The sequence below is a fragment of the Enhydra lutris genome, unplaced genomic scaffold (genome assembly GCF_002288905.1).
Source record: "Enhydra lutris kenyoni isolate GAN:26980312 unplaced genomic scaffold, ASM228890v2 scaffoldscaffold11, whole genome shotgun sequence".
Taxonomy (NCBI): domain Eukaryota; kingdom Metazoa; phylum Chordata; class Mammalia; order Carnivora; family Mustelidae; genus Enhydra; species Enhydra lutris.
In genome coordinates this window covers 6673435-6744299 of record NW_019154095.1, presented here as the reverse complement: position 1 = coordinate 6744299, position 70865 = coordinate 6673435, and the positions used below count along the sequence as shown (strand labels likewise).

The 70865-nt window shown below is 51.4% G+C and overlaps 2 protein-coding genes across 2 annotated transcripts; both read left to right on the top strand.

Annotated features, from left to right (window-relative positions):
• Positions 1 to 32617: 32617 nt before the first annotated feature.
• On the top strand, positions 32618 to 41854 carry LOC111144381 (defensin beta 1). Its single transcript, XM_022498657.1, has 2 exons — positions 32618 to 32721; positions 41706 to 41854. The coding sequence occupies exons 1-2, from the start codon at positions 32661 to 32663 to the stop codon at positions 41852 to 41854; spliced, it is 210 nt and encodes a 69-aa protein (XP_022354365.1). The 5' UTR covers positions 32618 to 32660.
• An 8092-nt stretch (positions 41855 to 49946) lies between these two features.
• LOC111144399 (XK related 5) lies at positions 49947 to 69643 on the top strand. Its single transcript, XM_022498670.1, is given in 9 exon segments — positions 49947 to 50235; positions 55093 to 55303; positions 60140 to 60228; positions 68022 to 68106; positions 68108 to 68354; positions 68356 to 68503; positions 68506 to 68756; positions 68911 to 69004; positions 69555 to 69643. Coding segments are annotated over 9 exon segments (1503 nt in total).
• The last annotated feature ends 1222 nt before the right edge of the window (positions 69644 to 70865 follow it).

Here is a 70865-nt window from a genome sequence, read left to right as displayed (position 1 = left end):
AAACTTAATTCTTAAGGACAGACTTTCATCTACCCCAAAATCCTTGACATCCTGAATGATTGGATCCCCTAAGGCTTTTGGAAAGCCCAAACAAACACAAACAGTGAATCAACCAAGAGCAGAGACAATAGCTCTTTTTTCTATTGTACCATTCTTAGTGTGACCCAGAGTCTGGCATTTCAGCAAAGATGTGTCCCTGAAGTTAGGTGAATTTTTCTGGACTTCCCAAGCCCCAAGTCAATATCTAGAGCCCACGCTAGACTTCTGTTAGCAAGCGTTGCTTATGGTCCTGTCATAAGGTAAAGTGACGAGTGTCATTTCCACAATGTAGGACATCTGCACCAGCCTCGCCACCTGCAGGGTCAATAGCCAGCATGCCACTGTAATACATGTCTGGTAAGCCCTGCTTTTACGTTTAGATCGAAATAAGACTCCCAGAAGCTGGCTCAGCCCTTCCACCTGGGAGACTGTGAGCAGGATGGTGTTGGCAAGAGCGTCGGAGCTGGAGTCGGAAGACCTCAAAAGTCGCTTAAAAATGATGCTTCGTGCTTCATGGCTGCCATCTGGTTGCCCAACTGTGGTAAGAACGTCCCCGCCATTATCTCTTTTGATCCTCAAAGATCCTGTGAAGGACCCATCACTATCCCTCTTTTGAGAATTTGGAAACAGAGAAACAGAAAGGCTAAGTGGCTTGTCTGGGGTCTCAGAGTTAGTCCATGGCAGAGCCAGACTTCACACGCCCAGTGCTGGGATTCTGACCGTGTCACTCACCTGCCTGCTCCCCATAATACACCTGGCAGGTCAGTCCCCTTCTCTGAGCCTCAGTAGGGTTATGGGATAACCCCTGAGGTCTTCTCAAACCCCCATGAGTAGGTTCATGCTCTGCTCTGGCGACTTCTCTCAGAGGTCTTGGGGATGGGGGCCAGGAAGCCAGGAAGGGTCAGGGAGAATTTCCCCCCACTGCCCACCTACACGGAGTTTAGATGCAAACAAGACTGTTCCAATCCAAACAGGGACAAATCCCTCTAGTCGCTGCTCTATCTTCCCTTGGAGACAGAAGGAGGCTACTGCACAAAGAAGCAAGCTGGGAAAAACTGGGAAAAGTGCCTGCCTTCCGCCTTGCGGTCAGTCTGTGGACAATCCGGGTTCGGACTCCGTCTCACCCAGAAGACTAATTTTCGGAGGATTCTCGGAATTAGGGTGCTGCCCTTGGTCTGCCTAGATGAGGCTTGGCTGGGGCAGGAACGGTGCGGAAAGAGAGTTCCGGCAAGATGTTAGTATGTGTTTCCCCTGGGCAGGGACAGATGACAACCACCGAGGACTTCTAACCACCTGCCAAAGCTTCCCCAGGCTCCACAGTGCCTTTGAATGTGAAATTCTTAACCCCAAAGTCCACACAAGGCATTCAGGCACTGATTAAATAACATCAAATGTTCCTCTTCTGTAACACGTCTCATTTCCTGAACAATCTTTCAAATGTTGGGTGCTAAAGACTGTCCACTTCGGAATGACCTCCACATTTACACCTTTCGTTCCAGCCAGCCCCTACTCAAGCACATCTTTTCTGGATGCAGTCCCCAGAATCTCACCCTTCATGTCCGAACTAAAGTCGTGACCCTGCGTCCCTGCAGCCTGCCCCTTCTCTAGGGGGCGCATCTCAGAACATGAAGCCACGGCTCCCACAGTTGGGTGCAACCAGAAACATTTTTCTAATTCCTCTCATCCCACGATCTCGGTCGGCAAATGCTGTTGCCTCTCCCTTCAAAATAAACTCCGAACTGGACCTCCTGTCGCCACCGTCACTTCTCACCCAGCTGTGTCATAATTACCGTGACTGCTCTCCCATCTGAGTCTTGGGGTCACTGCTGTCCTGTTTCCACTCAGCAGGCACAGAGACGTATGTCACTTCCTTCTCAAAATGCTGAAAAGTTTTCCCATCCCACTTAAAATCTCAAGTACTTATCACGATCTGCAGGGACTGTGGACTGGCTCATAATTACCTCTGTCTTCACCTCCCACTGCTCTGCCTCAAGGACTCTGTTCCCGCCACACCCAGGCTGCCCAGCTTTCCCGGAGGAGACTTTTAGGGGCTACACCATGTTCCTCCCAAATTCCTATGTTAAACTGATAGCCCCCAGTACTTCATAATGTGGCTACTGAGAGTCTTTGAAAAGGGAATTAAGTTAAAATGAGGCCATTGGGGTGGGTGATGATCCAATATGGCTAGGGTCCTTCTAGGAGGAGATTAAGACACTGACCCATTCTGAAGGATGAGCATTTGAAGATTCAGGGGGAAGACAGCTGTCTACAAGCCAAGGATAGAGGCCGGGATAGATCCTTCCCTCAATGGCCTCAGAAGGAAACAACCCTGCCAATACCATGATCCCAGACTTCCACCAGAACTTCAAGAAAATAAAGTTCTGGTTTTTAAGACCCCTCGGTCTCTGGGACTGTGTTACGTGGTTCTGCCAGCTAATCCAAAAGTCATCACTCAGGGACCCAGCACTCAGCTCAGAGCCCTGGCCCTGGCTTTGGACAAGAGCAAATTCCTCAGCAAGAGTCTGTAGTCCGACAGTGTGTGTGACATGAAGGGGTGGTGCTGTTTAAAGGTGCCTCCTTTCCAGGTCTCACGAAGCGTGTCAACACCACCTCCACAGTCTCTCCTGAAAATCCTTGCAGGGAAGGATGCCTTGTCTCCATCCTTCCTACCCCACAAATGCTTTTTGTAAGTTCTATAGTGAGAGACAAACATTATTTAAGTCTTTGATTCAGAGACAGCCCTGAGCTGTGCCACAGAGCACTACGGTTCTCACAAGACAAACTTCCAAACCATGTGGTAGAGTCAGTCCCTTACAGATGGGGAGGCTGGGACAGATCCTGAAACTATGGGGAGAGAAGATGACCAGGAAGCAGCCATGGCTTGAACGTGGAGGTGAGAGAAAGAGAGAAAGATGGTGACCCTGTCTAGGCAGTGGTCACACCAGCATCTGCCTGGGGCTTCAGGGAGGCAGGAGGTTTTGGAGGTAAGAGGCTGGTTCAGGTCTGGGCATGCTGTGAGAGCAGCCTGTGGACAAGGTATAAAACACTGGTAGTGTTGGAAAGAAGGGTCTGGGACTCTGCTGATGGGACAGGGCTTCGCTGGAGTTCCTGGACCACACTGGGTACTGAAATGTATGTATGTCATGCTGTGGGATGAAGACTCCTGTCCTTGGCCACCTGTGCCCAGTGGCTTCCCCCTAGATGTTCCCTCTCCCAACCTGCCAGCTAGCTATTCATTTCGCAAGGAGTTTTCTGCACGCTGACTTAAATTCATGGGACTCTAAGTGCCCTGTGCATGCACACCCAGCATTCAGTGTCCTGTCGCTCTGTTTCTTTCCTTCAGGACCCTCGGCGTGCATCTGGAACAGTCCTGTTTATGTAGCTCCTTGCTTACGGTCTTTCTTCCACAGGCTCCAAGTTCCCTGAGGGCACGGGCTGGGGTTCTAGCTGTGCTGCTCTATCCGAGCACAGGGCCATCTGGGTGGCTCAGTCGGTTACACATCGGCTCAGATCATGATCCCAAGATCCTAGGATCTGACCCCCACTGCGTCGGGCTCCCTGCTGAGCAGGGAGCCTGCTTCTCCCCCTCCCTCTGCCCCTACCCTGGCTCGTGCTCTCTCACTCTCTCTCAAATCAGTCAATAAAATCTTAAATAAATAAATAAATAAATAAATAAATAAAATAAAATTGCAAGCACAGATGAGGCATTCTGTGTGAGGAGCCCCAATCCTACAGCACAGCAGGGCAGATAGCCCCATTCTGGGCTCAGAGCCCAGCTCCTAGCACGTCATTCCCTGTGCGAGCTTGAACAGATCGCTTCATCTCAGTGCCTCTGTTGCCATCCTTGTAACAGGGCATAAAAAATAGTACCTCGTTACTATTAACAATAGCGCCAAATTAAGCCACACCCGCAGGTGCTAGGAGGGGCAGAGTGCTGTGTGCGTGTCTGCCACCCTCGTCCCTACGATACCATCATTGCTCCTTCCTCCGGTTGTGTGGGTCGGACCCTGAGCTCCTCCCAGCGTGTGTAAATCCCACAAAATCCCATTGCTGTTTTAACCAGAATTCGACTACTCACTCTTCTGTGGTTTTCTCTGCTCCGTCTGCCTTTAGGAGCTGAATGGGACTAGCCCTCGCTCTCATACTCGTTCTGCAGAGGGCTTTCCTCTGCTGTGATCTCGGCCACGGCCGCAGCCCTCATCCCGCTGCTCCCTGGAGCAGACGGTCCACAAGCCACAGCCTTACCCTCAGCTCCAACCCTTCCGAAGCCAGAAAGTGTTGGCAAATGAAGAGTCGCTTTATATCCGTGTTTTAAAATGTAGGTTTTCCTATTATGCAGACCTGGTAAGACCAACAGATCAGGAGATGACTGCCACTGTAAACACAGTTTATTAGTCACAGTTCTCAAAGGGAGGGGCCCACACCGTGACGTGAGGGGCCCCGTGGGTCAGTCAGGACGCAGAGGGACCGAGGGAAGAGCACGACAAAAGACTTCATGGCACTTTCTACAGGAAGGAACGGGGGAGGCAAGGGAAGCGCGTTTCGGATTGGGCCAGCCTGGGGGCTGCTCCTTGTTGCCTGCACCGGCCCTGGGGTGATGAGGGCAGGTGGAAGGTAGCCCAGAGCCTGAGAGCCCCATAGAAGAGGTGGTCCGGGTGTGGGCTGGTGTCGGTTGGCACGTGAAAGCACTGGAGTAGTTAACTATCTCCAGGAATCCGCTAACTCGGGGAGGTACAGGTCCTCCAGGGTCAGCCAGGCCCCAGGTGCCAGAGCCCCAGAACACAGGAACTGGAAAGCATGGTTTTCACTGCCCTGAGTGTGATGTGGAAAGCACAGTCCTTCCTCTGCGTAAGAGCGGGAGATCACCCGCCTTCTTCGGCTGCTCGCCTGCCTCGTGGGCCAGCACAGCCCCCCTCCCTTCCCAGACCCCGTCTTTTGGGTGCACAAAAACCCCTGACTTCTGTGTGCCATCCAGGCCTCGCCTCCGACACCCCCGCTCCCCTCCAGAGAGGCCACACCTGATCTGAGCCCCGTAAATGATTAAGCCCTTCTTTGTTCTGTGTTGACTCTGAGCCAGTTTCAAGGAAGTGTATCAAGGCCCCGCTTTGGGGCAAGCACAAGGTCGCTCACTGGCACCTTCCTCCTCACCCTTGGGAGTACCAGGACACAAGGCTCAAGCCTCAAGGAGATCTGATGCCCATGGCGACACTGAAGGTCGTGGGGAAATACTACTTAAAAATGAGCCGTGATAGAAAGCGATGGGAGCTCCTGGCTCAGAATGATTGGTATTAAAACACAGAACAAGCCTACAGGGATACAAAGCCTGGGGTCGTTGCCCTGCTAGGAGCTTGCCCTGACCTCACGGCCAGATCATGACCAGAGTTCTTCCAGGCGGGGAATGAGCCGAGACGATCAGAGACGAAGCAGGGCAACTTAGGGGCTCCGCAGAGACGTCCTGAGTCTTGACGGCGACGTGGGTTACACAGATGACCGCATTCGTCAAAACTCATCCAGCTGAACACTCGGGATCTGTGCTTTTCGTGTCACACAAATTCTGCTTCAGTTAGAAGCTGTCAAACGCCAAGCATAAGCTTTGTCAAAATCCCATTATGTCTAGAAATTAAAAATGAATAAGTGATTCTGGCAGGTCCAGAATCACTTGTATTTGACTCCCGGCCGAATTCTCCGGAGAACTGACTGACTTTCTGACGTGCACTGCGGAGGCCAGGGTTCTTGGTGCTTCCGTTGTGCCTGCGGCGCCCCTGCCGCAGGACTCTTCAAAGCTCTCGGCACCTTTGCCTGGGACGCCGGCTGGCTCTGGCCCGGGGTCAGCGGCGGAGCCCCGGGTCTGGGGAGGCCCCCGGGGGAGCTCCCAGACCACAGGTGCGCGCTGAGAATCGGAGAAGTGGCGTCGGGTCTACGCTCCCCTCCCCCCCACCCAGAGACACAGCTGGCTGCGGGTGACAACCACGAGTCTGACCCCCCACCCCCACAGCCCCGACGGACGCGGTGGGGGGCAGAGGTCACGTGGACGACACCGGCTGCAGTAGCCCCAGCAGGGAAGCGGGCCTTAGGACACCCACGTTTCTCCTGAGCCCCGAGGCGGCTGCTGGACGCAGGTGCGTTCTCTCCATCCCTGCTCCTGCCGAGCGGCGGCGCCGCCCCGCCGCCCCGCCCCCCACCCCCAGACCGCGAGCCGCCTCCGCGCAGACGGTTTGTGCGGGAGACCCGGACAGTAAGCAGGCACCGAACGCCCGCGGCGAGGCGCGATGCGGTCCCAGCGATCTGTGATGTGGACACAGCGCTTCGCCGCTGGAGCCACGCTCTCCCGTGCGTCCTGTCGCTTCCTCCTCTACACGACCCCCTGGGGGAAATACAGCCCCGGCGCGCGCGCTTCTGAGACCACAGAGAGGGTCCATCAGGTCTCTGGGAAGCCGCTGCCAGCGCTGTGGGGTTCCTCTCGCTTCCTGCACACACACCTCCCAGCACCTACCCCCGCCGAAGGCGGGAGCGCTTGGGGGGACGCAGGCTGTGCGCTAACTGCCGTAACCCGGTTCTCTACCTGCTCCGTGCTCCCTGACCACTGCGCACCCACTCTCAGTCCCGAGACCAGACGGGCCAAGGGGAGGGAGGGGAGGGAGGGAGGAAGAAGCAGGAGCAAGGAAAACCTGCCTTGCAGCGCGGACCCGCTGCCTGTGATACCGCACTGAGCGAGTAAGAGGGGCGCCTGGACGCTGCGTCGGTTGAGCGTCCAACTCTTGATCTTGACCTCAGCTCAGGTCTTGACCTCAGGGTTGTGAGTTCAAGCCCCACGCTGGGGTCTGCACTGGCTGTGGAGCCTGCTTAGAACAATAAACAGGGACGCCTGGGTGGCTCAGTCGGTTAAACGTCTGCCTTCCACTCAGGTCACGATCTCAGGGTCCTGGGATGGAGTCCCACATCCCGCTCCTTGCTCAGCAGGGAGACTTCTCCCTCTGCCTCTGCCTCTGCCTCCTCCCCCTGCTTGTTCTCCTTCTTTCTCAAATAAATAAATAAAATCTTTAAAAAAGTAAATAAATGAAATAAAATCATAAGAAAACCTGAAGGATTCTTCAAGGGATCTTCAGTATGGACTAAAATAGCGATGGTCAACCGAGAAGGTTTGTATGAGAGTGAGGGGAATTGCTTACCTAAGCATACTCAAGGTTATAGTGTTATATATATTTGACAGATGGGGGGGGGGGGAACCACCTTTGTTTTTGTATTACAACCTTCAAGGAAGTCTGGACCAAATCCAGGCTAATGAAAATATGCAGCAAATTCAGTGATTTTCAAGAATCATTGGGTGGAAGAAGGGAGGATACAAGTGTGGGGTTTTCCTGTTTATCAAAAGGGACATGAGCTTTTATGGCTGCAGGAGAGAGAGAGGAAGGCCATCCCCTGGCCCAAGGGGTTTGGTGGGGGCAGTGTAGGCGCGTCTCCCACCACCAGAGGGCGACAGCACGCCGCATGGCCAGACTCCTCTGCTGGGATAATTTACCTATGGAAATGGTTCCTCCTGTGCACCATGCGGGGGATGCCAGGTGGTTTACCACTGTGCCCACTAAACTGAAAGCAATTTCAGAGAAAACAAAAGAATCCAAAACCCGAAGGGAACTTCAGCTGGAGAAAAAATGCTACCATACCTCCTGGCAACACCAAGACCATCCTGCTTGCCAACAGAACTGGGTCCTGCCCACCACCTCCCCTCTTGGCAACCACATCTTTCAGAGCAATGCTTCCCAGATGTTCCCTAATGAAAAATCCTTCTTTTGAGTGTGTGTGCCAATGCATCAATTAAAAAAAATACAAATTAGTCTTATTTTTATTATTAGAGTCAACAAACATAAAATTACATTTCAGTAAGTATGTCTTTACATGTGCTGTAATACATGCAATAAATTATTACATGCATTACTATTATTATTACAATAAATATAATTTCAATAATCAAAACGAACATAACAGGAAAAAAAAAAGAAAAGCATCTCTACACACACACACACATTGTTTGTTGGAAGTGTGTTTACAGGCATTGAACATAAACGACCATTGTTCTGTTTGTAATGTACTGTACTTTCTCAGTTGGGAGTAAACAGAAGTTATGAGTGACACAGTGATTACCCACAGTAAAGGCCTATAAATGCTGGAACACAGTCTTCCTCTGGGGTTAAAGTCTCCTTTTTGTTTGTTAATGTTTGCATTAATCTGACAATAGTTCTCCTGGCAGGAAATACTTCGATCTAAACTATTTATATGCTTTGTCTCAGTACACTGATTTTTTTAAAAGTCTCACAAAGGTATCTACAGGAATGAAAGCAGAAGTGTTAAAAATGAGCAAACCCTTCAACAAACAATTTTCTTTTTTAATGTTTGTGCGAAATGAAGATAGTTACTCTGTATTTTAAGATGTCTTCAACCCTTCCTCAGTTCCAGTAAGTAATGGTTTAATTTGAATTATCTTTCCAAGAAATATATAGATTCTGAACCTGTATTTCCTATGCACATGTCTTATTTGAAGGAATTTAACGTTGGAATGTTCCACCTACACCACAGGCTGTTTGGTGAAAACTTCCTACCACTGGGATGTTAATTTATGACAAACATCGTAAGCACCTGTAGAAGCTCGTTCTTCCAGGTGTTTAATTTTTGTCCTTTATTCTCATTGCTTGAAAGTATGTTTTTAAGATTTATTTATCTGAAAGAGAGAGAGAGAGCATGAGCAGGGAGAGGGACAGAGGTAGAGGGAGAGGCAGACTCCCTGCTGAGCAGGGGATCCCAGGACCCCAAGATTATGACCTGAGCCACCTGGGCGCCCCATTGTCTGGAATTATTAAGATCATTAAAAAACACTGCCTTCACTGTGCAGAAGCTTTTTATTTTGGTGTAGGCCCAATTGTTTATTTTTGCTTTTGCTTCCCTTGCCTCAGGAGGCATATCCAGAAAGATACTGCTATGGCTGATGTCAGAAAAATCACTGCCCAGCTCTCGTCTTGGATTTTTATGGTTGCAGGTCTCACATTCAGGTCTTTAATTCATTTTTTAAAAAAGATTTTATTTATTTATTTGACAGACAGAGATCACAAGTAGGCAGAGAGGCAGGCAGAGAGAGAGGAGGGGAAGCAGACTCCCTGCTGAGCAGAGATTTGGGGCTCGATCCCAGGACCCTGAGATCATGACCTGAGCCGAGGGCAGAGGCTTTAACCCACTGAGCCACCCAGGTGCCCCAGGTCTTTAATTCATTTTGAGCTTATTTTTGTGCGTGGCGTAAGAAAGTGGTCCAGTTTCATTCTTTTGCATGTAGCTGCCCAGTTTTTGCAACATCATTTATTGAAGAGACTGTCTTTTTCCCACTGGATGTTCTCTTCTGCTTTGTCAAATATTAAGGAAACAATCAACAAAACTAAAAGGTAACCTACTGAACAGGAGAAGATATTTGCAAATGACAAGAAGGGTTAGTATCCAATTTTATAAAGAGCTTATACAACTCACACCCCAATAACAAATAATCCAATTAAAAAATAGGAAAAAGACATGAACAGACATTCTTCAAGGAAGACATCCAGACCGCCAACAGACACATGAAAACATACTCAGCATTATTGATCATCAGGGAGATGCAAATCAAAACCACAGTGAGATATCACCTCACACCTGTCAGAATGACTAAAACCAAAACACAAAAACAACAGGTGGTGGCAAGGATGCAGAGAAAGAAGAACCCTCTTGCACTGTTGGGAATGCAAGCTGGTGCAGCCACTCTGGAAGATAGTATAAATGGTCTTCAAAAAGTTAAAAATAGAATTACCCTGGTGTGCCTGGGTGGATCAGTCGGTTAAGCATCTGCCTTTGGCTCAGATCATGATCCCAGAGTCCTGGGATCGATCCCTGAGTCAGGCTCCCTGCTCAGTGGGCAGTCTGCTTCTCCCTCTCCCTTTGCCTACTGCTCTACTTGTGCTCTCTCTTTCCGTCAAATAAATAAATAAAATCTTAAAAAAATAGAACTACCCTATAATCCAGCAATTGAATTACTATTTGCCAAAAAAATGCAAAACATAAATTCAAAGGGATATATGCATTCTTATGGTTATAGCAGCATTACTTACAACACCAAAACTATGGAAGCCACCCAAGTGTCCCTCGATAGATGAATAAATAAAGAAGATGTGGTATATATACAGTGGAATATTACTCAGCCATAAAAAAGGAATGAACTCTTGCTATTTGCTACAAGATGGATGGAGCTAGAGAGTATAATGCCAAGAGAAATAAGCCAGTCAGAGAAAGATAAATACATATTATTTCACTCATATGTGGAATTTAAGAAACAAATGAGCAAAGGGAAAGAAGAGAGAGAGAGAGAGAGAAACCAAGAAACAGACTCTTAACTAAACTATGGAGAAGAAACTGATGCTTACCAGAGGGAAGAGGGCTGGAAGGGTGAGGATGAAGGAGGACACATGTCGTGATGAGCACCAGGTGTTGTACAGCATTGCTGAGTCACTACATTGTACACCTGAAACTAATATTACACTGTATGTTAACTATATTTGAATCAAAACAACAACAGTGCCAATATCATGCAAATAAACCATTCTGACCGATCAGTCAGCAGTTTAAAAATAACATGACTAAATTTCTTTATTAACTTACAGAAAATTTAGGTGTCCCATTGGTTCAATGTTTTTGACAGAGGTTTTCCTCCTGAAAACTGTAATTTGTGTGCAGTCATTTGAGATTCTCAAATTCTAAAGACAATAATCTCAAATTTACCACACAAGCCTTTACACGACTGCATCTCTAGTGAAATAATGTAAATTATCCTGAAGGGGATGGGGTATTATATCTCCTGTCAGCTTGGAAGAGCTGGAGATTTCTGCCGCTTCAGAGAGGACACGTTGCATCTCAGAAATCTGAAGGGGAGACTATGGCACACTACCAATAAGAGAAAAAAAAGATAGTTTGATAGAAATCAGGAAAAATGACATTATTAACTCTGGAAAGTGATGTCAAGTTGACCTTCTTCTCTGATTGGTCTAATATGAGGACCATATACAAAAAATTATATATATGAGTCCAAAGCCCAAGGCAGCTTTCTTCATTAAATAACATTTCTTAGAAGCTTCCAGGTCCCTTGTTTTATTTTGCTTTGTTTTTCCCTTCTGTAACAAGAACATTTTGAAGCATAATTATTATTTTGCTTTTCCATCACGCAGTATGAAATCCATCAGACACAGTTTAGCTTGTTTTTGTTTTATTATGTTTCTGTTTTTATTAAAGGGCTAATAAGCAAAGAGATTTTTTTTTTTGAGGATCCAGAAGAGTCAGAACAAGGTCTGTGTTCTGAAAATGTACCTGGGATTTGTTTTAATCAGATGTGATGAGATTCGTGGACAGGATATGATTGTCATAAAAGAGTGAGCTCCTTCTCGCAGCTCCCAAGAGACAGGAGCCACAGGGTGCTATGTGGAGCCATTTGGGGAGGCACAAGATTGGTAAGGAGGGGGAGAGGGCAGAGCATGGCCCAGAACCTCTATTGGTGTTCTTGTGGGAAAAAAGAAGGGGTGTAGGACAGGTAACCTGAGTGAGCCTGAGTTTGGATGGTTGAATGGTTTGAGCATATTCTAGGCCTTAGCGCTGATCCCTGGCTGTCTCAGACCTGGCCTCCACTCCTTAAGAGCAGAGTGAGTACGTGATAAAGAGATGGTTAGGTATGTGGGCTCTGGATGGGTTGGCTTGTACGTGGACGGTATACTCATGGGGCCTTGTTTGCTCACTCTAAGAATTAGCTAGCCCTGGGAGGCAGTCTCTCCAGAAACAAGGCTTCACATGCTCGACCATCAAGAATACAAAAAATGGGGGCGCCTGGGTGGCTCAGTGGCTAAGCATCTGCCTTTGGCTCAGGTCATGATCCTGGAGTCCTGGGATCGAGTTCCACATTGGGCTCCCGGCTCAACGTGGAGTCTGCTTCTCCCTCTCTTTTTGTACACGCTTTCTCTGAAATGAATAAAATCTTTAACAACAACAAGAACAACAACAAGAGTATACAGAAAGTAAGCAAATGTAGTCAATGGCTTCTCAGTGGTAACACGTCCTCAGCTCAAATGCTTCCAGTGGGTGCTGCTGAGGAAGCTTTATTACCTTTCCATCCTGTGTCATTCTGTTAAATCTGGGGCATAGAAAAGGTGACACCAGGCCTCACTGACAGATTCATATATCTTCTCCAACAATCCCCCAGTGTTTGCTGAGCCCCTGTCATGCACAAGCCCAACTCGGGCTCCTGAGGAAAAGAAGCCAACCCCTGCCTCCTGAGAGCTTTCTAGAGCTTTCTTGGGGTGGCCAACAGGAACATCTGCAGCTCCCAAATTGCCTGCTGAGGGCTTACAAGGAGGATGGGCTAGCTGACCTACAAGGGATACTGAGGGGAATTCTGAAGGACGTGGAGTGAGGTTGGGGGTGCATTTTGCACACAGAGTGAGGGGCTGCAGGCGGGGATGGACGGCGGGGTGTGTGAGTTCAGCCCTCATGGTTCCAAAGTCAGAAATATGCTCCCTGCCCGAAGGGAGTAAAAAGGAATGTCTCGTCAGGGACTGGGGTGCTGAGCTGAAACCCTTACTTCCTTATTTTCTCTACTGCAATCAAAAGCACTCTTTTCTTCTCGTGGACAAAAGAAGAGAAACGTACCAGGGCCTGTCCTGTACCAGGACTGCCTTCGCTAGCACCGCTACACGGATGAGCAGGAAGGCCAAGCTCCCTACCCTGCAGGAGCTCACATTTCAGTGGAAAAGAGAAATAGCGAAGCAAGAAACATCTGCCCTGGGGGACACACATTCAGGGGAGAAGTGACCAGTTCAAAGTTTGACAAGGAAAAGTCAAATAGAAACAAACATAAAACTGAATATAAGGTACAGATGCAAGTTGCTAAAAACAACAAAGCAGGTCAAGGGAACAGAGAGGAGGATGAGTGATCCTTGGAGTTCAGAGTGTGAGGAGCCCAGACAGGCAGGGCTGTAGGCCCTGGGGCGATGTACCAGCTCCCGACGGTCAGGAAAGCTGCACGCCGGTCTCAGGGCCGAGGGGTCAATGCCCAGAGAGCTGCAGGCAGGCCAGCATCGTGGGTGCCAAGTGTGTGCCGAGGGGGAGAGCCTCAGCCTCCCCCAGGAAGAAAGGGCAGGTGAGGAGACAGATCCTAAATGAAGGGCGGGCATGAGCATGTCCCCTCACTGTTTTTCTAGGCACCAGGAAAAGTCATAGTTGAGTCATAAACAGGGAAATTGCATGATCTGATTTACATCCTGGAAAAACCACTTTGGTTGCTGGTTGGAAACGGGGTTGAGGAGAGAAAGGAGGAAAGGAGGGTGACCAGTTAGGAGACTGCTAAAGACCAGGAGAACAATGACACCCACACTGAGACCCTTCCCCGGAGAAAGGAAGCCAGAGTCTACTGTGCAGGGGTATCACGGCCACGATGCCACACACCAGCAAGTGGCAGGGCCTAGTTCAGAGATTCCTTTCTAGAATGTTCTGTTTATACCATCACTTCCAAAACTTCCTCTCTCTGGCCTTTACCATAGGGTGAGTAGGTGAAAGTCAGCAATCCATACCTGGTGGTGGCCCATGTTCAGCCGCCCACGTGTGACAGTCCATGTTCAGTGTCCCATGTTCAGGGCCCCACGTTTGGTCCCATGTTCAGGGCTCCACGTTCAGGGCCCCATGTTCAGGGTCCCAATTTCAGGGATAGAAATTAACGAACTAAACAAATAAATGAAATCTTCTTGACCTAACCAGATATTCTTCCAGAAGCAGAAGCAGGAACTCAAGAGCACAGCTTGTTTTACTATTAGCTGCATGTATGTCCATCCCCCCGATGATTTTACTGATCTATGAGTCTGCACAGTGCCTTCGGAGGACCCGGTACCTAGGAGTTTTTAGTAAGCAGTCATGGGTCAATTGATCTGACCAAAGTGATAAGGTGTGTTTGCAGCAGAATTTTAGTGCCAGGACTGGAGACTCTCAGGTCCACACCTTGTGACCTTGACATGGCCTTTCAGGCATTGAGGAAGTTTGGAGCCGGCTGGCAAGCCCTTTCCGTGCTGAAGGTGGAAGAAACAAGAGCTGTTTCTGAAAAGATACTCCTATTCCTTGGAGCGCTGGTACTCTGCAAATAACTCTCAGGTATGCCAGGGGAATTTAGAAAACATTATTTCAAATTCTACCAGAATTATTTAAATGATAGCAGTCTTGACAATTTTATTTCTACCTCTCATGAAATGATATGGTTGGAATTGATTTTTACTTGGTGCTGTTCGGACCATGTGTTCTGAAATTAAATGCGAAAATATATTCACAGCAATCAGAACACGAGAGGCCCCTGATACCCTTCTTCTCTTCCCCATGGCTCCCCTTCACAGTAACTTCACTCTCTCCACTACTCCCTTAGAAGAGCCTATCATCGAGCCCAGCACCTTTGAGATTTGGCCATTGGCAAATTCTGGAAAGATGTGCAGGATGTACACCAGGTGTAGGTAATGGAGGTCTGCAAAGAAGGGGGTGGTGGGAGGCCCCTGTACCCACAGGGGGATGGATGACTGGGGTGAGCATGGGCCATGGAATGAGTGGGGTCCAGCTCTACAGCTGGCTCAGTCCAGCTGTTGATCAGGAACCCTGTTTGTTTGACAATGAAGCCACATACTTACCTTCAGCCGTGAACATTCAGTCCTTTACTGGGCGCCGATCATGTAAAAAACACCCGAAGGGTACAAACTCTCAGTTACAAAGTGAGTAAGTTCTGGAGATGTAATGCCATATGACGACTGAGCTGACATTTGCTGAGAGGGTAGGTCTTAACTGTTGTCACCACACCTACAAAAGGTAAAAGGTAACTCTGTGAGGTGAAGGAGATGTGTTAATGAACTTGATCATGGTGATCACCATGTCTCTGCATCTTTTTTTTTTTTTTTTTTTTTAAAGATTTTATTTATTTATTTGACAGAGAGATCACAAGCAGGCAGAGAGAGAGGAGGAAGCAGGCTCCCCTAGAGAGCAGAGAGCCCGATGCGGGGCTCGATCCCAAGACTCTGAGATCATGACCTGAGCCGAAGGCAGCGGCTTAACCCACTGAGCCACCCAGGCGCCCCCATGTCTCTGCATCTTAAATCACTACCCTGTATACCTTAAAGATAAAAAAGAGGAAAGGAAATAAAGTGTGGTCCCTGCCTTCCAGGCACCCCCACAAGCATCCCCTAGTGTCTGTCTGGAAAGCTTTCTATCAAGGGGTCTCACCTACTTTTTCCTCCAGAAGAGAGGCTCCCTGGCTGAGTCCACACTCCCTGCAAGAAGGAGATATGAAATGCACACACCCCATTACCAACCGCCCTGGGTTCAGGCCAGGGAGCAGATTGTCCCAACTTGGCATTTAGTAAAGCATTTTCCCATCTCTTTTGCCATTTGCTCTCAGGCAGAGCAGGTGCTGTTTTACAGTAAAGGACAATAAGAGGGTGCAGGTAAGTCTCATACACTCCAGTCACACATTCAGTAATGAGTGACTCAGGCTCTGGCTCTCATTGTCCCCAGCACCGAAGCCCAGGGTTCTGGCTATGCAGCACCTCAAGCCTGGCCAAAGGGATGGAGATGGCCAGCAATGCCACAACCAACAGTCTGCCCGGCCACTCGCTGTTACTCGCACGGGTCAAGCAGAAGCCTGGGGGACAAGCTCCCAGACGGCACCTGTTCCAGCTCCCCCACGCCCTCTATGCACCCCTGAGAGCTCTACCCTCCTGCCAACACTGGAAACACGGAATGGACAGACTTCAAACTCCTTTTCTTCCATTTCTAGGAATGTTGGTAAGTGTGGAGTGGAAGCCAGGAATGCACAGAGGGCAGGCAGCTGGGGAGTTAGCCCGGCGCACACCGCTGCACCTTGGACGCCCAACCCATGGGTCCCCGAGCACAGACACAGGCTGGGGGCAGCAGAGGATGAAATGAGGGGGGTCCTAGGTCAGAAGAACACAGGGCTCCATCCAGTCATCCTTTGTCTCTCTCATGACCTCCACTTCCCCCGTGAATCTGCCCAAGCTTGAGTCTCATCTCAGGATGGATCCCCGCCCCCCTCCCGACCAGCCTGTAGCAACTGGCCCAGACCCCGTCCCCTCCTGCCTTCTAGTTCCAAAGCCAGGCTTTGCACTCGGCACCCCGTGGGTGGAGGACAGGGGTCCGGGGGTGGGTTGAGCAGAGGGTGGTGCAAAGCTGGGGGAGAGGGAATGCCTGCCAGCTGACCTGCGTGCACGCACCTGTAGACGCGTGAGGGTGCAGGTGTGTATGCCCGTGTGTGTGCACGTGTGCATAGGTGTGTGCCTGGGTCTGATGCTGTTGACTAGTCATGGAGCAAACCCTTCTGCCAGGCCCTCGCAGAGCTCTCTCCAGGTTTCTGCTAAAACACTTCCTCCTTGGGGACACTGTCGCTGGCCCGTCCTCTACGCTAACTCCTCCTTCATCTTCTCATGCTGCTTAATTTTTATCACACACCGATATCCTTGCTGGCACATCATACACACATACACGCAGGCAAGTGTGCACACAGACTCACCCGTGTGTGTGTGTATGTGTGTGTGTGTGTAGTTTGTGTTTGTTGAACGAGGTTAATCTCATCGACTAAAATAAAACTTCTAAGAGACAAGGGACCTTGGTTGTCCTTGAATCCACCTGCGCTGAATCAGAAAGACAGCAGGGGATTCGCTCGCAGTTATACAGGGAGGAGAGGGCAGACTGGCCTCCACAGGCTGTAGCCCGGGACCCCGGGACACCCCTCAGCGCTGCAGCCCGAGCTGTGGAGGGCGAGAAGGCTACACTCACCCTCAGGGGAGCCAGAGAAACCTGCGGTCTCCCTCCGTGTCACAAATGTCCCCCAAAGCTCACAGGAGTTCCCCACAGTAGCAAAGCCAGACTCAGGCCATGGGGGAAGGGGGCCGCCCCCGACAGCCCAGCTCCTGCAGCCGCCCGGGTCGGGGGAGGGGGGGAGCACCCGGGTGGCTCCATCCGTTAAGTGTCAGCCTCAGGCTCATGATCTCAGGGTCCCCTGCTCAGCAGGAAGCCTGCTTGTCCTTCTGCCCTGCCCCCCACTTGTGCGTGCGTACATGCGCTCTCTCTCCTCAAATAAATAAAATCTTTTTAAAAATAAAATGCAGCAGGGAATTAGAAGAACATGATTTCCAACAACTAAACATTGTGTTTGGCTGCTTAACAGGAAAGTACGGCGTGTTTGTTTACAGGGAAAAGCTCACTGTTCACAGAGTCCACACCCTTTTCCGGCAGCACCCGGCATTTCACGGTAGGTAACTCCTCCTCGGGGTTATTTGTGAAGCCGGATTGTGTGGCTCATAAGTTGGGAACGAGAGCAAGGACGTGCCCTTCACCTCCGGGAGCCCTTGCCTCACTGTGTGGTGGGCAGACCTTGTTTCCCTGCCCTGGCCACCTGCAGGCGGGGCTGCTTGGGGACAGGGGCTGACGGGCACGTCTAGAACACGGGCACATCTAGGACACAGGTAAGTCTGAGACACGGCCCCGGCACAGCCAGCCCCAGGCAGGGGCTCGGCGACTGCTCAGTGAGTAAAAGGACAGAAATCTGTGTGTGGCCCGCTCCTTTGCTAGTCATCCTTGATAAGATCAAGCCCACAACATGCCCAGCTGTTTCCACTGATGGCGCAATGCATCCTCGAGCCTGGAACCAGGGCAGGCCGTGGCACAGATGGCAGGCGAAGTGGTCATGGCACACAGCGGGGTCAGGATGATGGCTTCACTCCTCCGGGCAGAGGTTGTCAGCCCGAGTGATCCGGCCCCTGGAAGACCTCTGACAATTCTGGGGACATTCTTGACTGCCACAACAGGCACCTAGAGGGGGATGTTGCCCAGCGTCCTATAATGCACAGGACAGCCCCTCCCCCCGCAACAGAGAATTATCCCGTCGAAAATGTCCATCACGTTGAGGGTACGAGATGCTGACTTAAAGCAAAGGGTTCCAGCCCGAGACCTGAGACCAAGACCCCCCCCTTTGGGCACGTTCCTTTCCAGGGCTCCCCTCGGCTGGAGGCACCCCTGTAGGCGTGGTCTGGCCGTGGAGCCCAGGCCGGGCCCTGTTGGAGAGGAGGAGGTCAGGGGTAGGAGATCCCTGCGGGAAGTGGGGTTCAGCCAGTCTGTCAGCTTCTTCTGGAACCATAAACTCTGAGGACAACAAGAAAACTTGTCACCGGAGAAAAGTCCCAGCAGACTCTGTCCGCCTTCATCTGGGAGAAAGAAGTGTACACTCCTCACACAGCTGCCCGTCCCTCCTGCCCGCCCACCGCCTGTCTGCAGCACAGGTACAAAAATGGATTTGAAAGCCCTCTGAACGTGGCCATGGGCTATCCAAGGCACAGCGGCCCGCCAGACTTTCTGATGGCTCCCAAGCCCTCCCAGAGCCAGCCTCCCTCCAGGGACCCCCGCCCCTGCTCTGCCCTTGGGTGCAAGGGCTGAGGTAGGTCGGGGCAGGGACTGGGGAAGTTCACTATGCCCTTTCCTTGGGGATCAGAAGGGGAACTTGAGGGCTCATGCAAAATGTAGATCCGAATCGTTGAATGACCAGAAACTCTCCATGATCTGTGTCCAGTGGCAAACGCAACCCACAGAATAAGGTGTAGCACGAGCACGTTGGCGGGAGGAAAAGAGTGATAAAAAAATCTCTGTGTGTGTACACACATCATAGGTAAATACAGAGAAAAAGCCCAAAGCCTAAAAAGCAAATCACCCAATGTGAACAGTATTTACCTCTGGGAAAGAGAAGGGAGGGGGCTTGGAGGGGCAGGTCGTGAAATAAAGCTTACCTGTACGCATTACCTGTACTTCCATTCTGTCTGATTATTCTATAAGCAGAGCATCATTCTGAAGTTTTTAAGGTTTAAAAAAATAGCTTTACAGGTGGGGCTCAACTCTGTTTAACTACATACTCCCATATGCAAATACCACAATCCCATGCAAATGAAAGGACCCACACATGGTATTTGTATTTGATATAGAAGCATATCTGTTGTCCCCAGAGAATAAATACCTGTTATCTGAAGCCAGGAATGGGGTCAGACAACTTCCTGAAAACCACCCCAGCTCCAGGGCTCCGACCCTCTGAGCCCCCAGTGCCATTAGTCCCAGAATGGGGGCTCTCGATGGCCTGGAAGAGAATGAATTCAACCAACCGCAACTCAGGAGAGCCCGGTGGGGACCACATCCTGCACAGGTAACAGGAGTCCAAACTCTGTTCGGATGAGGTCCCCACCTTCCCGGAAGGTGAGGAGGTCAGATACCCACACAAGAAATAGAACCAGTAAGACCCACCAGCTCCGACTGAGGGTCAGGCACTGTTCTAATTCTATCATAACATTTATTTCTTAAAATGATCTGAGGCAGTAGGTACTGTCATGATCACCATTTTACAAATGGGGAAACTGAGGCATAGAGCATCACTTGCCCGAGGCCACCCAGTTCCTTTGGGAAGCTGGTAGGAGTTTGACCTCCTGAGTCTGCAGGCTCACCACGCTGGGCTGTGCTGGTTGGTCCGGGAGGCGAGGCAGGAGCGAAGGTTACCGTGAGGTGTAAAGTCTCCGGGAAGGAGGTGAGCCGTACCAGAGTGCAGACTCAAAATAGAGAGGAGGTAAAGGACCTTAGAAATCAAATAGCCCAAACTCACCGCTCTATGAGCAAGACACCAAGGCCCAGAAGGGTACCCGCTGTCATTCTGGTGGGGCCCTGGTTGGGGAATCCAGCTTGGTTTTCTGGAAACTGGCAGTTTCCACCCTCTTTCTTCTGCTAAGACGGCAGCTGCTCCGTTACCATTCTGAAACACGTCACTCTCCACACGAGTAAAACGTATGACTTGCTTTGGTTCTGACACTTGGCAAGGAGGTTGGATTTTGGAGTCCACAGAGGGAGGTGGAGAGGACGTGCAGAGACAGAGAGTGTAAGACGGCCTGCCTCCTGGGGGTCTGGGTGCCCAGCTCAGGGGCTTGCCCGCCTGCAAACCAGCCTCCGCCGGGTGAGTCCTGAGAACGGGGACCCGACGCTGCCTCCACGCTGCCCACGTGGTGGGAACTCCAGAAGCCACATATCCTGCACAAAGATCGTTCCTTCTTGGGGCGCCTGGGTGACTCAGTGGGTTAGGCCTCTGCCTTCAGCTCAGGTCATGATCTCAGGGTCCTGGGGTCGAGCCCCACATCAGGCTCTGCTCAGCAGGGAACCTGCTTCTCCCTCTCTCTGCCTGCCTCTCCACCTACTTGTGATCTCTCTCTGTCAAATAAATAAAATCTTAAAAAATACATAGATCATTCCTTCTCCTCCTTGGATTCCTCCTTCTCTCCCTACTATTTCTGGGCGCCTCTTCCCCACTTGCCATGTCCTGGTTTGCATATGTCTTGGCTGTTTCTTCTTATCCTTTGGAATCATTTGACCAGCAACCAGAAGACTCAGCAGTCCTCCAACCGAAACTATGAAGTCCCAGGTACGTCAGCTTAATGTGGTTGAACCTGTTTCCTCATCTGGAAAATGGGGACCTGGGGATAATGGACGTGGCGTTCTCCTCTCACGGGGCTGAGGTGACGACAAGTGTGGGTCTGGGCTGCGCATTAGAAGCTCTCCAAACCATGTGGATGGAGCGGGCCAGGACGACCCGTGGCTGATAGGGGCCTCCAGAAGAAACAGGTGGCCATGTAATGGGATGCTTTTCCCAAGCTCAAGTCAGGGAAACACCTTATTCTCTGAGGTAACCCTACACCCAGCATGAGACTCACGCAGACTCCGAAGATGGGGACCCGGTGGAGGCCTGTGCGGGCAAACCAAAACCAGGTGAGGATGGAGGGTTTTCCAGCCAACAAGCCACCCTGAGATTCTGCCATGCGCCAACTCTGGTCATGCTTAGTTTGCATGAAACTCAAAGGCCGACTATTCCAACAGGAAGGGGATAAACAGACAACTTGAATTCAAGGCCGAGAAAGAGCAGCATCCCGAGAGACGTAGGAGATGCAACAAAGATCCACAAGGAGGGAGACGTTACAGCTGTTGGGAGGTCAGGAAAGTTTTAGGAGCCTTGAAGGATGCCCAGAATGTCAGCCTGCATCATGAGGAAAGGGTCTCCCCGGCCCAGGAAATAATGCAAAGGTGTGACCCGCAGGAGAAATGGGGTGTGGAGGGGAGTGGTGAGGCTACAGCAGAGACACAGGGGGGTGAGGGGTGGGGAGCGCAGGCGAGAAATGGAAGATAACCCAGGGAAGGTGCTAAGATCCAAAGAATGGATGTCTCCCAATATCCACTAAGGATTTTGGGTTTTCTTGAAATTTCAGATTTCAGATACAGGAGAGTATCTGCGGCTCTTTTCAGGCCTTGGCCTGCTCAAAGGACTCCCTTTGCAGGGGGAGCAGGCAGTGACGATTTCAATTTATGATTCCTCACCGCTGCCTGGTACAAACGCGCTCCCTCCCACTCGAGGAGGTCATCGCCCTCCGAAACCTACGCATTAGCATCTGCTCCGTGGGATTAACAGTACCCGGACCATATCGTTGTTTGGAGAATGAATGGGACAATAGCTGTGTGGTCCTTGGCTTGCAGACACGTCTTTTTGTCCTAGGGATCATCACAACCTTTTCTGGTAGGGACTTCCTTGCAAAAACAAACACACCTCCAATGAGGAAATGCATTCCAGAATTATCTCACTGAGGAAGACTCCCTCTGACAGATTAGGAACTCCAGAGGTAGGAAGCACTGGCTTGCCAAGGTCGCACGCCAGTCTCCCACAGACCTGAGACCAGAGCCCCGGCTCCTCCCTCCTGCCACTGGGTCCAGAAACCAAACTCCAGAAGGTGACAGAAGGTACCTGAGTTATTTCTCTGCAGCAGATGCTGACCCTGTTCATTCCCGTCCCCCATCCCCTCAAGTCAAGAGTACAGGTCTTGAGGACATGCATCAGCTCCCCAAGATTCCCATTGTTGTTGGCTTGCAGGGAGAGCAGGGAGTCAGGGTCAAGGTCAAGGAAGTCCCCTTGCTGGCAGGACTTTGCCTCAGCTCCAGCGGCACTGTAGCGTTTCACCCTACCATGCCTGACGCACAGCTAACTGACCAAGGACACCAAGCTGGTAACCCCCCCATTATCTCCGTTTTTCCATTCCCCCCTTGCCTGGTGCACGTCCCATACTCCATATCCGTCGCCGTCACGTAACTAGTTACTCCCTGTTTGTGGGAATCCACGGACACTATTTCGCTCTTCGCCTTACTAAATACCTTCTTCCTGAAAGCCCTTCCTCTTCCCTTGGCTTTCATGGCACCACACTCTTCGGGTCTGTCCCCTCTGAACGTTCTCCCTCGTTATTTCAGGTTGGCTGATCCAACTCTACGAGACCAAAAACATGGAAGTCGCTCAGGGATCTTTCCTTGGACCTTCCTGCTTTCTCGCTGCACCCTCGCTCTGGGGCACAACTTACACCCCTTTGGCCTCGATGATCACTGCAGGGCTGATGGCTGTCCCATCGGAGCCTCCAGCTTACACCTGAGCTCCAGACTGAGAGATCCCTGCTTGGATGGCCCCATACTTCTCAAACCACCAGGGCTCAACTCTTCAGCTGCATCTTGTAATTGCAAATGGCGGCCCCATCCACCTGGGGTAACACTTGCCTGACTCTCTCCCCGGCTCCCCACGTCCAGACAAACGTTTTGACTCCTCCTCGCAAGTAGCTCTTGAACCTTCCATTTCTCACCATTCTCACCACCATCTATTCCTCTTGGGCTGGATTCATGCAACCTTCCCCAAACCGGGAGACCTACTCCCTGCTTCCAGATCGGCTTCCGGGAGCAACCAGGTGACCTTGCAAAACGTATATGGAACCATGTTACTTTCTGTGTGAAACCTTTCAGCAGGTGTCCAGCCACACAGATGACTAGAGAAATAAAATGTGGTGTATACCTACAATGGAATATTATTTGGCCTTACAAGGGAAAGACATTCTGACACATGCTGCAGTGTGTGTGAACCTTGACGTTATACGAAGTGAAGTAAGCCGGTCACATCAGGACAAGCACTGCCTGATTCCTTCCTGTCAGACTCACAGAAACAGGAGGTTGAATGGAGCTTGCCAGGGCCTGGGGGGAAGGAGGATGGGTGTTACGTTTCATTTCAGTTTGGGTAGATGAAATGTTCTGGAAATGGATAGCGATGACCGTTGTACAACAATGTGCCTGTATTTAATGCCACACTGTACACTTAAAAATGGTTAAAAGGGTGAATTTGATGTTGTGTATATTTTGCCACAATATATATTTATAAAAATTTTTTCGGGGAGCCTGGGTGGCTCAGGTGGCTAAGCATCCACCTTCGGCTCAGGTCATGATCCCAGGGCCCCTGTGGGGATTTCTGCTCAGCCGGGAGTCTGCTTCTCCCTCTCACTCTGACCCTCCCCCTGAATGTGCTCCCTCTCTCGTGAACAAATAGATAAAATTAAAAAAAAATTTTTTTCAACAGTTTCCTATTGTCCCTGGAGGAAGAGCCACAATTCCTACCAGTGCTCTGAGGTGCGAAGACACAGCCTCCCGCCCTGCCTTATCACCCCCTCCCCCACTGCCTCTTTGCCTTTCAGCTCCAGCGGTGGTTCTCTCCTGTGGGCTCCTTCTGTGCAGGACCTAGAAGGGATCTGTCTCCTCGGCCTCCAACGCCCTTAACCCACCTCTCCCCGCACCCTCCCTTTTGCCTGGACTTCGGCTCATCTTTTACATCTCAGCCTCAGATCCCCAGCTAGGAAGGGACTAACTTCACACCGGATGAGGTCAGGGCCCTTGTCTTTACGAGTGCTACTGCCCATGTTCCTCTTTTAGAGGACTGAATGCTTGTGAAATCATTTAATATTTGTCTGCTGCGCTCCGATCGAGAGCTCCTACCTGTCTGGTCCATCTTTGTGTGCGGCAAGCACAGCGCTAACGATAAAGCTCTCCGTGCATGTTCGTGGGATAAATGAAGTAGTGCTGTGTGGATGGGATCCAGAGTCAAACCCTTCCCTCTGCAGGTGATGCCTCTGGTAAAGCCCTCAGACTGCACAGAATTGGGAAACAGAGCAATAGGGGAAGAAGGGGAGGGTCCACTGCCAACATCCAGTCAGAGCTAAGCCCTCTGTTCCTGCAGCTCCAGGAGGGCTTCTAGGACCATGATTCATCCAGCCACGGCCATAACCGTATCTGCATGAGCCTGTGAGGACAGGAACCAGGTTCTTACTCATCTTTGCATCCCTTAGACTTAGCCTGACAGCCCTCCTGGGGAAGATGCTATTAATATTGGTTGAATAAATAACTAAATCAAAGAATAAATCAAAGTCTAACCTACTTGAGCCTGCTCTTTCTGTGAAAAGGGAATTATTCATCCCTTCAGGTCTAGTTCATAAGGTCGCCATAAAAATGAAAATGAGATTAGGTATTTCCTTAGTTTTAAAATACCACTAGATGTAAGACTCATCTTTCTTTTTTTTTTTTTAAGATTTTTAAATCTTTACATTTTATTTATTTATTTACGGGAGAGAGAGAGAGCACACAAGTAAGGAGAGGAGCAGAAGGAGAAAGAGAAGCAGGCCCCCTACCAAGCAGGAAGCTGACTCAGGACTCGATCCCAGGACCCTGAAATCATGAGCTGAGTCAAAGGCAGATGCTTAACTGACTGAGCCACCCAGGTGCCCCAGATTCACATTTCTTTACCTACTTTTCAGTGGAGAGGAGAGACCACATTAATTATTATCATTACTATTTAGTATACTTTATAATTTTATAGAATTTTATATTAAAATTATTAATATAAATTAATAATTTATATTATTATATAATATATATTATAAAATATTATATAATATATATTATTATATTATTATATTATGTATTATATTATTATAATTATTATAATTATATATTATTATAATTATATTATATTATGTTATATTATAATAATTATAATAATATAATAATAGGGGCGCCTGGGTGGCTCAGTGGGTTAAAGCCTGTGCTTTCGGCTCAGGTCATGATCCCGGGTTCTGGGATCGAGCCACGCGTCGGGCTCTCTGCTCAGCAGGGAGCCTGCTTTCCTTCCTCTCTCTCTGCCTGCCTCTCTGCCTACTGTGATCTCTGTCTGTCAAGTAAATAAAAAAAATAATAATATAATAATAATATAAATTATAAGATTCAGCCCAATTTCAAAATGCCAAAATGAAAGCGTGTGCACGTGCGAACTGAAGAAATGCAGTAAGACGTGTGAGAGCATACGGCAGATGGCATTGTGTGATTTGTGTTTATCAGGGGATCATATTAAAAAGACAGATTCTAGGCGGGTACTGTTGGCAACGGCAGTTCAGGGCCTGTTTTGTAAAGATGGTCCAGGTGATTCCAACAGGCTGTCCAGTTTGGAAACTGGTCTCTAAAAAAACCCATAGAATTCACCCTGTTCTTCTGTAGGGAGGAAATGAAGAACGGTAGCGAGCCTGTAATCTGTCCAAGGTCCCACACAGCCAGCTGTACGCAAGCTCCGACTCAGGACGGGTCTTCCAGCGCTTTCCCCAGAGGCTTGCACCTGACCGTCCTGCCTCCTTCTGGCTCCGGCTCCGGCTCAGGCTTTCCTAGATCCTGATGACCCCAACAGTTCCCGACTCCTGACATCATCATCTATTTCCGAGAAGGAAAGCCATTGTGCAAATTACCCACGGGAAGAGCTAGTTACAGAAGGAAGTGGTCTAGGGGTTTCTGTTGGGGAATGATAATTCCACACACAAAACTGGTTTTACTTCCTTTAGGGTCTAACAACCCTTTTGCTCCACATACCAAAATGCACTCCCCTTGGGTTTCTGATATGCTTTCAATGGCCTCTGGTTCCAGCGATGTTAACACTGAGAATCATCCCGCCTGTCATCCAGCAGCAGGTCGGTGTGGTTGGCCTTAGTGTGAAGCAAAGTGCAAGTCCCTGAGAGCACCGGGTGTGCTCAGATTCCGAGCTCCTGGAAGGGAAGGCCACGTGCAAGGATGAAGAGTCTGGCCGGAACTTCTGGGCAGCATTGCCCCCTAGCCAGGCCGGGGTGTGCCAGAGCCTGGTGTCAGGACTGACACAGACACGCCAGAGGCACTTCCAATGGTTCCCATTTCCCTGAAGTGTCAGGGCTCTGAAGACAGACCTTCACTCCACATTTATTTTCCGTGACCGTGAGACATCAATTGTGCCGAGCTGGATTCCTCTGGTTCCTTCGTCGCTAAGTCCCAGAAAGCCCTTGCAGACAAAAGCTGCTTCGGCAGGCCTGACACAGAGAGTGGAAGTTTCTGGGCTGTTCTCGCTATAAGCAGGGCAAGGTCTGGAGTGTGGGTCTCGCTGGGACTCGGCAGGAACCCCGGTCTCCGTGGAGCACAGGAACTCCGTGGAGAAAATGCTCAAGTGCCTTCCCGCTCGGACGTCACGAGGCTACGATTCTAACTGGCGGTACATGGCAGTTCTGGGCATAACTGGAACGCTGGCGTCCACGCCGGGCTCTGCCCTCGGTCCCACACCTGAGCTGGGATGTGAGCATAAATGTTACCTGCGTCCAGTGTGTTTGCATTCCAGGGAGGGACCCTGCCCAACCTTCAGTCCTGGTGCAGGAATCAGAGTATCAGCCTCTCTGGGAGGATGCCTGGCAGCCGGGGAGCAGGCTGAGCCCTCCCTTGGAGGTTTGCCCTCCTCAGGACAGGGAGACAGAGCGCGAGTGGAGAGGAGAGAGGCAGGTCCTGACTCCGAGGCTGTCCTAAACTGTAGAGTTACCACTGATCTTGTACTTCTTCCGAGTGCTCCGAAACTCTACTCGGCCTTAAAAAGAAGGGAAATTGGGCACTGGCTGGCGCATGAATGAAACTTGGAGACTCACAAATACTGTATGGTAATACTTCTGTGAAGTTCCGAGTGGTCCCATTCACAGAGACGGAAAGCAGAGCAGATGTTTGCAGGGGTCGGGGCAGGGAGAAGGGGCTGTTGGTGTCTAACGGGCACAGAGTTTTCCTTCAGAGAGACGGCCTGTTCTGGCGATGGATGGCGGTGATGGTGGCCTAACGGTGTGCACACACTTAATACCCCTGAACCGTACATTCAAAAATGGCTAACTTGGTCAATATTGTGTTTTGTGGGTCTTACTTCAATTTTCAAAAATAAATATTTTTTCAAAAGTATTCTTCCATAGGGGCACCTGGGTGGCTTGGTTGGTTAAGCGTCTGACTCTTGATTTCGGCTCAGGTCATGCTATCAAGGTTGGGAGATCAAGCCCCACATCAGGCTCCACGCTGAGCCAGGAATCCGCTTCAGATTCTCTGTCCCTCTCCCTCTTCCCCTCCACACATGGGTCCTCTCTCTCTCTCTCTCAAATACATAAATAAATCTTGAAAAATAAAAAAGTATTCCACCATAGATGGAACACAGATAAGTTGTAAATGCATTACAAAAATGATCCAATGAGGGGCGCCTGGGTGGCTCAGTGGGTTAGAGCCTCTGCCTTCGGCTCAGGTCATGATCCCGGGGTCCTGGGATCGAGCCCCGCATCGGGCTTTCTGCTTGGCGGGGAGCCTGTTTCCTCCTCTCTCTCTGCCTGCCTCTCTGCCTACTTGTGATCTCTGCCTGTCAAATAAATAAATAAAATCTTAAAAAAACAAAACTGTTTTTAAAAAAATGATCCAATGATATTGGAAAATGTCCAAATGGAAATTGGAAAGGGAGCAAGTTTCACCGCGGTGTCACAGCATATGCTGCCTTTAAAAACACACGCATGTATCACCCCAGACGTGTAGATACCCCACACGGTGCAGAGGAGAACATCACAGACGAGAGAAACCACAGCGCCAGCAATCCCCACATCTGTGGGAGGCTGCGTTCGAGGCAACTGCACGATCTCATTGACACACGTCCGTATAGTCTTAGCTTTTCACAGAATGTGCATAGTTTGTGTAAAGAGGCCGACGGCAGGGAGGGCGGCTGAACCCAGCACCTTTCACATGGTCTGCTCCACCCGGGTTCAGTTCTGGATCCGTCCCACATGAGCTGTTCTCTGTGAGTCTAGGTCTATCGTCATGTAGGGAACCTGCGACCGCAGGGTGCTCCTAACCCGAACGAGAAAGGCAGGAGCTGTAAGAAATGGCACCGATGGAACCCTCCCCCGCCCGAATGTCTCATCCTCCGCACAGGAAATCCACAGGAGCCTCTGAGGGAGGGAGGGGGTGACTGCTTCTTCTTCCAGCAGAGGAGCAGCTAAACGCCATGTCCAAGGTGACCCTGCCTCTGGGTGGAGGCTCAGAGTTAGCATCCAGTCTAACTCAGGGATCTAATTCAGCTCAACCCCCTCCGTGGCCTCGCGCGGCTCTGCAGACTAGACGCATGCGCCGGTGTGGACGTCTCCACCTGGACCTGGCCTGGGGAGGTGCTCGGTCAGGCTTTGCCCTGCGTTTTCCTCCATCCCCGTACTGAGGAGCAGCTCCCACACACCCCGTGGAGACCAGGCCTCTGAGCAGCGCTGCATTGGGCCAGAATCTGTTCAACCCCACACTGAAAGGCTGCATCTCATCTGGTCCTGGAAGGTGGGGGCTCCGAGGCAGGTGCTACCCAGCACTGTCCTCCTTCCCCCCACCTGCCTGCCCTCACCTTTGCACGCACGTCTCATGCGCCCAGAGTGTGACCAGCAGCTGACACAAACAGCTCCTGCCTCAGGGCAGTGGCAAGCAATGTGGCCTCTGAGACGCGTCCTAGAGACCAGATGGCCAAGGACATGACCCCAGCAGACCATGGTCAAGGTCTGGTGCACATGAAAGCACAAGGGAAATGGCTGGAAACTGTACCTACTGCTCCTAGGACGCGTGTAGCGGCAAAACAACGCAGCCTCCCTTAAGTGAATGATCACACAGAATAAAAATAAATAAATAAATTAATAATAATAAATAAATAAAATAATATGCCTGCCCCTTCGAGCCCCCTTCCCTGTCAGTTGCAAAGATTCTCAACATTTACTTGGTGCTTTTCTTTTTTATTCTTATTTAACGCATAATGTTTTACTTGCTTCGGGGGTACAGGTGTGTGGCTCATCCGTCTTACACAACGCACAACGCTCCCCACAACCCATGCCCTCCCCAGGGTCCGTCACCCCACCACCACTGGGCGGCTGCTCTCCCACTGCCAAAGCCCCCTCCCTGGTCTGAGGCTTTCTGGGGCTGGGGCTTCTCACGGCGGCTGCTTGGGACCCTGCCCCTGGGGGCTTTCAGCCACACGGCGAGGCAGCCTGTACCCTAACACCACCTTGAACACGCAGGAGGACAGGAAACATCGTCGATGCAGGGCCGAGGATGGAAGAATGGAGCCTGAGCACGCAGGTGCCAGAAATGAAGAAGCAGCTCCGCCCGAGGTGGAGGAGAAGTGATTCAGTGGGAGGCGGCCAGAAACCAGGGGCGACCTGGAGCCCCGGGACTGGAGGCCAGGATGTCCGTGTCCACTCAGGCGGGGCCGATGTCACTGCTCTCACAACCTCACCAGCCGGCAAACCCAGTAGACACTCTGGAATGCTTTGTTCCCATACAAAGTTTTCCGCATTTGGTCGCCCCCCAATGTTCCCTTCCCTGACTCCCATCCCCATTCTCCTGGTTTTCTCTCGTGCTCCCTTAAATGTCCGTCTTCTCTGGGATTTGCTAAAAAAACCTTCCTTCCCTACAGATTTCACTCACTACCACGGCCCCCTTTACCATTTTTCTGCAAATCCCCTGCCTTCCGAGAGCCGACACCCTCCCCTCTGCCACCAGGCAGCACAACCCAACAACCATCCCGAACGCCTCCTGCTCGGAGCAGCTCCTAGCGAGGGAGGGTGTAGGGTATGAACACCCCTGCGTCCACATCCCCTGGCCTGGGGAACTCCGGCCCTTGCCTTCCCAAATGCCCCCCGCAATTCAGCTCTGCATGTCCCCTGTGGCCTTAATATCACATGTCTTATCTGCCGTCCTGCTCCCCCCCCATTACTTCTCTCCTCACTAATAATCCTTACACCTCCTGGTCGCTCGGTTCACTTGTGCCTCTAGGGAAACCTAAAGCTCCTTCTGCTCACACATTCATGTAGCCATCATTTCCCCCATCAGACACAGGCCCCTCCCCTCCGCAGGTGCTGAGTACGTGAGGGTCTTGCTTTTCCAGACTCCCTTGCAGCTGGTCCTGTGACTGAGGCTCTGCCAACCAGGCCCAGGGCTGGTGGGACAGTGGGACCAGTGGTGGGGCTCAGGGTGGGAGGGGCAGGGAAAGGGGACTCCTGATGCCAACCCCCCCTCCACCTATCTCTCTATCTCTCAGTCTATGTGTGCCTCTGTCCCTCTGTCCTTCTCTCTGGCAGGCCTGCCATGGAAGTAGCCAGAAGGTGCTGCTTTGGTATAGATGGGACTCTGCCGGTGGTGGTGAAGGCCAGCTCCTGGCGTCTCGCGCACAGCGGCCACAGCACACGGGCTGCCTCAGACCAGATCTGTGGCATAGGTCGGATACTCTTCCTGGAAGCTGAGCTCCAAGCAGATTCTCCAGGCCCCGCATTGATCCCGAGAGCTACCCACTGCCCTCTCGGGAAACTCCTCTCTTGCGTAGTCAGCCAGAGCTGCTTCTGTTGCTCACAAATAAGAATACTGACCAAGACATTAGGAGAGCTGTTGTTTGTAGAATTATAAAAATTAATAATAAAGAGAACATTTAAAACATCTTTAGAATTGATGAGAACTTGAGAGATCCTCAGATAGCAGCTAACACAACGCCCCAGTCTGACAATCGAGGGCTGGATACTCCAATCCTTGCAGCTCAGGAAGACTGAGCCCCATCTGGAAACCAGGCCTGCGGACTCCCAGAGGCCACACCAGGGGCTCGCTTCCTGGGAAGCCGTAGTGGACAACTTCCTAGGAACAGATGTCCAGTTGGAAAAGAGAAAGGCTGGAGAGGAAAAGATGCTCCACACCACAGGTCATCAGGGAAATGCTAATTAGAACAGGAGCTGGTCCTCCCCACCTGCGAGAGTGGCCCCGATCTGGAAGCACCGACAACAGCAAATGCTGACCAGGATGTGGAGCAACGGGAACTCAGCACTGGGGAAACGCCAAAATGGCACAGGTTCCTTGGAAGACGGCTCAGCAGGTTCTAACAAAACGAAATAACCTTCAACCATACAATCTAGCAATAGCACTTCCTGACATTCACACACACAAGCTGAAAACTGACGTCCACACAAAAACCTGACACAGGTGTTTATGCAACTGCACTCGTCATTGCCAAAGCCTGGCAGTAAGCAGGATGTCCTCAGTCAGTGGACGGAGATGTACCCTGTGGTTCACTCAGACACTGGAATGCTGTGAGGCACTAAGGAGAGATGAGCTATCAAGGCGTGAGAAGACATGGAGGGACCTTCCATGCACGTCCCCAGGTGAGAGAAGCCGGTCTGGAAAGGCTGCATAGGTCTCGTTCCACCCATAGGACGTTCCGGAAGAGGCAAAGCTATGGAGACAGGAGAGAGTGGTTGAGGGGGTTAGGGGGAGGGAGGAATGAAGAGGTGGAGCCCCGAGGATTTTTAGGGCACAGATACTACCTGCGTGACACTGTGATGGTGAATGTGTGTCATCATACCTTTGTCCACACCCCTAGAATGCACAACACCAAGCGTGAACCTTAATGCAAACTGTGGACTCCAGCTCCTAACGATGTGTAGATGTTCGTCAGTGGTAACAAGTATGCCCCCTGCGGAGGAGGTCAGGGAGTAGGAGAGAGGGGGTCAGGGAGTAGATGGGAAACCTCTGTACCTGCTCCTAAATTTTGCAGTGTACCAGCAACTGCTCTAAAAAAATAAAGTCTTGATGAAAAAAACCATTAAGTGATAGAAGAGGCTGGTAGATTTAAAAAGATTTGCGAGACACACACATTAGAAAGAAGAAGGAGGAGGGAGGAAGGGCTGGCATTGGTTAGTCAAGGAGAGCATGTACCCCAGGAGCAGAGAATTTTGAGAAAGAAAATTCCACCCTGAAGGTTAAGTGAAAAGCAAGCAGCTGGACTTTTGTCAGGGATGAGGGTGTCCTCTGGGACCATGGCACAGAGAACACAGCTCAGCGACAGAGACTCGCACGGCTGGGCTGGGGGCTGGGCAGCCCCTTGCGCAGTGTCCCCCCCGAGGCCACCTCCTCCAGCTTTCTAAGCTGCCCCACCACGGGCCTGCTAGCCTGGGCTGCCTCCTTCAGGAAGCCCACCTGCATTACCCAGCCTCAAAAACCAAACCGAACCGGTCAGAGGAGCCAACTGGGGGTGTTCCGGGCTGAGAGCTGAATCCAGCCGCAGCTGGACAGAGAAAAGTGTGTGCACGTGACTCCCGGACTACTCAGGGCAAACGGCGTGAGGGGTGGTTTATTAGAATTTCACTCCGGATTGCGACACCGCCCTTCAGATCACCTCTGCTATTGTGCAAGTGCCGCCCTATAAATACGGAGACACTCCCGGCTTTGGAAGCCTCTGTCAGCTCAGCCTCCAAGGAGCCTCTCTGCCTTCCCCGGGCATCCCGGCCGGCCTCCCAGCCGCCATGAGGGCTCTCTCCTTCCTGCTGCTGATTCTGTGCCTCGTCTCCTCCCACCTGGCTCCAGGTGAGCTGTAAGACCCTGCTCTAGCCCCTCGGGGCCAGGAATTGGGGGGCTGAGTTTAAGGACAGCTGCGTCTTGGGGCCTGGGGGTGGGGCAGCAGAAAAGCATCCCCAGAGCTGAGTGGCTGGCCTGGGGACACCTCAACGGGCAGGCCTGCTGAGCCTGGGCCTGGGGCTATCCCCCGACCCTCAGGGGTGAGCGTGCTGGGAGCACCCCAGGCTGACTCTCTCCGGCCCACTGGGCAGTCCAGCCGCAGGAGAGACAGACCCAAGCCTCCCTCCCTGACTGTCCTGGGGCCTCCATGCCCTCGGTGCTGGGCAGGGACGCAGGGCTGGTCTCAGGCAGCTCCAGCATCCCCCGTCTCCATCTTTGTCTCGGACTTCTAGAAATCATCCCCAGTGGAAGGGGGCCTACGGACTCCCCCTGCAGCGTGACTCCCCCTGCAGCGTGGCTCCCCGCATCGAGGGGCCGGCTTCCTATCCAGGGGCGAGAGGTGTAGGCTGCCAGCCGGGGCTCACCCCGGTCCCTGGGTGGAGCCTCGCAGGTGGCCTGCTATAAGCAGGTGCCACCTGCCCCTCCCACAAAGCCAGCTCACCCTGCACCTTTGACTCACTTCGTGCGCGGGCAGTCCGCGGTGCACGGGTGGTCTTCGATCCTCCCTGGGAAATCCTCACGTGGTCTGCGGAGTGGGAAATCTGCCCAGGGCACAGGAGGGAGGTCTCCGTCGGGCCGGAAGACACCAGCTCCCCCGGCTCAGAACAGACGTGTAAGGGCAGGTGGGACGCTGCGGGTGGAAGCAACTGGGGGACATGTTCTGTCGTGGCCTCGGGCAAATTCTACATCCGGGGCCTCAGCTGTCTCATCTGCAGAATGAGGGGGCCGTGGCGGGTCGGGGGGGTCACTTAGAGCATGAATTCTGCTCCCAAGTTCCCTAAAAGATCCAACGGTGCTTTTCTGCATCGTACAGATCTGCTACATCTTCTCCAAGTACGACTCAGTCCCCCCATCTGGAAACTGGGTGCAAAAGCATTCTGAGGCAGAGTTTTAAGTTTCTAGCGGGGACCCATTCGAGGGGTGGAGAAATCGGTTTAGAGAGTCGCCACCACGGTTTTCTCAAAGAACCGAAAGTAGGAGGGCATGCCGCACAGTGAGCGTCCATGCTCTTACCACGCTCTGACTCCAGCCACACGGGCAGGTGTGCATTTGGGGCCAGAGGCTCTGCGAAATTTCTGGCTGCAGTTCAGCTCAAGCTCAGAAAAGCCTGAGAGCCACTATTGAACTTGAAGAGTTCGGCTGATCCCCTCAACATGGGACTGTGAGCATCTCATTCAAAGCAGAGAATGTGGAAGTGTTTCCGAGGATACACAGGAATGACTGAACTTACTGGTCCTTCCATACAGAAATATTAGCTACAACGTGACTGAACGCTGAGTATACCCAGGATTCGCTCAGAAACTCCCAGGAGAAGCTACCCTACACTGTCCTCTGACAACACGCAAGCCCTGTCTGCACAACACTGGTTCCCAGTCCGGGGATGGGACCAAGTTTATTGGAAGAGGAGCTGAGGGCTGCTTCCAGAAGATGCTGCTCGGGTCCCAGCCTCGCACTGTGACTCACCCTGAGCCCTCACGGGGGATCAGTTCACTCCCTTTTCTGGGAAAGCCATTAGGGCTCGGCTGCTCACCCCAGGGGGAACCAGGCCCACACGCCCCAAGGTGAATGACGGTTGCATGGTCCCTGCAGGAAACCATGACTGGGCACTCTCTTTTAGCAGTTTTTATCTCTGTAAAAAAAGGGGGGGGGTTTGCCCCTTTTATCTCATACAAATCTTATTTCCGTGAACACGGAATGATGTCCAAACGGCGAGACAGCTCAGTCCCCTGCATCAGCTGGATGAGAACCCAGCCAAGGGGTTTCGAAGTCAGGATCGTTTGGGGCTGCTCGCTCACTGACTCCACAAACATTTAGTTAATAGCTACTGTGTGCAGGCAATGCCCTGGAAAAGGGGAAGAGCCAGGAAACCACAGCCCTTGAAAGCATGACCTGACGTTCTAGAAGCAGAGCATGGCAAGAAACCCAATTTTGTAATTAATTATCTAATTACTATTGTGTTGTGAAATGCCATTAAGTACAGGGTGCTAAGGGATCGCGTGACAAGGGGACTGACAGGCCTGGAGGGGCCAGGAAGGCTCTCTTAAAGGACGGAGAAGTGAAGGAAAGATGGAAGTCATTTGGTGTCCACGGTATTTAAAAAAATTTTTTTTACTTCCTTCTTGACATTAGAAACTCAGGATGTGTCACATAAAATTCAGATTTGTGTCTTAAGAACACAAAAAATGAAGCCATACTCTAGGCCCAGAGGCAGTGAGCTGTCATGGGTGCCCCCCACCAGGCACTACAGACCCCACCGCTCCCTATCGCTCCGCTTAGCCTACTTCACCGACTTTTCCTATCTGCCTGCTGCTGTGGGGAGGTGTAGCTATGCAGCATGAGGCTGATCAGGGGAGAGCAAAGTGGCCCTGGGAATGCGGGGAGAACGTTCTCTGGTGGTTAGCCCTTCCCTGTAGCAAAACCAACCAAACCCACTGAGAGAGGCACGGGCCACTCCTTGGTACCCTCCTTCCTTTCTTTCTGGGACCCTGTGGGCACTCCTGGGCGCCTGGGCTTCAGTTTCCCCACCTTCAAAATGAAGGTTTGGCCAAAATGACGCCTGCTCATTCATCCTGTGACCCTCAGAGTCTGCCCTGCCTTGTCCACACCTGAGTGTCTCACTCTGGGATCCCCACCCCGACCTGCTAGCCTGAATTCCTTCCTCCAGTCTGACCTCTGGCAACAGTCACCAGGAATGTGTCTGCCATGGCCTCTGGGTCCCATGAGAAAAACATATTTCCCCTTGCCTCAGACACAAGGGCCCTGCGGCTACCAAACCAGGCCTCCCAGAAGCACGTGGTCTGCCTCATATGGGAAACTGAGCTGTGCCCACAGAATACCACACTTGGAGCGTGCCAGCCGAGAGGCATGTCTCTGAAAACCACCTCACGACATGTGTGATTTGTCCCCAGAGAGCTTCAGAAGACTCAGGGAGGGGCGCCTGGGTGGGCTAAGGGCCTGACTCTTGATTTCAGCTCAGGTCATGGCCCAGGGTCGCAAGATCGAGCCCCGCATGGGGCTCGCACTCAGCAGGCAGTCTGCTTCTCTCTCTCCCCCTCCCTCTAAATTAAATAAATAAAATCTTAAAAAAAGAACAAAGAAGCAGAAGATACCTGGAGATGAGGTCGGGTCCTCTCTAGCCTGCGCGGATGGCTCAAGCGCAGCAGCCTCCGAAGTGAACAAGCAGCCTCTGTCTCGATGCCCCACGGCCTCTGGGGCAGCCCTTCCCTGGCATGACGCCAGCCACCACCCTGTCCTGAGCGGGAAGGAGCCTCAGTTGACTTGCTGAGGCCCAGAGGGCTCTGATGAGCTATTTCTGCCGGTAAGACCAGGCTCCCCGGCTTCCCAGCACCGGGTCCCTGGACACCTCGCGGAGGCCGTGGGGCTCGGCGGCCAGCGCTGTGGAAACCCAGACCGCGTTCTCCTTGGGCTCTGAGTGTCTGTGTTTGCGCCTCACGCATCTCAGACTGACCCGTCCTGCAGGGGGTGTTCTGGCTGCTGATCTTCCCGCCAGCCTCCTGCCCTTCCACTGCAGGGGCCTGGGCAGGAAAGGAGGCGTGGATCCTGGCAAGGATCCTTTTCCAAAAACCCTTATCATTTTGGCAATTTACCTCAACTCAGCCTGGTGATGTTTTAGCCCAAGAAATTTGTAATTTTAGTCAATAGCTCTCCAGTTTTATCTTCCAACTCCCTCACTAGGAGCTCTGATTGTATGACACAAAGGGAACCTCGGTGCCTGCACTTAGAGCAGAATGGCCGAGAGCGAGGTCTGCTAGCAACCTGCTCACCGCTCTTCCAGTCCCGAGTTCTCCCCCCTGCTCTGTCCCCGCATCTCTGAAAGGCTCGCTAAGAAATTCTCTCTCCGTGGCTCCTCTATGCGAAGTCTAAGATCTCCCTCTGTGTTGACCTTTACGCCGTCCCCCCTCCTCTTCCCCGGCCACCAGCATCTGCCTGTGGCAGGTCATAGTCCAAGGCAGTAACACGGAACGGGGTGGTCCCTGCTTTCTGCAGATTTTCCGATGACCCTAAAAGTTCAGCGCTTCCTGTGCTCGCTGCCCAGAACCAGTCCTTCCCCGTCCTGTTCGCTTCCGTGACTGAACCCCTGGCACCCATTTCCTACTGAGTTTCCGAGTTTCCCGCCACTGAAGCCAACCGTCCTTCATCCAACCGACACCCGTTACGGTTCCTCCCACACCCCCCACCCCCACCGACAGCTGGTTTGCAGCTGCACTGAGGCGGGGTTTTGGACAATCCAGCTGTGTATGGCTCAAGAAATGTACATTGGAAAGAGTCCCTGTTTTCCCGCAAGCACCGAAACTGGAACAGACCCGCTTTCCCGCCAGGGAAAAGCAGTTCCTGCCTTGAAACGGGTCTCCTCTGCCACGTTCCTCTGGTGTGTGCGCTCCAGCGGCCCCACGGGATGTGCGGGGTCGCTGGTCTCAGGCCAGCTTCGTGAGCACCAGCGGGAATAAGCACCAAGTCCAAGGACATGTAGTCGCCCTTGGGAGAGCGGGGAGAAGAGAGGTGTGGGTTACCCATGGAGCTGTCAGGCAGCGAGCGCACAGAAGCGGACCGAAGAGGGAACTGGACCCATCCGGTGCGGGGTGGTCACAGCTCTGGGAATAGGCGGATGACCTTTTCAGAAGGAACTCTCACTTTTCTCTTTCTTTAACTGCAAAGTATTACACGCATCCTGAGAAGTGCAGAAACCAGGAATGTGCAGCTTAATGAATTATAAAACGAGTAGCCTGTGACCAGGGTGTAGGTCAAGAAGCAGGACTCAGCCGGCACCTAAGAAATCTCTCTCCAGGCTTCTCGGTCACCCACCCCTGGGCTTGACTCTTGTGGTAATAACTTCCCATATTTCTTAGACTTTTACCAGGTTAATACGCATGCTGAATAATACAGCTTGGTTTGTGTGTGCCTTTCAGTCGGCTGGTTACCAGGAAGAAGGGGATGTTGTGGGCCCTGGCATATGCTCATGTTTGATTATGATAGGTAGGTAGACAGATAATAGCGCAAGAAATTTGTAATCTTGATAGATGATGCCACACCATTCCCCAGTGGATGACAGTTCTCACGGCTCCGTACCCACGCCAATACTTGCCATTGTCAATCATTTTAAATTTTAGCTGTCTGGTGAGTATAGTGGTATCTCATTGGAATTTTAATTTGTGTTTTCCTGAGAAACACTAAGTTGAACACTTTTGTATACAGCTACCAGCCATTTGGATAGCTTTTATGATATGTGAAACTACGTGTCTCTATTTTCTATCAGATTATCTGTTTTTTTCTCGATGACTTGTAGTAGATCTTTGTGTATTCTTCAAGTAAGCCCTTTGTCAGCTATAACATTGCAAATCTCTTCTCCTCCCTTGTGCTATGAGTTTTCTCTCCTGATGGAAACTCCATACACAGAAGTTTGCATCATGATTATAATGTGGCTAAATGTGTCCTATCTTTCCCTTTATAGGCAATCCCTTTTGTATCTTAAGAAACCTTTTTTTATCCCCAAAACATGAAGAAAGTCTACAACTTTGTCTTCTGATGACTCATTATTTTTCATTTTTCATTTAGACTTATAATCCATTTTGCAATGGTTTTTAATGTGTGAGTTAAGAGTAAAGTTGTTTTTTTTTTTTTTAACATGAATCTCCAATCGTCCCAGAACCAGCTCTAAGGAGAGCATTTCCCTTCCTCCCCCACACTGCTCTCCTAAGGAGCTTGATTCTTCACACAGGTATAGGTCCCTTTCTGCACTCTTTATCCTTCCTGTTCCATTTGTACATCTGTCCTTTTGTCTTTACCAAACAGTCTAATTACAGTGGATCTATAATTAGCCTCGAAATCCAGTAAAGCAAGTCCTCCGACCTTCTTCTCCAAGAGTGTCTTGGCTATTCTTGGTCCTTTGAATTCCCACATAAATTTTAGAATAAGCTTGTCAAGAATCTCTTGATATTTTCATGTTATGGAGTTAAATCTACAGGTTAATTTGGGGGGAAATTAACATTTGAAAAATAATCTTCCAGTGCTTACACATAGCATTTCCATTTATTTTGTTCTTCTAGAACTCATCAAAGACTATTGTATTTCTTATATACAGGAGTATCGTATTTTCTTAGATTTATAACTAAGCATTTGATATTTCAATATGGTGATATATTTTAATTTCATTTTATCTGTTGGTTGCTAATGCACAGAAGTAAAATTGAGTTTTATACCGATCTTATATATAGCAAAATAGTTAAACTTTTTTATTAATTCCTTCTGGACTGTCTGCATATAATCATAATGCCTACAAATAGTGACAATGTTATTTCCTCCTTTTCAACCTATATAGATATATATATATTTTTTTCTCCTTCTGTTTTCCTTCTGTTCCTCCCCTGGCTGGTACCCTCAAGTAGAACATTCATTGCAATTGCTGACAGTCATTATGCTGGTCTTATTGCCCATCTCAGATGAAAAGTTTTCAGTGTTTGAGCATGAAGTGTACTGCTGGTAAGAGGCATCTGTGGATTTTTCTTTTTGAGATCAAGGAAGTTCTCTCCAGTTTCTTGTTTGTTAAAACCTTTTTATCATTAATCAAAGTTGATTTTTTCCAATGTTTTTCTGCACCTGTTGGGATGATCATGATTTATCTCCTTGAACTGTTAATAGGCATTGACTGACCTTCAAATGTTGAATGAAAGCTTAACTTTGTGTAATATACTGAACTTGGTTTTATTCTGTTTGCTGATATTTTGTATAGGATCTTAGCCTCTTTGAAGATCAGGGAGGTTGAGCTATAGGTTTCCTTTTCTTTCCTTGCATTGCTGATCTTTTTAGATGGTGCAATTAAGACCAAGTCGGCACCACACCATAAACTACGGAATGTTCTCTCTCTTGTTATTCTGAAAACCACTGTGCTCTGTAGACACTATTTCTTATATGTTGCTTGATAGGATTTGCTAATGAAGGCATCTTGGCCCAGAGTCTCACTTATGGACCCAGTTTCTTGGATCATTATGAGACTATTTATATTTTCTGTTTCTTATTTGTATATTGTAGTGAATTGTAGTTCTCTAAGAGTTTTTTTAATCTCAACTAAATTTTTACATTTGTTCAAGTGACTGTTCTATTTTTTCTATATGAATATAAGAATAGAAAAATATTTCCAGTTTTTCTATTTCCATGAACTATTCAAGTTTTTAAAATCCTAATAATTTTCATGTTTTATACTGGTAGAAGGCGCTGTCCGTGCTCTCCTTCCTGTCTCCTCCCAGCCTCGAGAAAGGCATTCCTTACCCTTAGTTCTGACTAAAATTTGAAAACCAGTGGTCCAGCAATTCTCGATTCTTTACTGACATTAGACACTTCTATGGGGTGCTATTTAAATGCCAGTAGCTCACCGCCACCACAGAGCAATTCAATCTATATTTTTAAGAGTAACCCGGGTGATTAAATGTGTATGCAGCATCGAGAACCACTGATCTACATCAGAGTTTCTCAACCTTGGTGCTATTGACATTTGGGGCCAGATAACTCTCTGTTCTGCACATCACTGGTCTCCCGCAGCACCTCTGGCCTCCACCCACTAGATGCCGGTAATGTCCACCCCACACACCCCAGAGCTGTGACAACCCACAGTGTCCCCAGACATTGCCAAATATCCAGTCATCAGACACCCACAGTCCTAGGTCAGGTGAGGCAGCTGTAACAGGGATATGGATTAAATAAGAGACAATTCCAATGGTATGAGAACCATCTCTCCAATAGGCAGAGACACATGACATCAGAATGGACTGTTCCCCAGGCTGGTGATGGCCTGCTGTGTTCGTCAGCTGGAGCAGCCATAGCAAAAGGGCACACGGTGGTCTCCCCCGACAACAGAAATTAATCCTTTCCCAGTTCTGAAGGCTGGAAGTTCAAGGTCAATGTGTCAGCAGGTTAGGGTTCTTCCAAGGCCTCTCTCCTTGGCTCACAGATAGCTGCCTACTCTCCTGTCCTCATATGGCCTTTCCTCTGTGTGTACACATCCCTTTATACATCCCAATGTCTTCTTCTTATAAGGATCTATGTCCTAGTGGATTAGAGACGACATTTATGACCTCATCTAAACTTAATCACGTCTTGAAAGGCCCTACCTCCAAACACAGTCACATTGTGAGGCGCTGGCTGGTGAAGATATCAACTTACATTCTGGGGAAGGGGACACCATTTGGGCCATAAGACCTCTCAACAGAGGCAAGCAAAACAGTAGCTTGATCCCCACTGACTGGGAATATTGTAGGGCAGCTACTGCATAGAGTAGAAGACTAGTCCAGAAACCCTCTTATTATGAGATTCTGGGATATCAGGAAGAAGGCAGAATAAATTTCAAGTGGACAAACCGTGAAAGCATTATAGGGTAGCCATACTTTCAACCTGCCCCAAAAGGAAAACAGATTTCAGTGAAGATGGCGGTAAGAGAGATGGGGGAGCAGGGATTCTGGTCTTAGGGGTTGGCATCCCAAGGCAGCACGGGAGTGCGGGGAGTTGAGGAGAGCTCCAGGGTCAGGAATGTACTCCAGCCTTGTTCGGGCAACAGTACTATGTGATAAAATACTTATCTGGGGACTAACTTGAAATCCTTGCACACCTTCAAGTTCTCTGGGCAGAGGAAACCACATTCAGAAGCCAGCCCTCTGCCCATCGTCGGCTTCCGCTGGGCCACGGCTGGCACAGATCTCAAACTCTGCCAGGTCTTGAAAGAGAAAATGCTTCACAGTGCTTTCAAAGAGTCACTTTACCAAATGTTCTAAAATCACCATGGCCACAAGCCACGAGTCTGAAGCATTTTCTTTCCCTTCTTACAGGTGCTGGCTTTCTCAGTGGTCTCGGCCAGAGGTCTGACCACTACATGTGTGTCAGGAAAGGAGGCACCTGTAACTTCTCCCCCTGCCCGCTCTTCACCAGGTCAGAAGGCACCTGTTACGGCGGGAAGGCCAAGTGCTGCATGCGTTGACTCTGAGCTGGGTGCGACGGAGAAAGGATGGGGAAGTCCAACGAAGTATTTGTAACCACTGTTTTAATAAAGGAAGACCTTTTTTTAAGCATACCTCTTTCAGACCAGAATGAATCTTGTCTCCTTTTGGAAGAGGTTGAGAGGGGATGGGGGTCAGGAGCAGAGATGGGCCAGGCCACAGGGCCCACACTGCCCAGGGCTGGGGGTGCTGACCAGAGCTGAGCCGTGTCTGGTCATTGTCAGGCCAAGGTGTGGGCAACGTGGAGGGCGCCCGTGAGACCAAGGACACACGAGGAGAGGATGAGGCAGGCGAAGCCTTCCCTCGTCCACATGGCAGCTTGCCTCACACTCAGCGGTCTGAGCAGCCTGTTCCGTGAAAACAGCCCATCTGCAGGGCCCATGTGCAGGGCCTCTCCCTTCCCCTGAAAGGAAGTGTTCAGTTCTCCCCAGGAGTGTTCTATTTTGAAAAGAAACCTCAGGCATGCTGTCAGCTTCCCTGTTCAAGATATGAGAAGTCCTCCCTGGGAGCATTCCTCTGGATGTTTAATCAAAGACAGGTTCCCAGATAAGCCCTCATACTTCGGACAGCCAAGGTTTGGGTTTCCCAAGATCCAGTTCCTCCGGCAGGGAAAAAAAAAAAAAAAAGCAAAAGCCCACATTCTGTGTTTATCTCACATTCTTTGGTTTCCAAGATTGTGGTGATCTTCCGGGCCCTGCCAGGAGCTCTTTGCTGGACCAAAAGCGACCGCTCATGGATTCCCAGCCACAGAGAGGCCAGGAATGGTCACAGGAAAGGGGGGAGGGGTAGGCCTCCGGCAGCACAGGCGCCAGAAACAGCAGTCCCAGAACCAGAAAGACAAGCATGATCTTTGCAGCCCCTCCACCTCGACATTTGGCCCCGGAGCCCCCAGGCCACGGGGGTGGCACTCTTGACTGCCCCTTTTAAGGGAAAGCAGCTGAGCACATTCTCATCTGCTCTTGCCAACCCCCGCCCCCCCCCACCAGTGTCATGCCTCTGAGTTCCTCTGAGCTTTTCCATCCATTTCCAAACTCCTCTGAACCTTTCCACCCCCCGCCCTGCCTGCGCTTTCGGACCCGCCGGTACCACCCAAACCCCGTCCTCCTGTGATGATGCCCTTGCCGCTGCTCCCTCCTGCACCTGAACAGGACGAGCCAAGCTAGCCCACTTATCCTCCATTTCCCCGGGATGCACATGTGTCACCCTTCTCCCACCATTTCAGCCCCCACTTGGCTCGCATGAGAGTGTGGATGATACTGCCTGAGCCACTGTGGAGGGAAGATGGCCCAAGAGTCAGGCGCGTGCTCGCAGCTGTCTACAATCCACCTGACTTCAGAACAGTTGCGAGGGCCAACATCTGGCTCCTCTGATAGCGTCTGCTTAGCTGAAAAGCAAGTGCTGATTTGAGTGAGCGCCACACACTGTCCCGGGTCCAGCTTAATTGTCGTGGCTGTCCCTAAGGAAGGAGGGAGCTGGTCACCGAGCTGAGTGCCCTGACTGAGGCATGTCCCCTGAAGCAGATCGGTTTTGCACGGTTCCCCTTCTGAGGAGTAGCGCCCGCCTTCTAACTCCTGGTGCCCGTGAGGGTGCTGTGGCTGATGGGGACTGGCCCATCCTCGGTGCGCCTGCCCAGGAGCCTGTTGTGACAATACCGTGGGCGCTGGGCTCTGGCATGACTTGCACGTCAGCAAGAAATAATTGGCGAGGACCTTCACCATCTCTGCAGCGTGTGGGTGAAGCCGGACACCGCAATCCACATCCCCAGGAGAGAGTACCATGTATCACTGCTCAGGCTTGCTGTCAGCCGCCCCGCATGGGAGCTGCCTCATCCACCTGCTGGTGCCTACCCCAGTCACAGACGTACCTCAGAGGAAGGGGGGAGGTCATACACTGCACAAAATACACCCGAGGGGCGCCCAGGTGTCTCCTGATTTCAGCTCAGGTCGTGATCTCAGGGTCCTGGGATCGAGTCCCACATCAGACTCTGCACTCAGCACAGAGTCTGCTTGTCCTTCTTCCTCTGCTCTTCTCCTGCTCTCTTTCCTTCTCTCTCCCTCTCAAATAAATAAATAAGATCTTTAAAAAAAAATACACTCTAGCATTGCTTCAGCTTTTGATAGTAAAATCACACAGCCTCCTTTGGAGACAGTGCGCCGTCCTGACCCTGTGGCTCATGGGCCCCTGGGGCATGTCCCCCAGTCTGGTCGACAGATCTGTAATGGAACGGCAGGGAGCCGAAGAAGCATTCTTGTTCTGATGGGTGCTAAGACGTGGTAGCCATTCATGATTTTGTCACAGGTTTCCCTGACGGGTCCTGTAATACTCTACTCCAGGCTTTCCTCCAAAAAGAAAAAAAAAAAAGAGGAATGAACAGGAGGGAACTGAAGCTCCTCGTGCATGTGGTGGTCTTCAGAGTTAAGGCTTCGGTATCAGTGAGTGGTCTCCCAACAGGATGTGCATGTGTGTACATCAGGCAAGACTTGAGGAATTTGCTCACACAATTATGGAGACTCGGAGGGTCCAAAAGCTAGTGGAGGTGGGCCGACAGGCTGGAGATGGAGGAAAGAGTTGCCGTTCATATCCAGAGGCTGTTTGCTAGGAGAAGTCATTGTTGGAGAGGTGAGTGTGTTCTAAGAAAGCCTTCAACTGGGCACCTGGGTGGCTTAGTGGGTTGGGCCGCTGTCTTCAGCTCGGGTCATGATCTCGGGGTCCTGGGATCGAGTCCCGCGTCAGGCTCTCTGCTCGGTGGGGAGCCTGCTTCCGTCTCTCTCTCTGCCTGCCTCTCTGCCTACTTGTGATCTCTGTTAAATAAATAAATAAAATCTTTAAAATAAAAAAAAAGAAGGTCTTCAACTGATTGGATGAGGCCCACCCACATTATGGAAGGCAATCTGCTATACTCAAAGTCCACTGATTTAAATGTCGTATTGTATATATGTTATTTTCTGCTTATTATGTTTTTATATCTTAAAAAAATGAAAAACAAAACAAGCAAACAAACAGAAAACCTTCCTAGCTGATTCTTAGAGTAAAGCCCTGGGAAGGAGCATGTTTTCCATGTGTAAGGTAACTCATCCAGAGCCACACTCTTCTGTCTCGCCCATGCACCCCAGGAGACCACATTTGTCTGCCTTAGTCATCCCAGGGCAAGGTACCAGCCAACTAGAGGCTACCCATGTAGCCTCAAGCCTTCCAAAATTATTCAAACAAGCCAGTCCAAACTGGGAATCCTGCCCTGCTTTGCCTTTCCTCAGAAACTCCAATAAAAGCAGTGGTCTCCCCACCTTCCTGCAACGTGCCTCCTGGCCACTGTGTTGTCTCCGTGTGCCCCTGCATGGTGTGCTGGGCCTCCTGTCTCGAGGTACATGTACATGGTACATTCTGTTGCCTTGAGCCTCTCCCCCATCTCCAGGTGGCTGCACCTGACTGACCATCTCAGGGAAGAAGACAGAACGCTTGGTGTCAAGAACAGCATGTCTAGTCACAGCCCAGAGGGGACTTAGGAGATGCCCCTCGCTGGCCCGTGGGCTGATTGGCTGTCCCGGTTGGGCTCTGCCTTCTGGGAAGTTTCGGTGGCTGTTGGCGTTCTGTGTGCTCCTTTGCTTTGAGTTGCCTCTTTCGGATGCTGCCAAGGCTTCTGACCAGAAATCGGCGATGTCCTCCTCCTAGAACTCGGGTTCCACTGGCAGCCAGCCCCGGGCTCAGCAGAGCGGGAGAGGCCCTCCAGCCTTCCCCACAGGGCTGGCATCAAAGGCTACCAAGCTCACAGAGCCGCCACTGGATGGAGGGTAGAGATCTGTTCTCCCTGCAGCCAACTCCCCGGGGGTCAGGTGCCCCGCGGGCAGATGAGGGCTGGGTGACTGTGAAAATGCTCAGGAGGATGAGCAGAATGGGGATGCGGGTGTCCTTATCCACGTCCATCTTACTTGGGTTCTCCCAAACCAGCAAGGGGTCCTCCTTCAAGAGAAGCCCACCACGGTGCCCCAGAAAGGTTGATGCCGCGGGCAACCCCTTCTCTTCTCCATGGCTCCTTGCTGTTGCTCTCAGTTCCTTAACCCCACAGGGTGTCATGGGTCCCTGGAGACTGTGGCTCAGCATTTAACAAAAAAGGGACAGGGGGAGGAATGATTCATTCTGTGCCCCCAAAAATACCTGAGGAGTTTTCCTAGCTGAATAAATGTACCCCCAGGGTTGACAGGAGCATTTGGGGAGATGACTTAAGTCTCGTGCTGACTCAGCGGCCGTCCACCACTTCGTCTGCCTGGCTCACTATCAAGCTGGTTTTTCTGCCTCTGTGGGTTGAAGACTCCATCCATGACAGGCAGGGTCTGACTCAGCGCTGAATCAGAATATGTGTGCAGGAAAGAGATGTCACCTGTCGTCGGAGGCTCAGAAGGTCACAGAGCTAGAACCATCACAGCTGAACGTGAGCAAGACCTCGCAAGCCGTTTGTGGTGGGGAATAGAAGGAGAGCCGGTCTCAGCCCCTCTCCACCACCTCCTGGACCCTGATTTTCCTCCCTTAAAATCATGCCAAGGATGCTAAGTAAGCCGTGAAATATCACTGGTTTGAATCGACTCATCAGGTCACAAACCAAAACCACTAATGGTGCCTTGGTCCAACCTCGTAACTTTTTGGAAACTTTGGGTTGTTGAAGAATCTCCTTTGGTTATGAAGATGTAGTTTGTCTTCTCTTAAACTTCAGTCTCACATCCTATGGGACATTCCTGTCCCCGTGCATAGGCTGCCCTGAGCTGGGGGGTGTGTGAGGGCTGGGAAGGGGATCCCACCGCAGCCTTTCTTCCTCTTACTCAGTCGTTTGGATGGGGGGGTGCACAATGTTCTCTCTCTTCCAGAAGAACACACTTTGCTAGATTAGCAAGATTTCTGCTCCATTGGGCTGCTGATCGATGCTTCCCTAACCATCTCGTGGGCTGCGTTTGCTGGTTCTCCGGAGGGCCCTGTGGAGATTTCCTCCTCCACCCCCGGCCTGGGACATTGGGTTCAGGCTCAGACTCTCCCCACCAGCCCCCACTGGAGGCAACAGCCCTCAGGCCCTATCTTTTGATATCTTATCACCTAGTAGGTGGCCAGTGGCGACAGATAATGAGGTGACCTAAGTTCAGCCATTCCCAGGGTCCCTGCCGGAACCATCCAGATCCTTGAATGCAAACAGTAGGTATCTGGAGTACCCAGCCAGCACAGCCCCAAGCTCTCCTGTTTTTCCCCTGTGCCTGCTCTGTGCCCCAGGGGAATGTGTGCCCTCTTTAGTCACAACTCCATGATGGTCGAGCCTGGAAAGGTCACCCGCTGCCACAGAAGCGGGGAGCAGGATATCCGGGAAGGGTGCGCTCCCCACCAGGAGAGGAGAGGGTGACATAGTGCAGCTCTGCAGAGGGCTGACTCCCTGGGGACGCCACGAAGATAGCAAGATGCCGAATTTCCCAAAAACACAGTAGTCAGTGGCGACAAGGGAAAAGGAGAATCTGAAGGGAAAGAGTGATTGTGTATGAAACAGTGTGGACTGACAAGATATTAAAACCTAGATGTGCTTCATGAAGGTGTTGTAACACAAGGGCTGTGTCCGTAGTTTGGCTGTTGTAGATAAAGCTGCTATAAACATTGGGGTGCATGTATTCCTTTGAGTTAGTGTTTTCGTGTTCTTTGGGTAAATGCCCACTAGTGCAATTGCTAGATCGTGGAGTAGGTCTATTCTTAGTTTTTTACGGGACCTCCATACCTTTTTCCAAAGGGGATGCCCCAGTTTGCATTCCCACCAATCGTGCACAAGGGCTCCCCTTTCTCCACATCCCCGCCAACACCTGTTGTTTCTTATTTGTTGATTTTAGCTGTTCTGACAGGTGTGAGGTGATAGCTCATTCCAGTTTTATGATTTGCATTTTCCTGATGGTAAGTGATGTTGAGCATCTTTTCATGTATCTGTTGGTACCCTGGATGACTTCTTTGGAGCAAAGGCTGTTCCTGTCTGCTGCCCATTTTTTACATGGACTCTTCACCTTTTTGACTGATGAATGGAAAAAGAAGATGTGGTATATACATACACAATGGAATATTATTCAGACATTAAAAAGGATGAAACTTTGCCATTTCTGATAACATGGATGGAGCTGGAGATTATAATACTAAGCAAAATAAGTCTGCCAGAGAAAGACAAATACCATATGATCTCACGCAGATGGGGAATTTAGGAAACAAAACAAATGAGCAAAGGAGAAAAAAAGAGAGAGAAACACAAATCGAGAAACAGACCCTTAACGACAGAGAACAAACTGATGGTCCCCAGAGGGGAGGTGGGTGGGGAGCTGGGGGACACAGGTGATGGGGATGACGGCGTGCACCTGTGATGAGCACTGGGCGATGTATGGAAGTGTTGAATCACTACATTATACACCTGACACTAATATTACACTGTATGTTAACTAACTGGAATTTAAATGAAAACTTATTAAAGAAGAAAAAATGTTGTAACACATGAGGAAAAGATAATCAAGTCATTTTGAGGGAAAAAAAGAAAAAACAAAAGGACAGAGGAAGAAAGAAAGGACAGACATGAATTTTAGACCAAAATCTTATCATTTCCACAATGATTATTCTTTTTTTTTTTTTTTTTAATAAACAACATCACTGGGCATTTGCCACAACAAAGAAAACAATCAAGAGGACCTTAAAGTCCCTTAATCTACAGGGTCATAAACATCCTTAAAATCCTGACACAGCTTTGAGCCATGAATCCTTCCAGAGCTCCAGAGGGCCCAGGCTTTGCCTCCAGGTCTGGGAGGGGTCACAGCTCATGCGAGCAGGAAGGCCATGTCTACCCCCAGCAGTATTAACTTTTTCTGCTTTCATTCCACATGACAACTTGTAAAGTAAAAATACCCTAATTCAAACCTATTGCACAAATTTTTCCTGTGTTGCTTCGATATGAATCTCTTAAAATCTTTTCCTTTTCTACTTGCCAACGAATAGCCCTCCTGCCAGCTGAGCGGGGGGGAGAAGCAGCAGAAGCTGGGGGGGTGGCTGGCCCCACAGCGGCCCCTGCGCTACCTCCGCGGCCCCCAGTCTTTGGTAGCTCCCCCACCGCACCCCCATCAGGACCTTCCCGTGTGACTCTCCATAGTAAACTGCATTTACAATTCGTTTTTACATCTCGTTTTGAAAGGAGGAAGCCCTAGGTCTTAAAAACTCCGCGTATTAACTCATTGTGCAATTCTGAGCCAGCACCTGCACCTCCCTCGTTAACCCATAAAAGAGCAGGTTCAGGTCCTTCTACCCAGGATCCGAGAGCCGGAATGAGAACCTTACCCTCTTGGGCACCATCTAGTGGCAAACAAGGGTAACACGGGCTCCCCCGGCCAACAGCATGGTCCTGGCGGGTGGATTTTCTCAGGACCTCATAGCCAAAGTTCTGAATAACCACTTCGCCATTATTTACTTTTCCAAAACCAATTGGCTGAACAAACTTTTCTTAATTAGGTGCTGTTGCACGGCTCTAAATTGTCTCAAACAATTCAACGGAGCCCTTTCTCCAGGAGATGTCAAAGAGAGCAAGAGTGGGACTAGGGGGATGGGGTGAGAGGTCAGGCACTAGGATGGGGGTGGGGTGACAGATCAGGCACCAGGGTGGGGGATGGGGTGACAGGTCAGGCACTAGGATGGGGGATGGGGTGAAAGGTCAGGCGCTAGGATGGGGGATGGGGTGAAAGGTCAGGCACCAGGACTGGGGGACGGGGTATGAGGACAGACACTAGTGCAAGAACAGAAGCGGGAGCAGGTGCAGAGCTGACGCAGGCATGACCTGCAACACCAGAAGGCAGGACCTTCCGTAAGGGCAACATCACATGCTGACATGTGACCCGGGGCAGGTGAGGGCACCTGAATGAGAGATGAAGCAGAGACGGGGGGGAAACTGTAGTAAAACACTAATATGGTGAAGCCGAGTTACAACTAAAAGTTTCACAGGTGAAACAGTAACTGGGAAAAGCCCGGTTCAGGGTGACAGAGAAAGAGGAACCCAGGCAGGATGTCTCCGGAAGAGATGGGACATCCTGAGGGATGGGGACCGGTCAGCTCTCGGAGATTCCTGGCCGCCCACAAGGCCGAGTGTCTGTACTGACCACCGTTTGCTGCTACAACCTCTCCAAACATGGGTTTCTCCCCCAGAGCCCTGTGTGCGGCTGGCCGCGGGGTGGTCCCACGCGGGCTGGACCCACGCGCCGCTCCTCTGGGATGCATGGGGCCCGGGCCGTGGCCGCTCCGGGGGCCGAGTGCTATGGGGCTGAGCTGGGACTGGATGCAGCCATGTCCTCCCTGTCGGCGCTCTGGCGACCGGTCGGGCCCTCAGGTCAGCAGGCGGGGGATTAAGCTTCATCCCTTGAGAGGCACCAAGAAGCATGGCTGAGAGAAGGCGCCCCAGAGCAGCGTGCTGGCCACAATTTTCACCTTCCATTTTCACCTCCCATCTTCGGAGGCTTCGATGCTGGGGCCTCGCTCACCCTGGAGGGACTCCCCTCCAGGGCTGGTCAGCTCCTAGGCACAGCAAACAGTGGCCCTGAGCCTTTTACATGCAAACCAACCAGTCCAGAGCGCACGGCCCCCCACCTCCTCTGTGGGGCTCTCCCACTCCAGCCACTCTTCCCCTGCCCGGAGTCCCCGGAGTCCCCCAGGGCAGGTCCCAGGCAACTGCTGATGTCACTCTGACCAGCTAATCCTAAACCCATTCCCCTGCTTCCCCGACTCCTTGCCATGGAAACCACAGCGAAGGCCCTTGCCCACAGTCTCCCTCTCCCTCCGCCTCCTGACTGGCCCGGGCTGCCCCCCAGAGGGCCCCTCCTCTTGGGATCGGTGAGAAACAAACTGTCTTTTCAGTGGCAGTTGGTTCCTGGTCTGTTGGTTTTATTGCATCTCTAATGTTCTACCAAGTCTCTGTATTTGGGAGCAAGCAGTGACCTACCTCACCACCGTGTCCTTTGAATCAGGGTGACCTCCGGGCCCAGGCTGTGGGTGCAGACAGCGTTCAATGCCCCTGGGTGACACAAGGGGAAGCATGCGCCTCCAAAAGGGATTTTTGGCAAACACCAGGCCTGGAGAAGCCAAGCAAAACCCTGGCTCTTTTTCCCCTGTTCCTAACACGTCCAACAGAAACTGCGGCGACGAACCCCACCAGCTTCTTTATGAGCTCGTACGAAGTAGGAGACAGCACTGACTCGTTCAGGCCCCTGAAACAGAAACCAGTACGGAACTGCCCATTTAGGGACTCTTTGAGGGCAGGGAGTGAGCTCTGCACACTTCCCTCCCTGCTCCCAAGGTCCTGTAAAGCTTGCTACATTGTGTCGAAGAATATACCTGCTTCCCCCGGTGACTGCAGCCCGGGCCATGAGGAGGGAGGGTGGGGGACGGCCGTGGCCTCCAACATACCCTTGGCCGGGCAGCTCCATGAGGTGGGTGTTTCCAAATTCATCCGCAGCAAAGTGCGCCTGTGAGTTTGGGCCTGGCCTCCCTGACCTCTTGCTCCTCTGTGGCAGATAATATGCTCCTTTGGCAACACACGCCCTTCATGTTGGCAGCGCCTCCCCCTCCCCGCTATGATCTCCTGCTCCAGCTAACTTCAGATGAGGGTCAGTAGAAAGGGATGGGCCGTCTGAGCAAGTCTTTAAAAGGGAGACACACAGCTGGAGAGCACCAAGGTCTAAAATCAGGGCACAGGGCACAATCGCCCCGGGCTGCAATTCCCCTTCCTTTTCTTTGAACGGATGCCCCCCGTGGCAACCAGGATGACAGGTGCACCAAGATCCATCCGAGTCATTCTTCTCTGCTCCTAGTGGCATCTGAGGTCACAAATTGCCCCAAATATGAGAAGATAGGATCGCAGAAGAGAAAGCCCATCCCCAGCCCGCCTCCTCCTTCCTTTAGGACAAAGGTGGCTTTCTTCCAGGCTCACCTCGGTCCACCCATCACATGCAGCCCTCTTATGGGATGCGGGTTGTTCTAGGCGCAGGAGAAGAGACCGTAGGCAGAACGGGGTGATGTGGAGAAAGACGTAAACTATGCAAATTTCTCAGGATTTACTCCCTCCCTTAGGTCTGAGGTGTTTCATGGTCTCTCCCAGTATGATCATACAATCAGAGTTTCTAAGAATCTGCAGTCCAGACTCTCCTGTCCCTGCATCCTAGGAAGAGATCTCTTAGGAGCAAGGGAGACAGGATTACTTTCCTGTAAGTATTTATTAAGTTCAGTGCCACATCCAACCTAGGAGCAGTCTTGGTGCCCCTCCAGTTTGACCACAGAGTCTCTAGAATCCACACAAGTATCTTGACAAAGAGAATTTAATGCGGGGAACTGGTTAAATGAGGTGGGAGAAACGTCAAAGCAAAAAAGGGACAGCAGCTCCCACCCAACGCCTGGGAGAACAGAACGAGGACTCTGGGCTTCTCAGAGCCTACGGGGACCCTCCCCAGCTGAGACTGCCTGCTCTGGGGGCTCCTCTGGTGCCATGTGCTGATTCCGGAGGGGCGGGAGGCTGCAGGTGGGGACCGTCCAGCTCCTGGGTGGAGCAGGAGTGGGCGGCAAGTAGAACAGTGGCTCTTTCCTTCTTGCCCAAGGTCTTTCCATGGGTCTTGCCAGCAGAAGCTAAGGAAGGTGACTGACTGGCAAGGAGAAGCACGCTTTGCAGAGTCTCAATCCTGGCCTCCAACTCGGGTTTGGAAGAATCTGGAGCTCAGAGACAAGAGCTCTTTTTCCCAGTGGTTTTGTCAATGGAGTCAAGGCGAGCCCGCATCCAGGCAGCCCCATCACGCCCCAGCAGAAGTGTGTCTGTATCCACGGCCACACCACCCACCACGCCAGCGGTGGCTCCCAGCAACGATTTTATTCGCTCCTCGTTCTGTGGCCCTGAGGTTTGGGTTGAGCTCTCCTGGGACAGGCCATACCCCTCGGATGGCCCTGGGTCTGCACTGTGCAGTGTCAGATGGCCTTGCTCATGTCTGGGGAGTGGGCTTGTTCTCCAAGAGATCTCCGAAGTTAAGCTCCTGCTCTCCCACAGAGACAGGGACATGGGGATGTTATCTCCCTCAATGGTTATCCTTGGGAAAGTCCTGGATTGTAAAACTGGCAAAGCCTTTTATTTTTAAGATTTTATTTATTTGAGAGAGACAGCGGGCGCTAATACAAGCAAAGGGAGCAGCAGGCAGAGGGAGACGCAGGTTCCGCTGAGCGGGGAGTCTGATGTGGAACTCGATCCCAGGACCCTGAGATCATGACCTGAGCTGAAGGCAGACACTTAGCCGACTAAGCCACCGAGGCGCCCCAAAACTAGCAAGGGCTTTTTAAGAAAGATTTACATACACCTGGGGCAGCCAGATGGCTCAGTCAGTTAAGTGTCAGACTCGGTTTCAGCTCAGGTCACTATCTCTAGATCCTGGGATGGAGCACTGTTGGGGGAGGAACCCCCGCTCAGCGGAGAGTCTTCTTGTCTCCCCCCTCTCTGTCCCTCCCACACTTGTGCTCTCTCTCTCTCTCCAAGATAAATAAATCTTTTTAAAAAAAATATGTTTATACGCAGACCTGTACCCCTGGGGATAAAAATACATTATATGTTTATAAAAAAATAAAAAATAAAATTTCAAAAAAAAATGTTTATATACATCTCAAAGAGACAGAGAAAAAAAATTACAGTGACAAAGGTTCTCGAGGAATAGAGGGCAAGTCTGTCTTGGTCACAGACTGGCCCAGGCTTCCTCACAGGACGGGCTCAGGGTGACAGAGACAGAATAAGACAGAGACACAGACACAGGGACAGACAAAGAGAAAAGGAGCTTCAGAACCTCTGGGGCCTACACTTGGAACTCCTACAACCTAACCTCTCCCACATTCTTCTGGTCAAAGCAAATCACAGGCCAGCCAGAGGAGGTGACCCGTCCACCTGCCTGCACGCCACCACGCATTATTTCTCCGGGCCCCTTGTGAGGTTGGGGAACAGCGGAGGAAACTTCTGCCCACATCAAGAGGCCTGATCTGATTTGTACTTGCTCACCTAGGGATTAGAAGACTCAGGGCTACCCTGCCTCCGTGCTGGCTAGTCCCGTGGGGTAAACCAGCAGGGGACTCCGCGCCCCCACTGCTCCTGAAGTGGGTTCCGGAGCGGCAGCCTCCGCAGCACCCAGCGGCAGGCAGGGGAAGGGGTGGTGCGGCCGACACACGCGGGAGGTGGAGCAGAGCGCGCATGAGTGCTCCGCAGCCCCAGGCTGAGCGTCAGCTCAGCTCACCCCTCCGCCCCCCAACCCATCGCCCTGGCCACTCCTGCCAAGGCGGGCCACCTGCCCCAGCCTGCGCTCAGCTCTGCGCACCAGTGCGCACACCGTGGCATCCGGCCTGCCCCGCCGTGCCTGGGCCAGCACCCAGACAAGCAGGCCTCAGCACAGGACCCCGTGTCAGTGCTCCCAGGTGCTCCGGGAAACGTTGTCCCCACTTTCCCTCTCACCAGGGAACCAACTCGGGCCCGGGCATTGCTCGGATTCCTCCAAAGACTTTTTGTCTGGAACCCTGGTTTAGCTTGGCCGGTGGAAGCAGGGGGAGCAGGAAGCCCGGGGTGGTTAGAACTCCGAACAGAGCCGGCCATTCCCTGGTCCCTTGATCCAGACCTGCAGGGTTCCTATGTGGGCCCCGGGCAATGCTGTATTCCCACTACAACTGGCAGCTTTATGTGCCCATAAATCCATTTTAAACTTTAATAGTGGGAAACCCAAGCAATGATCCTATAAAACGATTCCAGCACCTACCTGTGTTGGATGGACGCCAGCACCCCCCCATGGCCACTGATTGCCAGGGCAGATCCTCACAGAGATTTGTCTCTTTCCTCTGTGTTACTCTACCCTAGCATCTGCAAAAATTAAGAAATAAATCCCAAGAGAGGATTAGCTCTGTTTCAATGCACATACCAGTGCCAGGTATTTTTCACACGTGCTGTTCTATGCAATCCAACAGCCCCTCTCTGTGACCACAGTGTCTGATGTCTGGGGTCCCCAGAAAGCCCTGGCACCTTCATCCCTCCGCAGGCCTGTCTAGAATGCCAGCTGGCTATGCCTGTGTCTGGGCTGGGTCCAACAGGGAGCCTGCCTGTGCTGGGGATGCGCTGTTGGCAGGTCACTAACTCTCCCCTTCCGCCCTCCATGCACCTGCTTGTCTGTCCTCTCTCATCCTGCAGGCCTCGGCTCCTCGGTGTACTGCTTCACCAGAGGACAGAGCCTCTGGGGGTGGCTGGCCCTTTCTGTGCTCCTGCCTAGCTTCCTGGTCCAGGGCCTGAGCTATCTGTGGTTCCAGGCAGACAGGCACCAAGGTCATTGCTTGTTGCTCATGCTACACCCACCCCTCCAGCTGGGCGTGTGGAACAAGCAGCCTCATTTCACCTCTGGAGGGTGATTTCATCTATGTAGTAGGAGCCCATGTATTCTGCTCTTGGGACATAAAAGTTCAAGGTTGGAAAAAAGCTCACAGCCACCACTTTGAACCCCTGCTCTGACAGGCATCCCCTTTTCCAGCCTATACTTCCCTGAGCACGTCAGGAAGCTTCTTCCAGAGGCAGCTGTGACCCTTCCAAAGCTTTCGTTTTGTTTTGTTTTTATCTTTGGCCGAATTCTGTCTTGTTCTTGTTTTAATTTGTTAGTCATGGCTTTGGAGCCATAGAAAGTGCCTCACTGAAGACAGTTGCATTTAAACCCCTACGACCTTAGTGGCAGAAGGTGATGTAGATTTAACCACAGATGAGGCCATGGAGCTGGCCTGGTGACATTTGCATCAAGGCTTTATTTCAGGGCGAAGCTATCTGAGAGCCAAGCCCAGTTTCTTTCCATAAACAAAGCAGCCTGGGCGGGCCTAGTGCCCAGAAGACTTACCTAGGGTTCACCTCTGCAGGTATCCCTGGGAGCAGCTGGAAGCAGGGAGAGTCAGGAGAGACCTATCCATGAGTTTATGTAAGTGGCCAAGTTCAGCTCTTAGCCACCTCATCATCCCATAGTTGCCAGGAATTTAAAAAAAGGGGTGGTGGGTTTGGGAAGTTTGGGAATCATATCAGCGAACCCTGCAGCTAAGGTGTTTGCTAAGCCCTAGATGCGAGGACCGAAAGGGTGTTCAGAAGGTGCGAGTTTGAGATCTCGGGCGTGCTGCCGGCTGTGCTTGGTCAAGGTTTATGCCTTCAGCCTGTCCCCAAGGCCTTGTCTGGAGCAGCTGACGTAAGTTTTCTGGTTTCTTAGCTGAATCTGAAGAAGGAATGATTCCTCATGCAGAATCAGCTTCAGAAAGGAAGGAGTCCTTTCCACCCAGTGCAGAACTCAAACAGGAGGTAGGGTGTTTCTAATAAAGAAATCAAGTAACCTCCCCCAAATTCACGGGGCCCCACAGAACTGGAGCCCCCTCCATCTCTGAAGTCACCCAGAGCACATTTGCAACCGCAACAACTTTGCTTAAAGCTGGGCCTTTGTGTTCAGGAAGTGTGGTTCCTCTGAGAAGATGGAACTTGTACTTGTGGGAAGAGAGCAAAGATGGTTTTTTGCTCAGACTCACCAAGGATTTATGGCCTTCCTGGGCACCATCTACTATCGTAGGGATCAGCCCCTTCCCTCAGCCCAACCCAGTAGGACACTTATTAAGGGCTGGGAGGCCCTGTATATGACCTTGAGGACCGCTAGCCAAACATCTGGTAACCCAAAAGGTGAGTTCAGTGAATGTCAGTCACTTGAGAGAAGCTTCCGGAATAACTGCCTGATAAGTCTGCCTTCTGGGGTTGTGTGCAGGGATGGAGCTGTGTCAGGCCCATGTCATGTCTGTATTCATACTGCTGGTGTCCGCCTATGACTCCATGTTCTCTGCTTCTCCGTGCTCCCTCAAAGTTTCATAAATGGAGCTCTGAGTTTCTGGTATGTATCAACCCTGAGATGGATGAGGGAAGAGAGTCATGAAAACTAGGTCTCAGGAAGAACAACTCGTCAGCTGTATCTCTTTTTATTTTAAAAGTAAGGGGAATTTATGAAAAACACGTAATTTAAAAGGAAAAAAGATACGAGAAAGGTCAGGAAGAGGAACGATAGGTCAGAAAATAGGATAAAGTGAAAACGTACAGTTGTTCACTGGGAGCCACAAATTTGGCTCTAAGGGTTTTTTAAAATTCAATTAATTCTCATATAGTGTATTATTAGGTTCAGAGGTAGAATTAGTGATTCGTCAGTTGTATTTAACACCCAGTGGCTCATCCCATCATGTGCCCTCCTAATGCCCATCACCCAGTTACCCCACCCCCAAAGCACAGCAGAAGAAACAGTTAACAACACCAAAAGACAACATACAGAATGGGAGATGTTTGCAAATGTCTAATCAGATAAAGGACCAGTATCCAAGATCTATAAAGAACTCCTCCAACTCAACAACCAAAGAACAAATAATACAGTCAAAAAATGGGCAGAAGGGGCACCTGGGTGGCTCAGTGGGTTAAAGCCTCTGCCTTCGGCTCGGGTCATGATCCCAGGGTCCTGGGATGGAGCCCCACATCGGGTTCTCTGCTCAGCAGGGGGTCTGCTTCTTCCTCTCTCTCTGCCTGCCTCTCTGCCTACTTGTGATCTCTGTCAAATAAATAAATAAATAAAATCTTAAAAAAAAATGGGCAGAAGACATGAACAGACATTTCTCCAAAGATGACATCCAAATGGCCAACAGACACATGAAAAAATGCTCCACATCACTCATCAACAGGAAAATACATATCAAAACCACAATGAGAAATGACCTCACACCAGTCAGAATGGCTAAAATCAACAACACGAGAAACAACAGATGTTGGTGAGGATGCGGAGAAAGGGGAACCCTCCTGCGCTGTTGGTGGGAATGCAAGCTGGTGCAGCCACTCTGGAAAACAGCATGGAGGATCCTCCAAAAGTTGAAAATAGAGCTACTTTACGATCCAGCAATCGCACTACTGGATATTTACCCCAAAGATACAAACGTAGGGATCCGAAGGGGCACGTGTACCCGAATGTTTATAGCAGCAATGTATACAATAGCCAAACTATGGAAAGAGCGCAGATGTCGATCAACAGATGAATGGATAAAGAAGATGTGGTATATACATGCAATAGAACACTATGCAGCCATCAAAAGAAATGAAATCCTGCCATTTGCAACGATGTGGATGGAACTAGACGTGGATAGAACTATTATGCTGAGCGAAATAAGTCAGTCAGAGAAAGACAATTATCATATGACCTCTCTGATGTGAGGAATTTGAGAAACAAGGCAGAGGATCATAGGGCAAGGGAGGGAAAAATAAAATATGGCTCTGAGTTTTATAAACAGCCCAGCAGGCATAAGAAACTAGGTGGTTTGCAGTGTTTCTGAAATTTTTGAAGTAAAGCAAACACACAAACAGAAATCCACTTCCTTAGAAGAAAGCCTTGAAAGTTGAAATAGAAAGCAGCCGATCTGATCCTCCGCCCACAATGGGCCAGTAGGGTTCCCACAAAGAAAACTGGGTGATGAGCTGCCCTTACGCCAATCCACCCCGAACGCTGCAAGACTGTCTCTCATGGGGTCTGCAAAGCAGTTTCAGAGAAGCGCAGTTTTGCGAAAGCACCTGTAGGAGGAGCCAAAACAATTGCATTTTGCACAGTCCTGCCTAATGCTTAGGAACGGAGCGTTTTAAGTGACTTTGGAACCCAATGCAGAAGCATCTGCTAATAACAGAGAAACTGACAATACATGAGCCTCTTGAGGCAAAGCAGCTTACGAGAATACAAGCACTTATAACATAAATGTATGTTTTATTCCAAATGCCTCTAGTTGTTGATGTGAAGTCTGAATCTATGCGGGTAACCCTGACATAGTGATCACTTGTTTAAACACAGTCAGCCACTTTTCTCCATTCAGTTGTTGTATTTCCACGATAATGCTACATGTTGCCCATATCCTTTTTTAAAAAATGTCGCAGCCCCTAAATTCATTCGGAGCCTCAGCATGGAGTGTTGGAGATATGGCTGCCTCATCCCAACCTTAGGACCTGTCCGGGTTTAGAAATTTTTTCTTTGGTGGAAACTTAAAGTTCTTAAAAAGAAAGTCAAGGTGAACTTTAAGGCTATGTAAGGAAGGCAGGCTCCGCATAGACGAGTAAAAATTTAATATTTCAAAGTATGTAAAACACTTTTGCCATGCTCAACGTCACTCAGCATCAAGGAAATGCAAATCAAAACCACAGTGAGGTACCACCTTGCACCTGTCAGAAGGGCTAAAATCAACAACACAAGAAACGACAGGTGCTGGTGAGGATGTGGAGAAAGGGGAGCCCTTCTGCTCTGTTGATGGAAATGCAAGCTGGGGCAGCCACTCTGGAAACAGCATGGAGGTTCCTCCAACACTTAGAATTACCACGTGATCCAGCAATTTTCCCGTCTGCGTATGTACCTGAGGAATCCAGAGCAAGGTCCGGAAAAGACATTTGTACCCCGGTGCCCACGGCGGCTGCATGTGCAGCAAAGCAAATGAACAGGTGATGAACGGATGAACTGTGGTCTCTACCCACAATGGGATATTATTTAGTCTTTAAGGAGAAGGAAATTCTACAGCACGGGTGAATCTTGAGGACTTGAGGCTAAGTAAAATCAGCCAGTCCCACAAGGGGGGATAATTCACTTACACCGGGTTCTTAGAGCAGTCAGCCTCCCAGAGACAGAAAGTGGAACCATGATGGGGAGCGGGGGAGGGGAGGGGGAAGCTAATGTTTAATGGGAGCAGAGTGTCAGTTTTACAATATAAGAAGAGTTCTGGAGCTGGATGGTGGGGTCGAGGCACACTGTTGTGAATTACTACAAATTATTAATAATCTATTGAATTGTAGTGTTAGTTTAAATTATGTTCATTGAATAAATCATCAAAACCACTGAACTGTACACTTAAAATGGTTAAGATGGCCAGTTTTAGGTTATCTGTATTTTACTGCAAAAAAAAAAAAGATTAAAAAAAGGAACAGCCGGGGCGCCTGGGTGGCTCAGTGGGTTAAGCCGCTGCCTTCGGCTCAGGTCATGATCTCAGGGTCCTGGGATCGAGTCCCACATCGGGTTCTCTGCTCGGCAGGGATCCTGCTTCCCTCTCTCTCTCTCTGCCTGCCTCTCCATCTACTTGTGATCTCTCTCTGTCAAATAAATAAATAAAATCTAAAAAAAAAAAAAAAAGGAACAGCCATAGCCAAAACCTTGAGCTAGTCACAATCTCAGGTTCAACATCGCCAAAAAGCATGAAGATGGAGGGCGGCCGGCGGCGTCTTCAAGCTGCAGGCCCGTGATGGCTGTCCTCGATGAAGCGGGTACGTACGGCTTTTTACTCAAGCTGTTAGTGGGGACAGATCAGAGCTGGCCGGGAAACTTCATTCCAAAGTTAGGTTAATGACTGTGTTTCCAAGGCTCCGCTCAGAGCGTTTGTTCCTGAACCAACTAGAAAGCTTACACCTGCGTCCGCGCAGTGGGATATGCTGGGTGTGCATTTGCTCACGCGTGCAGATGCGTGTGGCAGGAAGGCCTGGACACACGTGATGGAGATGTGGGCTCTGGGGCCTGACCAGGGGCACAGCCACAAGCAGGCGGCTCAGAAGAACAGAGAGAAGGTGTCGGCCGCGCTGGGGGACAGCCTGGGCGCTCGGGGACCAGCCACCGATCATCACCCCCGGGAACTTCTTAAAAATGCAAGACCTCGAGATGCACCCGGACCCACGTGGCATCACAGCAGCCTTCCCATGATTCTCCAAATGCATCTATTTAACCAGAAATTCTGGGCCTAGAGCCCAGCAAGTGTACTTAAACAGACGTCCAGGACGTGAGTTCCAAAGCTCACGTTTGGGAACGCTGGCACTGGCGCGGGAGCCCTAGGGCCCAGGCTGGGGAGGCGGCAGGCCCAACCCGGCAGGGCAGGGGCACCCGGCAAATAGCCGCTCCCCTGCAGAGGCAGAAGGCCCCACGGTGTTCTGCTCAGTGAGCGGTGCGCTCAGGCCGAGAATTTTCTAGATGGGAGCAGTGCGGCCAGAGACAGATGAGGCTGGGTGACCCAGGGACTTGTGTGCAACAGGCGGAGGAGTTTGGCTTTTACCCTCCTTTTACCTTTTACTGAGTGGGAAGGTTTCTTTGTTTGGTTTTGTTTTATGTTCAGTTAGCCACCAACATATAGTACATTGTTAGTTTTTGATGTCGTGTTCAGTGATTCATTAGCTGCATATAATACCACGTGCCCTCCTGAAAACCTGTCACCCGGCTACCCCATCGGCCCACCCCCTCCCTCTGAAACCTTCAGTTTGTTTCCTGGAGGCCAGAGTCTCTCATGGTTTGTCTCGCTCTCTGACTCCCCCTTTGAGTTCCCCCTCCCTTCCCCTGTGGTCTTCCGTGCTATTTCTGACAAGGATTAAGCAAAGAAATACACAGTCAAATGAGGCCCTTAGGGAGATGGCGGTGAGGACAGTAGAGGCGATGGGACACAGCGGGGAGAGACGGGGGGGGACCAGGCAAGCAGCCAGAAATCCAGGTGGGAGCCACTGGGGACCCAGGATGAGGCATTAACCCCCAGGACAGAATCTGACAGGAGTTCCTGACCAGTCTTCTCCCGCCTGCGTCTTGCCTCAGCTGTGACCCTGGTGCCCCCAACAGTTTCCAGTGATGTCATTGGCTGAGTTCCTCCCTCTGGCATGAGACCCAGACACCCCGTTCACAAAACCAGGTAGATTGCTTTCCCCCTGGCTCTTTATTTCTTAGAAATGAGACCCAAGGCCCCAGCTAGACCAGAAGAGGCTCAGCTCTCCAACCCCTACTTCACTGTCCCCAGCATGGACCCACCATTTCCGTGGCCTCTTCCTGCCCCGCTGCCCTACACGTGCTCCCTTTGGCCTTGCTCCCATCTGCCCGTCCAAGGCGCCGGTGCCCCTTCTTGCTGGGAGCCCTCCCTGACCACACTGTCATCAGGTCCCAGACTCCTTCCACCACGACCCACAGCTCAATTTGACACAATTTTCTTTCTGCTTCAACTTTTCATGGGCATATGGTTTCTCTCCCCAGCTGAGCCTGGGCTTCTGGAGAACATCTTTCCTTTCCTTCTTGCCTTCTGTCTCCAGCAGGTGGTAAAAATCCAGTGAAATTGCTCATTGGACTAATGAAGGCTTCAGGGAGGGTAGGAAGAGGGATCTTCATGTCAGGAGAACAGACGATTTGGGACTGAGAGAAAAGCTACACCCCCTGCTGTTCACAGTCCTGACCTTCTCTGTTGTTGTTGTCGGGTTTTTTCTCAACATTATCTTTGTGTCAGAGATCACAGCTTCAAAGACTCAGTAAGAAATCGGTTCACGCCAGGATTCCAAGTCATGAAAAAGGAACACGTTTCCTTCAGCATCTTTCCTGGGCCCCTGGGAACCATGAATAAACCCGTTTCAGAGAGGACCCCTCCTGCTCTGGCCATAGACCTGCTGGCCACAGATCAGAGCCAGGCGTGCCATCAGCGTCGGCACAGGCATAGCCAGAGTCCTGGGGAGGCCCCGAGGGAGGGAGGTTTTCGGGTGACTTTAAAGGTACATCTTGCTCTGAATCAGGAGCTGATAAATTAAGGTGAACCCCCTCTTTTTCTTAACTTGGACAAGACAGACGTTCACAGTACCAGATAGCCTTGGTGGGCACAGCTGTCCCTGCTGCGAGCTGGTGTAGTAATCACCCTTGTTCCTGCTCGTGAGGATGCCCAGGGGGGACCTGGGTGCACAAGAACCCGTGGGTGAAACCCAAAGTCCGTGGTGCCTGAGGGTGTGTGCCTGGAGAGTGGCTTCATTTTCCCGTTTGCTACACAACTCTTCAGGTGATAAAGGGTCACCTTCCAGAAAGCTTTCTAGGCCAGGAGCATGGGCAGAGGTTTCTAGGGTGGGTTTATGGGAAACACAGTGACATGGGAACATGTCTGAATTCCTTTTCTCTCGTGCTGATTCCTTTTCCTCGACCTTAGGAAGGTCGCCCAGCCTGGAGGAGCTAGTGTGTCCCCAGGGCCCATGACCGCCAGCCGCGTCCTGCTGCCCTCCATGCTGGCCTACCTCCTGCGACAAGGCCGGGGGTTTTGGCCCCAAACCCACAGACTCCTATCAGCTGTGCATGCATCCCTCCGATTTGGGGCCTGACGGGGCCCACCAAGCTCACCTCCTCGCTTCTGCATCTCAGTGCCTCGGCAATAGCCTGGGCCTCTCTCTGCCCTGTCCATGTGCTCACATGCCCGGCCTCTGAGGAGCGCGGGTCCTCCCTGGCCGCCCAGCTCCCAGGCGTGTTTGTTTCTGAACTCTGGCTTGTTTCTGCCAGGACCGAGCACCATGTATGTCCCTCATGTAGGCTGGAAGCCCAGCTCCCCTTCCCAGTCCCCAGGTCCCGCCATCCCCAGATTTCCTGCGTCTGCTCCTTCCTTGCCATCCCCTTTGTCCCTTTCTCACGCGGGCCTGCATCCCTCACTGCTTGCAGTGGTATGTGCGCTTTCTTCCGCTCTTCCTTCCCCCAGCACGTGGGCACACGTGCACACACAACACATGCACACGTACATATGTGGGCGTGCACACAAACACACTCGCACACACGCACACACACAGCTAACAAACCCAACAGGCTGGGTGGCTTCCAACAGACATTTACTTTCTCATGGTCTGGAGGCTGAAGTCCAAGTCCAAGGTGCCGGTAGGTTTGGCTCTTGGTGAGGGCCAGCCTCCTGGCCTGCGGACCATCAGCTTGCCGTGTGCTCACGTGGCCTTTCCCTGCAAGTGAGCAGAGGATCGAAGAGTGAAAGGGAGTTCTGGCCACTCTTCCTCTTCTTATGAGGGCACTGATTGATCAGGGGCCACCTATGACTTCTTCTGATCCTAATTACCTCCCAGAGGCCCCACCTCCTAAAACCATCACACTGGGGACTAGAGCTTTGACATAGGAATTTTGGAAGGATGCATTCAGTCTGTCACATGTACACACAGCCATCCCGTACCCCAAACACACCATGCAGAGCTCGGCCCAACTCATTCTCCCAGGGCGAACTCCAGGCCCTCTGACGTGAAATTCAGGGCTGAACCACCTCGCAGGCCTACCTCCGCCTCACCTCTCCATCACCCTCCAGCCCCCACTCATGTCCTCAGGGAACCCCCCTTCCTTTCTTTGTTCAGCCCCGTGCCTGTCCCAGTTTCAGAGACGCACACAGTTCCACGTTCTGTGACCATAAGGATGAGAGTTGCCTCTTCTTCTTGGGCTCTAAAGCAAGGACAGCTCGATGTTTGGCAAAACACATTTGTTGAGCCAATGAATTCCCGTCCCAAGAAGTTCTGGGGTGGCAGAGGCAGGTCAGCGTTGGCTCCAGACCTCCCAGGGCCCAGAGCTCTTCCCGTCGGACGTGGGGGGTTGTAGTGCCTGAAGCAGCGACGTGGGCCTGGCCCCCCAGAGATGGTGCGGCAGCTTCGAGCCCGCTCTGCATGCGCGAGCAAACAGGAGGGATCGTTTGCAGAGCAGTGTCTCCCTGCCGGTGTGCTGACGAGCTGGAGGGACAAAAAGGAAGGGTCTCCATTTGCCGTCCTCTCCCCAGAAGTCTAGGAGGCCCTGAGGTGAGGAAGGAAAACGAGAACTTTGTCCTTCCCAGCGGCTTGCTCGGTCATGAGACCCCCGAGGTCAGAGCAGGTAAGCGAGAAGGGGAGAAAGCGGAACCTGGAGCAGAGCAGGGGTGCCGAGCGGCCCTCTCCCAGGTGACTCACAGATGCCTTCAGGCTCGGCTCAGCCAGCTCATGGAGCCCTGGACTCCACTCACAGAGGGGACCTGCATGTCCAGGGTCACCAGCCGGTGACGCTGTCCATCACTGGCCAGCGATGTTGCCCAGACCAGGCCCTGATCCCTGGCTGGCTGGTCCAAGCTTCCTGCCAACACCCTGTAAATGTCAGGCCTGTCCCTCTGTCCTTTCATGGACCTCCACCCTTCCCAATGGACACCTTCTCTAGAAGACACATGAGCCTTGACCCCGAACGAAAGTGACTCCTTTGGGGTACATTATATTGTGCTGGCAAAGAGAAAGTTGTAGTTGTTGTTCCAAAGGCCAGAAGGTCTTCTCCACTTTCTAAGAAGGATGGGCCTGGGGGCTTAGAGTAGCTCTGGTTTTTTAATGGTTAATGGTTTTGCTTAAAAAGCAGACAGTGTGGCCCCAAGGTCAAAGCAGGAACTTCTGGACTTCCTCTTTCATTGATTCACTTAACAGAAGTATGAAGCATTTGTGTTTTTGTAGGTTCTGTGCTAGGACTTTTTCCTACCCTCCTATGACCTCTTGTTCTCGTCTTCAGGTCCTGGGAGTACTAATAGAATTCGTAGTAATAGCGGACATTTTGGTCAGGGTCATCATGCACTAGACACTGTTCTAAGCTCATTAACTGTCCTATTTCTCACAGCACTCCTCGGAATGAAACCCATTTTACAGATGCAGAAACTGAGGCACAACGAGTCAGGCATCTGGTGAGACAGAGGCAGCATTCAGATTCGGCTGGTCTGATGCTACGAGTCCAGCCATAACCAACAAGCCACACCGCCCAGTGGTGGGGCTGCGAGCCTTTGAGCTGGGAGGGCCTCGGGGCTTCGAGGCCCCCACTTCTCCGCCTGGCTGGTTGTTGGAGGCACTTGGGGAACTTTTGAAAGTTGATTCCCAGGTGCCTTGCCAGGGTTTCGGGCCCACAGGTCTGAGGGGGCTCAGGTGGTGCTGACGGCCAGCCTGACTGAGAACGCCTTGCCTCGCCTTCCCTTCCAGAGGAGGCAGCCGGCCTCTGGATGACTGTCAAATGCCCCGGAGAGCCAGGCTGGACCTCTTCCGTTTGTTACCGGCTCACCCACTTAAGCGTGCACACACCGCGTCCTCCGTGTGCTGGAAACAGACTCAGAGGCCGGAGTGTGGGAAGGTCGAACCTCAGTGGCCTCAAAGACCCCGAGCCACGGATGCGAGCTCTATATGGAGAAAACCCTGCAGGAACGCAAGAGGCAGAGAGAGGGGCGTCAGAGAAGGCTTTACACAAGGTGGCATTCGAGCGGGTCTCGGGGGGAGGAGCCCGGCAGGAAGAAAAGGGGGTGAGAGGGTGGGGGCACGGCAGGCAAAGGTGCAGAAGCAAAACGGAGTGTCAGGCCGCCCGCAGGAAAGCAGCGTGGGCGGCCTGAGATGAGCAGTGAAAGGTGATGAAAGAGAACTTACTCGGTCCATCGCGACCCTGAAGAGCTGACCACAGTCTCATTTGTGCCAAGTTTTTACAGGCCGGGCTTGAGGCCGAGTCAGGAAGAGGGCTTCGAGATGCCTGTCTGTGTCAGGTTTGGTCAAGGAGAGAGCCTTTTTTGGCGGTGGTGGTGTGTCGGCCAAGGTTTTCCGGAGAAAGAGAGCCGATAGGACATATAGAGATACGTGAGAGGAAATTGATTATGGGAACAGGTGCACACAATTTTGGAGGCTGAGGTAGGCCATGGTGTGCCTCTTCTGCAAGATGGAGAATGAGGAAAATGTGGTGTAATTCAGTCGGCGTCCAAAAGACTGAGAACTAGGAGCTCGGATGTCCAAGGACAGGAGAACATGGATGTCTCAGCTCGATAACAGAGAGAATTCGCCCTTTCTCCATGTTTTTGTACTATTCGGACCCTGCACAGATTGGAAGAGGCCCACCTGCCCTGGTGAGGGCGGAAGGGTCGTGATCTTTACTCAGTCTACTGATTCAACTGCTAACCTCTTCTGGAAACCCTCACAGACACAGCTCAAAATGATGTTTTACCGGCACCCGGGCGTCCCTTAGCCCAGGCAGGTTGGCCCGTCCTGTTAGCCAGCACAGTCACCGTGGGAGCAGCAGGTTGGAAGATGACTCTGGAAAGGAAGACTGGGGACGCCTTGTAAACAGGTTTGCCCGCGTTGTCAAGAAGTGGGGTCTTGGTGCCCCTCAGGTGAGAGGGGGTTACTCCCCAGGTGTGTTAGGGAGGGATGACAAGGTCTGATCTGCAGGGGGAACAGGTCACCAGATGGTGGGGAGGACAGACTGTGGACAGGGAATGAGGACAGAGGAAACCATAAGACCCAGACAGGAAGCAGTAAGATCAGAACTGCCATGAAAATGGCAATAAGGACAGAAAAAAGGCAATGGCTTTGAAACAAACTTAAGAACTTGACTCAGCAGGACCAGAGAGCTGATGAGATGCTGTTAATTTAAGGAGAGAGAAAAACTCTAAGTTCTGTGGACTGGGCCCGCTTTGTGACCCCCCACGCCTTGTGCCCTGAAAATAGAGAGGATCTGATGGGTCATTCGTCAGGCGCCCCCCAGCCCCCGCACACTGCAGGCTGCCAGCCCCTCGGGTGCGCCCTCCCGTGCCTACTGCAGGTTTCTTGCTGTTTATAACGAGCGCCTTGAAACCAGGCACTTGATCTAGTACAACAGGAAACTGGAAATAACGTGGGAGGTTACTGGAATGCTCTGTTAAAGAAATTATTGCCGTAGTCAACACTTCTGATCAAAATAAATTAAACTGACAACAATGTGATTAAGATGTTTATGCACAAAGGAAGTGTTGTTGCTGCTCATGGAAATTCCTTGATATGGGGTTTTTGATGGATATGTTTAACCTTTACTTGGGTCTTGTTTTCGAGGTGATTCCTTGCCTCCCCCCACCCCCAGTTTTGGAGCCCATCGGCTGGCGTGTGGATGGCTCTGTTCTGAGCATTTGATCCGGTCATTTGAAAGCAAAATCAGCATTTCTGCAGGACACACGCAAACACACGCAAACACATGCAAACACATGCAAACACGCGCACACCCAGAGAGCTCAGTTAGAGCTGCCCGAGAGAAAGAAGTCATAGTATCAGTAGGATTAAATTTTGTTACTACGTTTTTCAGTTTAGAACCATTTGCAGCTGCTGAAGCCCCCTTAATTCCGGGCAAATATCGAGCTCTGGTACTCCAGCGACAGCCCCGTTCGGGATCCAGTTATATTCCTGTACTCAGGAATCCGGAGTCTGGAGTTTTCAGGCCCCAGGGGACGGGGCGGGAGGGAGGAGAGGTGGTTGCAGAATTTCGAAGAACATAATAACCTCATGCTCTTCCTTTTCTTCTGTCTCAGGCAGCATCTCGCTGGTCATTTACTACAGCCTGCAGCCCCCCAGCTCCACAGACAGGTGGCAGGGCTGGTGTGGCAGGGCCTGTCTGGGAGTCGTGTGCCATCCCAAGGGGAGGTAACGCAGGCACGGAAGCCCCTCCCCGGGCCTCGGCTCCAGCTGGGGAGAAGCTGGGGAGCCTAGGCACTTGCCAGGGGGAACGTCACGAGTTCACCTGCCAGGGGAAGGCCCCTAGCCCACTGTGGGGACCCCCCGACGCTGGGCTAGAAAGCCGGACTGCTCTGGATGATTCTTTCCTCAGTCACCATCACGGCTGTTGGTGTGACTTGCCCTAAAGACACAGGAAATGTTTCTAAGATCGACGCAGCCTTTGGAGAAGACAGTCCTGGCCACTTTCATCTCCTGGCATCGGGGGTGAACCAGCCCTAGCCCCAGTAAAGGACACCCCTGTTTTCCCAGCCAGAGCTCCCACTGTTACCCCAGGACCCCCGTCCTCAGAGAAAGGCTCTGAGTTTCAAGGTGTCCTGACCTCAGAAGCAGACATGTTGGAAACCTCCAGTTTTGTCTCCTTTGCCAGTGACGGTCGGGACCCAGCTCCTGCCCAGAAGCAGTCCACAGGACAGAGGGAGTACAACCTGGAGGAGGGGGCCGGGGCTCTTTCTCCAGGGCGGAGCAGGAATGCAGGTGGGCGGAGAGGAGGGGAAGGACCAGAGGGCTACACATTGGACTTCAGTGCCATGGTAGAGGGGGGCCGGGCAGGCAGGCAATTCTGCCGACATCCCGCTCCCCTTGGCTGGCCACGTGGCCCTTCCCTGCTGCCATGGCTGACATCAGCCCGATCCTAGGCCTGGGACCTTCCAGAAGCTTCCGCCCCATCGTGGGCTGCGTTGGCAGAGCCCTGAGCAGCTCAGAGCATGGGGAGCAGCAGGAGCCCACACGGGGCCGGAACCTTCCTGCCACTGCTGGGACACGGATCTCATGGCCAAAGGTGAGTCTGCAGCCTGCAGACAATCCTTGCCTCACGTCCACTCCCAAGTGTGAGGCTGCCCACCGGGACTGCTGACTTTCTCCTTCCGACCACAGACTGGTCATGCAAGTGGGTCACTGGGTTTGGGGACAGGAGAATCCCATTTCCGATACCTTGTACCCCCAGTGCACCCCCCCGTCTGGGCCTGTTGGCACAACCGAAGCCTGGGGAAACTGGAGTGGACTATTTCTAGGTGTCCCTGCAAACAACGCATATGCGTAGGACACACTTCCCATCACGGTGTGGGGGAGGGGAGGGGCTTCCATAAAATCGCCTGCTTCCTTTTATGAACGATATGATCCTTCTTTTATTTTATTTTACTTTATTTTTGTGACTCTGGCTTCTAGGAGATGCAAAGGTAAAACCCAGAGTTCTGTTTTATTCTGCGTTCTTGGTACCGTTCGCTTCTGCTGACACTGAGGGGTTATTAATCTCCGGAAAATGTGTTTTTCCTGCATCATTTTATGATACCTTGTGGGAAGATCCTAAACACGCAGCCCTCCTTCCCCAGGCCTGGCGGCCAGCAGCGATGACTCAGGTGGCTCCTCTCCACCCCGACCTCACACGGCACTGCTGTGCTCCCTCTTCCACTCCATCTGAGATGCTACCTATGGTCTCAGTTTTCCCCGATGTGGGTTATTTGTGGACAGGTGTTTCCATCACTTCCTTCAGAGCTGGCTGGAGAAGTGTGGTCAGAAGCCACGGAAGCAGAAGGCAGTGCCCACCCAGAGGGCTGGGTACTGTTTGTGGCTGGTCCTTTCTACCTGTGCCAGACACCTCTGGGTTAGGAACGATGGTCAAGTCCCAGAGAGGAACTGCAGTGTGACTTTGCAGGGAGCTGTCAGCTGTCATTGTCCCTGTTGCTGGCCATAGACGGCAAGGGCAGAGAGCAGACCGAGGCTCCAAACTTCTGGCACCAGAAGTAGGAGCGCCCAGACTGCTGGCTGGTGGAAGGAGTGTCTGCGATGAACCAGAGCTGGACCTCAGGAAAGCAGTAAAAACTGCAGGACCACTGCAGTAGCGGTTAAGAGGTCTACACCTGGACGCCATTCTGGATAGAGCATGGACGAGTGGGGACTGATGGGGGAGGAGTAGCGCGGGTCAGTGGACGGAAATGTACTGAGAGGAGGCGTGGGGCGCAAGGGAAAGACTCCAGCTAAACCAACCTAACAGCCTTCCTGCTGAAGGCAGGCCGGGGGGTCAGACCCCACCTGGGGCCGGTGGGGCTGGGGATCTTGACCAGATACAGATGGTGATGAGATCTTGAACGTGGAGGTTTCCACTAATACTGACTCAGCAGGATTCCTGCTAATACTGGACAAAGCATAGAGAAACGTGCAAGTATAGACCTAGTTGAAAAGTTCAGGGGAGCCTGAGCAGGGTTTGGTCAAGGGGACACTCTTAATTCAGAAAGTGTGGGTTGTGGCATTGGTGACTCAGCCCCGGATAATAGAAGGCACTTCTCAGGGCCAGGATGTCTGGCCTTTCCCCTCCCCTGCCAAAGGCTCACCAGGGACCAAACGCCCTTGAGCCCTTGAAGAAAGAGTTACTGGACAGAGGGTTCCACTTCCCTGCATGACCGGTCTTCATCTTTATGCTCTGGATGTGTGGGACACAAGTAAGACATTTTTAGAGGGAAAGGCCAAAACCCTTCAGGTCAAGAGCACCAGGGGCCACCTGGACTTGAACCAGCTGGGTTCATGACCCCTTGCAGCCAGGGGGCTGTACCCCATGGAGGTGGCTTAGTGAGAGGTGGGAGAAAGGGCTCAGGGTGGGCACCAGACCAGCTCCCAGACATCCGAAACTACTCCTTTACTCCCTA

What these genes read in the sequence shown, in the direction of transcription:
- LOC111144381 (XM_022498657.1), top strand. Translation starts at nt 32,661, where the DNA reads ATGAGGGCTCTCTCCTTCCTGCTGCTGATTCTGTGCCTCGTCTCCTCC. An exon ending in CTCCTCCCACCTGGCTCCAG is followed by an intron (nt 32,722 to 41,705) that starts GTGAGCTGTAAG and finishes CCCTTCTTACAG; the next exon opens with GTGCTGGCTTTCTCAGTGGT.